Genomic DNA, 70,984 nt, shown 5'->3' with positions numbered 1-70,984 from the left:
TGCAATATCAAAATTTGCCACCAGAGGGCTTCACTTGCTCTATTTTATTAAACAAATTGTGTCGCACTTGTGTATAGACGTACTGCTGCAAATTGTTCATGTTCTCAAAGATGAGGGCATATTTTTGCATACATTTCAGTTTGTTTATTTTATACTGATATACTTGTGTGAACAAAAGGGCACATGAAGTCAAAAGGTTTTGGATAAAATTACATAGGGTCACACCTTACATGAACTCAGACTCCACCAGAAATATTCTGTTGTTTCAACATTATTCTCACAGGAGATGAGCCAATAGCCTTAAGCTAAAAAGAAAAAGAAACACTTGGTCCTAATGGCCACAGTCCAGGGTTATTCATTCAGAGTGATTCAATGGGATCCTTAAAACAATTACACACATAAATTGTTTATAACGACTATGTACACGGCTAAAATGTTTAGCAGAATATTTACAGAGTAACACACAAGGCAATATTTTACAAAACTCAAGACACATTTTGAAGTAATTCATAAATGCATCATGTAACAAACTGTGCTAGCCCATGAAAAAGAACACTGTCATGAAAAACAAAGACCCGTATTCAATCCATCCATAACGTCCTTTATCTCAGACTTTAAGTTAAGCATTTAAGAATGTGTAACGTGTTTTGGTTCCCTGCACAACACTGTGAATTTGATCGTCACTGAAATCAATGAGACATGTTGTTTAAGTCACCAAACAGTAACACTGTCTTAACTTTTTTACTCAAAGTTAGGGCCAAATACATTACTTGTAGATTGTACTGGGTCCAAAGATGATCAAAGAGAGAGTAAACACATTAAGCCTTTAAAAGTATTTAAACCTGATCTAACACACGGTAAGCGCTTAAAAGTACAAGAAATAATAATTCAGCTAAAAGCCTGTGCATAACATAAACCAATGATTCATTGTTCCATTACATCATCAGTGTTACTCAAAATGACTATAAAAAGCAATTACAGACTTTTTTGTATAAAAAAATAATTGTATCAAGATAGCTTCAAAAAGTGGGTAGTGGAACAACATCAATAAGAAAACAAGACAGGAGTTTTACAATTCCAAAACTACTTATGAATGTAGGTAAAAAAAAATTGGGACACTCAAGGCAGGAATTTAACACCATTTGACTGGCTGATGTTTACCTCAGGTAAAATGTTCTTATGCATGACAAGTGATAAGAGCAACATTAATATGAAACAAACTGAGTAGCCAGATCATTTGAAATATTCCAGCTAAAACATTTGAGAACAGAGAAAAACTAATTTTAATGAAAATGGCAAACTTTCGTCCTCCACCTGAAAAAAATGCTGTGCTCTGGAAATCTGCTGAAATGAAATCATTCATCATGTCAGCCTCGGTTCTCAGACAAACACACACAGGTAAACTTTGTTGCTGGTCACACAGTATTGAGAAGCCCACAGCAGCGCTGAGAGACGATGACCATATTTGGGAGGAGAGAGGCGGAGATTGAGTGGACATGGGGGGCGGGTGTGGGGTGGAGTAGGGGCGGGGCCAGTCAACACTGAAGCTTGCGGATGCTGCGTGATATCCTCTTGAACTCCCTCTGGCCGCGCTGCCACTTCTTCAGGGAGGTGATGACCAGGTGCCCGCCCATCTTCTGGCCCATCACCAGGTAGGCGGCGTTGATGTCGCTCATCTCGTCACAGGTGCACTGCAGGCCGTCCTTCAGCCACAGCACGGTCTTCCTCAGGTCCCGCTCCGTCACGCCGCTCAGCTTGTAGATGGTCTTGCTCTTGGTTTCAGGGATGATCTTGGTGTCTCCGTTGATGTAGGAGATCTCCTTCACTTTGATCTTCAGTGCTGCGATGCAGGGGTGAGGGTGGGGGGCAAAAAAAAGTCAGGGTGAGTCAGAGACACATGGACACGTTTTCAGGCGGGGGGGGGGGGGGGGGGGGTGGGCTGCTCGTCTGTTTAAAATCAAGAACAGGTCAAACGCAGAAGGTGGAGACACTGTAAACTTAAACCAGGCGATCGACAGAGAGCATAAGGCCGAGCTGCCAACAGACAGCAGGCACAGACCCTCCTACTGCAAGACACTGACAACCCACTCCCCATTAATGAACTGATCATCAAACAGCAGAATGAAACCCAGACCTCTGTTGTGCAAGTGTAGGGTCATGAGGGGTTAGCGTTTCCCCAGGCAGTGCAGAAATATGGTTTATGGAATCTGCACTTTTTCTCAAAGTATCAGATTCGTGGGCAATCTCCTCTGACTGCACATCGCACACATTGCCCAATACACAGGGTATATTTAAGGACAGTGGACAGCTTTGGGGATGTAAAAAAAATGCACGTATTATGGAGAACATTGAAAAGATCTGTTTTGTATTATTTGGATATGCGGTGAAATATATAACATTTTCCATGCCCACAAGTACAGAAGATTAATAAAGTCTGCCAAGAGGCAGGAAAAGACAGATGATAAGGGTTATTGAATGTTTTTGATTATGAGTATATAAGAACTTACCAAAGTCATTCTTACAGAGGTTATCAACAATCTCATTGTCATTCTCCTCTTTTTCCCTGCAGGCATCACACACTTTTGGTACTGAAAAGAGAAAGGAATTAATTTCAAACATGGGGAAATAATACATTTATGGCAATACATTTATCTTGAACAATACATTTACATAACAATCCCAAAAAGTTCCATCCTCCTGACCATTTATCAGTGACACAATGTTGTGGTAAGTGTCTTCTGCACACATGAAATAAATGTGTGTACTTACTTGCACTGTGGGCCTATCTTAGTCTGTGTGATTGACATGTTTTTTGATATTTTAGGCCTACGCTACATTGTACAAACTTCTTCATCTTCATTTTTCTCCAGTACTTTCAATCTCAAGGCTATTTAAAGAAGTTCCAATTAAGGATATGGGCAAGTTGTTCATCTGCGCAAAAAAATGTGGGGTAAACGCATGAGACTTTAATTCCAAGTTCTGTCGATAATTTCAAAACCATGGCATTCCCAATTTCCTATAGGCCGAATACAGGCACACATTTTCATTTTTCTAAATTTACTGCAGATAAATACATATTGGTACATTTGGATGTTTTTTTCCCCAAGAGTTGTACGTTACCTTCTCTGGTGACTGGCACAAAGTTATCCATGCTGGCTGGAGGGATGCAAAGATCATTATCCGGCGGGAATCGATTACAGTCCAGCATGTCCGGCCACGGGAAGCCAAAAGCTGACATGACCGGTGCACAGCCCTGCTTCACGCTCTCACAGAGAGATCTGCACGGCTGGATAGGCTCGTCCAGATCGTCCAGGCACACCGGGGCGAAGAGGGAGCACAGGAACTTCCTCGTGTCCGGGTGACACTGTTTCTGGACCAGGGGGATCCACGAGGACGCCTGCTGGAGGACTTCTTTCATGGTCTCATGCCCAAGAAGGTTAGGAAGGCGCATCTCGGTGTACTCGATGTCGTGACACAGGAGAAGAGTCGCGGGGATTGGTTTACAGTTGCTCTTCTTGTAAAATAATTCGGGCTGGCCGAAGGAGTATATCCCGTGAATCGCTTCCAAGCATAAAGGCAATGCCATTGCCCAAAGTACAACGAATGTGAGGTGCATCGTTGCAGGTATAGACTAAATAAAAAGAGCAATATATGTTTTTCAACTGTAGTAACTACCTCCCTTCACAGACAACTAACAACGCACTTAACTCGTTGGTTTAACTGCATCCATAAACGTGACGGATGGTACCTCTTACAGTTTCTTCCAAGCCGGGGTTTCCTTCGTGCTGCGAGAGGCAGTTTAATCGGGACCGTCTCGGCATGTTTCATGTAGATGAAATGGGGAGGAGCCAAACTGGAGAAGCCACATGCGATTGGTCAGAATTAATTGGGGTCCCTTCATAGCAAGATCAGGTAAGTTACTTTAGCACTTCGCTTCCGCCAGAGGACAATCTTTCGTCAGTTAAATACAACCTGTGTTCGCTGTCTGTACCGGTTAAAATAACCGATCGAATACGTATGACTAGCCGACAGACACCTGCCCAGAGACTTTAAATTCCGTTATCCAATGGCTCAGAACTATTTACAGAGATTGCGGATTTAATACCCTTTTCAGATTTACAGCATTTATGCATCTTAATAAATAACTTTTTGTTAGTTAGTCGTATATCATAGTTTCTGTTTTAGTCTATCAAGGCTGTTTGACACAGAAGTATAGCATTCCATTTCAATATGATACTCTCGCGCAAAAAAAGTGCAACCAAATTGCTTGCTTAATTCGATTAGCTACAGTATTCCTTTTAAACAATTAATCGTTACTAGTTGCCCTATAGTTGTACAAATTGGATAGTACTGTGTCCCCAAACAGACCTTGCTCTCAGCTGAGAACTACTGTCTCATTGTGGAACTGTACACATCCTGTCCCCGTACTGTCGCTATACTTACTGTATGCACTTTTGTACGTCACTTTGGATAAAAGCGTCTACTAAATAAATAAATGTAATGTCAGTTCTAAATGAAAACCGATAGTCATTGCGATATGAATGCTATTGCAATGCACTGGGTCACAGGGTAAAGTGTAATCTATTTAATTGATATTTAATTTAATTGGTTCAGAGAAATTAAAAACGCGTTCTTAGCGCAAATCCCTTTGTGTTGTGTGCAGTCTTCACAAAATTCGATTTTTATGAAGATCGAAATCTTTAATGCACATGGTCTTAGCAGTTTTAATAGTCCACGTATTTGAATACAACCCTGGTCCCATAATTCACAATAATGTGATTTTGTTCATACATATACCCTAGTGTTCACGCACTACTTTTTCCTAATTTCACAATCAAGACGAATTGCCCATCTTTACGTACTTTACATCTTTATGTACTCTCAAAGCATATTTATTTCAAATTAACACGGCTCGTTTCGCTAGCTATATTCCTGGATCCTCAGCCGAACATCAAACAGGGTGAAACCTCTGTCATTAACTCTGCGTGCGCCCATTCAAGTAAATTCTCGACGTTTCACGCTTAATTGGGAATGAAATTAATGAGATATTTATGGTCTTTCGCAGACTTTTCCCACGTAGGCGACGAGATGGGGGTTTTGCATTCAAATCTCTCTTTCACTCACCTCTCAGGGTTGACGTGTTTTCATTTGATAGTGTTTTATCTTTCGTGCAATTAATTTGTTTCACGGGCAAGCGTATTGGATTTGAACAAAGGAATCCGTCAGTTTCGTTACATAACGACATTCCTGTGTTTTAGAATGAATTAATGAATGAAATCATTTTGGAGTACATGTTCCACTCCATTTTATTGTTTTATGAAAATGACACAAACATTTTAAAGGGATGGACGTATTGCACCTCTTCACTGATCTTTTTTTCTGCCAGACATGTGTAAACCTCAGAGTAAATATTGCAGTTTATATGATTTATTTTGTTCCTTGATAGTATATATTGAGCCTATCAAAACACTTGAAACAAGTTTGTGGCCCATATTTTATTTATTTGTACAGCAACGTCAATGCAATGCATGCATAGTGTTGTGAATTGGGTGTGGGTTATGCCGAAAATGGAACGATACAAAACACTTTTCTAAAGCGTGCTGTCTAGCAAAAAACGTGCTTTCTAAATCAATGCCGGCACTAGCCGCAGATGCACGTTACCTTACCTTTCCCGCACACTATCATTTTGCGCCGTGGATCTGAACCCAGAGGTTATAATCTGGAAATCTCTTAAAATAATAGCAAATTTACTGTGACCATAACACTACCGCAGGCACTGAACGGCGCATTTGTTGAGGAAGTCCTCAGGGGAGGCCTTGCGAGAAGAAACCCGCAGACGACACGGAGCAAAGTAATCAGATCTGTTTCTCCAACTGTAAAGCGCCAACTAAAACACCTTGGGAAATTAAATACCACTAAAACATTCTCCTACGTATACAGTGTTTTCCTTACCCTGGTGTTAATTTATGATGGGGGGCAAAGATATGATGCCTGCACTGTTTAAGCAGTCTTACTGATGGCAAACACAGCTGAAAAAATAAACCTGACTTGTGAAAGTGCCAACTATCACTTCTTTCCATAAAAAACTGAGCTTCTGTTGTCTGCAGGTAATTTAGGTCATCGAGCATGAATCCCTCTGGGTATTTTATCAGCAATAATGTGTCCACCTCTGACCCCTGGTTAGAGCCATAAGAGCGTGACTTGCTCCAGTTGGAAGGCTCTAGGAGAGACTACTATTCAATGAATCAAAGTATGCTTGTATACTGTGTGTGTGTGTGTGTGTCAGAGAGAGAGAGAGAGAGAGTGTGTGAATGTCTTTAGGAGTGTGTGAATGTCCTGCTATAAACACATCTGCTTTGCTGTCAGGATTGGTCTGTTTATTTTATTAATGGGGCTAAATATATAATTTTAAAACTTCTATCTGAATTCTGTGGTGTTTAAATATCTTTAGGCTATGTTTTGTTTTTAAAGGTCCCATGATAGCATATGTGAATTCCTTCTTTCCTTCATCCATGCATCCCATAAATGACTTCCAACATGAAGGAATGATGTGTTTATTCACAGATAAGTGCAGTTCTGAAGGCTTTAAAAACATCGTGCACCAGTGGTACCATCAGTCAGTCCAGTTTGCGATTTGTCATTATAATTTGCAACAGAGGACATTTTCACTCAGGACTCTGACTGCGTGCATGACTAAACAATCCGCCGGTTCCCTGTGTGTCAAAAAACCCCAAAACATAAGAGAAAGAATATGTCTGCGAGTCTTACATCTTTTGACCGCAATCCACATGGACGGGCTGCATTCACATACGCGGTGGTTAAGGCCACGTTAATTATCTCGTTCACTCAACGCATTAATCATCATCAGGGTAACGTCTTTCAACGGTGGCCATTCTAGACGGAACCACCATGCAGTGAAATACGGTCCCGGTGACAAAAAGCAAGCGTTGCGCACTCAGGAATCATATGAAATAAACAGTATTTTTTCTTTCAGCTGTGGGCCTGGGTGTCACCGTTTCATCACGCTGGTTCCAGTCCAGGACCCACAAACGGCGGGAATGGTTCTCGTCAGACACACCAATTGGACTCTTTCTCCCATGACAGAAAAAAAGGTTAGTGGAAGCACTGAGTTTAATGTAGACGTTATTTCCCTCGCAGAAAATCGAAAAAGAGCCCCGCGCTTTATTGTGGGCTGTGGTTGCGAGTATGGCCGGGGTTATCCCCTGGATCGAAGTGAGTGGTGATGGGACGCTGACAGAGGATCTGCAGATCAGATCCAAGCCACAGCCCTGTTGGTCTGCAGTGATTGAGGGCAAAGGGATTGAAACCCGCAGAATGTCGCCTTCAAAACGGTAACTTTATGAATCTATAGTTTAGAACATTGCCAACATCGAATACATTTTTCGAAAAAAAAAAAAAAAAAAAACACCACCGAGCGTCACTGCTATCAGGAAGGCGTAAAAATGCACTTACCAGAATATAAAAACCTAGCAATGCAGATTAGCGGAGCTTGGATCGAACGGAAAAATCATTAGCCTACGTTTCTTTGTGAAATGACGCAAATATCACAAATCTTAACCTTGAAAATTATTAGAATGCCTTTTCCAACAGAATCCACTCACGATATATAATAAAGAAGGCATGCAACCGCCATTTCTTCCATTTAAAATGACCCCTGCCCATAAAAATGAATGCATATTTATTTATACAGTCTTGTATATCTACAAGTTGTCACTATTCCACAGTTATGTCTTAAAACGCCTCTGCAGTATCTAATGCACGTGACTGGGTATGATTGTTTCTGATTTTGGCCTCCTTTGTGGTATACCCAAACATTTTCAAGATCTAACAGACGGATGTTTACAAATGGGAATTTGAACACTGAAAACGATATGTCTTTTACAGCACGCGCATTAAACCTCTCGTTAACGGTAAACCACTCCAAATTTTTATTTATTTATTTATTTATTTATTTAATTGTTCATTGACGGGAGGGGGGCATTAGAATTGTTTCCGTGGTAAAACAAGACTGAACTTACTCGAACCACTCGGAGCGCTTGGCACGACCGTGGTGAAAAAAACCGAGTTATTGCCTTCAAACGAAGAGCTTAGCAGCAACCCGTTCCCTGCAATTAGATGATCGTTTCGTACCAATTATTAAACCTCTCCATGTTTCATGTAACAGGTCCTCTTTGATTTTGGGCCGAAAGAGCAAAGTATGACTCAGTTCTGTAATTTAGTCTTTTCCCCAGGTACTTAATGGATCGCTTTCACACTCATTTATGGTACTGGGGAATAATTATGACTTTATCTCTGTATGTACCTGTAAAGCTGACGGCAGCCTTCATGTAAGCCTTCTCTGAAGAAACTTTTTCCAGTTTCATTCCAGGTTGACTTGATGGATATATGACAGAGCACTGTATGTTTTACTGAATATCCAGCGAGCATTCAGGCAGCAGACAGCAGAAACCTAATGAGGACAGAGAAGTAATCTGTATCACTTGTAATAGCATCCGTGGACTGATGGCTCATGGGGGCATTACTTACAACATGAGTTCAGTGGTGTCTAATACTGTTCGTCCATCACAAGTGATGAAGACCACTACAGCTACTTGGAGTCACAGGTGAGAGCTGGGTGCCAGGTGGGGACCAAAGATGGGTGAGCTGCCCTAAAAAAGGCATGGGAGCCCCCCCCCCCCCCCCGCCAGAGGTACTACCCCTCCCTGTACACCCCTTACACCCCCTGGTGTCTAATACTGCCTTACACAATGGTTAGATCAGATTGACCATTCTCTGTGGAAGACCAATGGAATGTCATACTTCCTGAACCAAAACTTTAGGTTGAGATCACAGTGAAAAAAGCTGTCAGTACTATCAACACTACAGTCACTACACATATTCATAAAAGCAGTCCTACTTCTCTTTAGATGTCCTGTAAATCACTGCACTAAGGTCAAACGGATAAGACCCAAAGTTTCTGCAGTCATACAGTGTTTAAAAGTCATTGTGAGTTTAAAAGAGATTCTTCTCATACCTTAGGCTGCTGTGATAGGCCTGCAGAAGCTTCTCCATCTTTCCACACGGACACATGGACATCACAGAACCCACCCGATCAAACTGCATCCTCATAGAAACGGAGCAAATGAATCATTCTGGAAATTATGCTCGTTTTAGACAATAGAGAAGTTTCATTCCTCATGTTTCATTTCTGTTCTTGGTTTGTGTTCTCTTAATCCCCTGAACAAGATATTAAAATAGCATATGACACAGCTGGAATAATGAGAATGCATTGCATTTCAAATGCAGGGGAGTAGAGAGTGCCAAAACGTGCTTGAAGATCGTTGAAACCAAATTTACTGTGATGTCTGTACTTAGAAAAGGCTTTCTTGTGGTTTTCTCTATAATAGCTGACCATTACTGGAAAGTGATATATTAATTTTTTTATACAAAGATTAAATAGCCTAGCTAAGGATCTCAGTGTTTTTGCATTAGTTTTACAGATTGGAAATGGCAAAACAGGACATGATATGTTTTCAATTTCTATGACTTCACCCATGTCACAAAATGGGTGAAGTCACATGCCACTTCCAAATGCTTAAGTTGTAGCTAGCAAGATAGCAAATTTGATTTCTTCTCCATGTTTTCAGTGTGTTGGGCCTAGTTGTAGTTAGTCCACAGATTTTTGGCATTATTTGATGCACTAAACTTTCATTTGTTTTCATTTTCAGTCTTGTTTGGGTAATATCAGTCACTCTTACTGTGTTAACTATCACCAGACTGCCTATAGAAACAAAAGCCATAATAGGTAAACAGATCTGATCATCTATATACTAGTAGAATTAACAGATTCTACTACACTGGCTAACAATGCAAAGCTTTGCATATAGTAAACAGCAGTTAATCAGGTTAAAGGTCAGGACACGCACCGCAAATGAGAATACCGCCAGCCCCTGGGACCAATCGGATTTCAGCATTGATGGTATACTCACCATCGTGAGACAGAAAAACTTTTACTTTTGTCTTGCTATGGAATGACTGTACTAAGTCCACATCTAGTAAAGAGTGTGTTCTTGTGCCTGCATGCAAATGATGAAGTCTACACCTGCTTCATATTGGACCCTAACCTCTTTAGATAGAGTGATGTAGTGGTTTGCTTTGAGTCTAACGGGACTGCAGAGCTGACAGGCGCATTGTAATCTCAAGTGCCTTTAAGTCAAAGGTTTACTCCTCTTTTATGGCTGGTGCTGCTCCCTTCATCTCCTTCCCTTGTTGTGAGGGAATTCCCCTCAGGCCTCTGAGAAAGTCACGGAGGTGTGTGTGGATGGGGGGTGGCGCAGTCACTTAAGTGCTCATTAACCGCGAGACGCTCCTTGACCCAGCCTCTCTGGCTCAGGGCTCCCATCTACGCCGGGAGACGGCAAGGTCACCGTCTTGCCAGTGCACCCCTGGTAAGGCTGCTGGTGCTCCGCCTCCTCTGTTGCAATCAGCATGTGGTTGCCAGGAGGAGCAACCCCAGGGGACTTGACAACAGGGTTAAGACCGGCTCCCTTTCCCAAGGGGGCGTGGAAAAAGTGACGTCACTCGCAGAGCTTGAATCCAATCTGCCGATAACAAAAACCTTTCAGATGTCCCCAAAGTGGTTCCCCTTTTGAGGACTGCATGCAGGCCATTGATCTCCTTATGTCCGTAAAGTCTCGGAAACACGTCTGATTTTGTCACGGAACAGATGCCTGCAAAAAAAAACAAAAAAGGACGCTTTAACAGACCACGGAAGGATGAATGAACAGGGGTGGAACAACTGTAACGCTCGGCGATTACTCATCAGCCAGAGCGCCCTGCGTCCTTCCGACGGCCCCCTTCATGTGGCAGGTAGCGTCGCGGTCAAACGCTGCGACGTGACAGAGAGAAATGGCCTGCGGAATGAGGGATCGCGGTCGTCTGGACCGCAAAGCTGCGTAACTGACAAAAGCTGAAAAATAATCCTACTGTCAGACACGCAGAGCGCGGTCCATAAATCGTCCTCCACGGCCATCTCGCATACAGCAGGTTCCCATCAGGGCCGCCCGTGCTAATGAGACGCAGATTGTTCGATCGGCCTCACAACTCGAAATTCAGAATCCGGGGCCGGAACTGTTGTCAGAGTCAACCGGGGGACGTGTGTTCTGTGATTCAGTATAAACACAATTCCGCTGGGAAGGCTTTGAGGAGTAATGTCATCTCATGTCAGTCGAATACCTCTCCAAGTGAGGGATGTCTTTAGTGCCACAAAGCAGCTCTGCTGCTAAGCAGCATTTCTCATATACTTCTTTGTGTTGAAGCGGTGCACCTCAGTTGGCAATGCGTTTCCCAAATGGGACTGTAATCATTAACACAAATAGCATGAACCATTTATTACACTTGAATCGGCGTGCTGAAATGGTTCAAATGCAGGTCTATCCTTGCAAGCCCTTAGGTTATGCTTGGTACCATCGTAGCCTGTGCTGGTACAGGATGCACCTGACTGAGGGTAATGTTCACAGTTAGTCAGGATGTGGCACTGTGTCAAAAACAGAGCTCAACCTTTGTTGTGAAAAATATCAGTAGTTATTTATGAGTCCACACCGCAGATAAAATAACACATTGTTTTGTTTTATGAGTTTCACTTACAGCATTGAATGTTAGCACCTTTGCCGTTACTCGGCTTGTGAGCTCAGAGGGGGGTAGAACAGGGGTTATCAGCGTGCAGCCCAGGGTCCAGTGGTGGCACCCCAGGGTATTGCATGGGGCCTGTCAGGGGAATAACTTCCACAGTATAGAAAAAGTGCAATCATTGTATCAATATGCTTTAATTTGCCCCAGTGCTTTGCTGTGTGTCTTGGACATTGACTTTGGGCATGTGTTTATGCTCATTTAAATACTACACCCCTTTCAAGGTTCAGTGGTAATTCATATCTGTGTGTAGGTCCAGATTCATTTGGCCTGATTTTGATGGTGTATCACACTGTTGTTAACTATGTTGTTATGTAACACAGAGGGGGTTGGGCCTGCACAGTTGTGGTATTTAGTTATTCATGTTGCTTATTACTGCCAGAATAGTTAGCCTGGTGTTGTCTGAAGTGTAGGCCTAATTTGCTCTGGTATACTAGCAAGTTAGGAATTCTTACCTGAATTGGATGTTCATCAGGTGCTCAAGCAGAACATACACTTGCAGTAAATTAAATTTCTAAGCCATGGAGTTCACAAGCTGCTGGAGTTTTGGTGTTAGCAATAATGATGCGTAATGTAAATACAGTATGGTTACAGTGGTACTGGAAAAGAATGCCCACTATTCTATGCAATCTCTAGCAGCTGACCCTCCTTCCCCAAAACTACAATAAATCCTAATTCAGAAGAAGGCCAAACACTAATGCTTTAGGATGGCTTCAGTCTTGCCTCATTATACTGCAGTGCTGTTGTAGCATCCACTTCTTTCTCCATTTTTGAAATTAGTATTTACACATCAGTGAACAGTGTGTGCATTTCTCATTTTCTCTTTAAACTGTGTGAGTTTTGCAGATGGATGTGTATCCGCTGAGTTGTTAAGGATAAATTATGTCACAAAGCAGGTGCCCTTATTGGGGCTGAACTGTGCTGTATGACATTAATTACCATCAGACATTCAGCATCAAATAGAATATAATAATAATATAAACCTAGAGAAGAAAGTCCCTGAGATACAGAGGACCTGTTAAAGGGCGGTCTGTCCGTTTAGGCCCAGACCCCCAGCGGAGCGGAGGTATATGGCTGAGAAAATGCAGTGAACTGCACAGGGAAACACAGACCCTAATGAGCTCGTTAGCGTCAGTCGTTCCCCTCGCTCTGACATTTCAGTGGAAACTCATGCCATCTCCAACTTATTCATCTAATTAAGGTTCAAAAAAGTCAAATAGATTACCCGCGCTCTGTGAAATTTATGAAATACCCCCCATTCTTATGGCGTAATTGTCTCGGTGTAAGGAGTTGAGACAATTCAGGCTGCCACACACACACACACACACACACACACACACACAGACACACACACGTAACACATACACACATACATACACAGAGAGAGAGAGAGAGAGAGAGAGAGAGACATACAAACACACTCACACTCAAACACATACACAACTCACTGTGACATCCCTGAATGTCTGGGATCACCACCTGTCAGTCACGGCGTTCAGCTAAGGGGGCTCTGAACAGAGAGCAGCTCCTGCTGTCTCCTCCAAGCGACAGCCACCTTTCCTGCAACCTGTCCAGCGGCTTCTTGAGAGCACAAAATGTGCATGCACTAGAATGTGCATTTTGGTTTGAGGGAAACCGACAGCAGCCCTTGGAGATGAATGTTGGAAAGCCATGCAGCAACAAACATTCACTCTATAAAATACTGGTGTCAGTATGTTACTCTGGGCAATAACCACTTAGAGTCCGTTGCTGTGTCAGGGTCTTTCACTTTTTCCTGTGTGCTTCACCTTGACCGGTGTTGAGTTCTCACAGTGCGCAGTGTTTAGTAAGCGACAACGCAGACCAGACGGGGAACAGCGCAAGGGCTAGAGATGTGTGTGTGACCTGAGCAGGCTTTGTTCCCATATGGAAAGAGCCTAGCGCATGACTCAACTCCACCTCATCCCACCTCCAGCTGAGAAGCACTCCAACCGAGCGGACCTGGGCATTTAATATGTGCCTTATGGCAAACCCTTTCTACTTAAAATACTTCATTTTACAGGGATGGAAAATGTAGAGAGAGAAAAAAAAGTTAAGTTAGCAGTAATAAATTAGGTGAGATTTAGAGTTCCTGTCTATATGTACCAATGCAGTGCAGGGAGGTAAACTGTGAATTATTGTATAGCATGAATGTGCTCCTCTGTCTGGTTTTGCGGTCGCTGTGTTTGCCTGTCAGTTCCCACCGAACCATGGCACATGATCACCATTACACATTCTTCAGCATTGTCCAGTTGGATCGTTCGTGAGGCTTGAACAAAGCTGAGAGAAGGCCCGGGTTCAACCCAACCACGTTTCACCTTGTCCTGAACTCGAAAAGCCAAGCTAAAGCAGGCGTCACTTTTATGCTGTAATTACACATCATCATGGCTTTGGTGGTTTTGCAAATTGTCGGAGGTTAACTGTGATGTTCAATAAGTTGCAAACAGACACTTGCTTAAGTTTCCTATTCAGAGTTTGCGCTGTGCGGTTATCATCAGTTCCACCCCAGATATGATCTGTTTTGGATTTCCATTATTTCTTTATTGCCGGTGGCTTTTTTCCATCAGCTGAATGCTGCCAAACTAAAGTGTTTCCTTTCTCTTCAAGAGGCAGAAAAATAGACCCGTGTCTTTGTTGCCTTCGGACAGGACAACCGCAATGCTCATCTGATTGGCAGATGAAACTGTATCGACCTTGTACTGTACGCTCTCTGAATAGCGAACAATTCTATTGCACTGAGTTGCAGAAAGAGACAGAAAAACAGAAAGAGATTAAAAAAAATGTCTTGTCTGCTTTGGCATCTCTTTACGTGGTCTCTTCAAAATTTCGAAGTGATGGTGAATTTCTGCTCCTACTCTATGTGAGATTTTGCTGCCCCGTGTTTGAAGGAGTTTCATGCCCCATCCCACCCTCCAGTCAAAGACAGCTGGCCTTCTCTCTGTGAGCTGTGAACTCTGACCCTGTTCTCCATTTGATGTCAAGCTTTTTCCTTCGACCATGTGTGTCCCCAAATGCAGCTCAGGGCCAGTGTGTGTTGGGAAGGGGGTGGTACAGTGGTACTTGAAGTCTTTGGGCTCTGTGGGTGTTGGTTCAGTGCATGTCGTCACACGACAGTGTTCCAGATCTCAAACTCCACGTGAGACGGCTCTCCCTGAAACAAAGCACAGTATACTTCAAGTCACTTAATAAACTTTTCTCATTTTGCAGTTATCACTAACTTATGCAGCTAGTAACTGTGTGTGTTAAGGAAGAATCATATTGCCAAATTTTCATTCATAAAGGGCTGTTGGGTACATTGTTGTGTCACCTGCTCTTAAGCAGTTTAAGAAAACATAGAGTGCTTCCCACCACTGGCTGGAGTGTGGTGTATGAGTATAGAGTCATGAGACTGTGTGTATAAACCTGAATTTTGTACTCTCTGCTAAGGGCATCTACAGATCGGATTAAACTGCACAGTGTGTATTACCTGCTGACCTGCCTAAGCTTCCATAACTATCTGTTGCGGAGGGGTGTCCTGCAGTCGAAACGAGCGGGGTAAATTGTAGGGTCTGGGATTTGTCGCTTGTCTTTAATATTGAAAAAGAAAAGTTTCCCTAAACGCTGAAATTTATGGGTATGCACTGCTGTTTATTTCTCTGCTATTTCCTTTGACATGTAGAGTAGATGGTGGAGAATACACAGTCTTCTGCGTCTGCTGTCTCCTTTTGTTGTTCAGTATTCATGTGGTCGCTTCATAAAAATATTTACCTGCTGCAGCTTTGCCAATCTAAAAACAGTATAAAAAAATAACTGTTCAGAGGGCCCCTGAATTAAACTTTGAGTGTATTGTACAAACTGCTGTAATGGGTCTACATGAAGCCATGGATTTTTTGGGATGTTACAAACCTCCACATGTTTCCATAGGGTACGAAAATGACGTCACAAGCAGATGAGGGGAAAACAGCTCTGTCTGGTGTGTTCTAATGTTAAATGACATCGATAACCAACTCATTACATTACATTACATTGCATTGCATTATTGTCATTTTCCAGGGTGACCTACATTTGGTGAATTTAGTGCATTTTATAAAGTGGCAATTCAGTTTAGCAGTACTGTTTTTGAAGAATATAGTTCCGTTGTATACTTCTCAAAACATAGTTATCATAAGCCATAAAGAGGAACAGTCCAGCATTTATGTGCAGTAGAACCAACCCCTTGGCTTCCCTCTCCCTTCAGTTGACTGAAGCCCCATGCTGAAGCCTCAAACCATCTGATTTCAGAGTTCTGCTCTGAAATACGATCCCAGCAGTCCCATGTGCTGGAAGGCAGGGGTTGAAAGAAAGCTCTTAATTTGGGCCAAGGTGACTGGGGGGTTGTGAAGTGACCCCGGACGACCCTGCGTGTCCCAGACTCGGACCCAGCAAAAGTGTAAATAGGACTTGGCATCGGTTGCGCTCTCCGTAATGTGCGGAAAAGGCTGGAATTCGTTTTCAGGCTTCAGGTGAATTGTTCAAAGCGACTTGAAGAAAGACAGACACAAATAAAAAGCAACGACGACAAAAAAAAACTTTCAACTTTCAGCCGCTACAAAAGAGGAATGAACAGCAACCATGACAAATAACTTAAAAAGTCATGTCGGCACAAAAAAGGATGAAGAAGGAAAAAAGAAATAAAGCAGCCTCGAATACAGTAACACTGAAATGAAGTCATTTTGCTGGTTTGCAGGGCTTCGACATAAACATTTTCTTCTATTTTGTAACAAAGATACAAATAGAATTGGAAAGCTGCCATTGGGCTTCTAAGCTGTAAGTTGAGGATAAGTTGAAAAGTTGACAAAACCCAGGGATGGCTCACGGGCAAGTGATCTTGGCACAGCTTGTGGAGGCAGTCAGAGAAACAAATCTGATTATGGTTATTATAAAGGTCATGGGTGAATGGAATCTTTTCTTCATTGTGACTTGAATGAAATTCAAATGAATTGAATAAGTGTGCGCTCACAGCCTACATAATGCTTACCTGCATTAGACCTTATAATGCCTCATTACACTTGACGTAAATATTTGTAAATGCTGTGAACACTTTTATATAATAACTAAAATAATTCCTTGGCATCACCATGCGGTAAAGTTATGTTAGGCTATTATGTGTATACGTCAATGTTTTTGAAGTGCTGTAGATGTGTTATATAAACCGTGTAAACATTACATAATGCTGCTCAGAAACTCCCTTCAATGAAAGTGCTTATCGATTGTACCTGTGCATAATGATCGTCTCATTCATGAGGTCCACAAAGGTTAAGTGGAGCGGGTAAGTGAGTACTGCTGCCTTGCTTTTAATTATAGTTATTATGTTATAAAATAAGAAATTATATAAACGCCGAATTTCTATTCCCTGCGGGACCGTTTCCTTTCATAGCAATACTTTTATGTTACAATTGCTTTGATTAATACCACCATGCTCCAGCATGCAAGAGTTGCAAGGCATGGTTTATCATTATTTCAACAGGGATGCTGATAATGATAGAAGTGATATCTCTTGTAGAAAGGACTCCTGGAGTGTTTGGAGGTGTGCTGTGGCAGCTCCGGCAATTTCCTTTGTTGTTGCCCTTTCTTGAGAATTTGGTCTCGCACAGGACAAAAAATTTGGCCCCTCCAAAATTAAACAGTATCTCTAGTAGCTTTACAAAATTAAAAGCCTGAGAGAACGCAAACAGGAGCATGACACTACCTTGTTCCAAATAGGAGCACCACAGAAGCTGGAACATACTCCCAGGTGGTAGAGTGTGTGCGAGATAGAGAGGCATCTAGAAGAGTGTATTGTATGACTGCATGGACGGGTCAGAGGAGAGTGGTTGCTGTTTTGAGATGAGCTTGACTGAGTCCTGGTTAGAGTATTTCTCGCATGTCTTTGCAGCAGTAATTTGTGTGATGTTATATAGTAAATATATGTACCGTATGTAGATATAAACACTTGTCCTGTTCACCTCACCTACACCGAGAATACAACAATGTTAATATGAATTATGGGTTTCATATTTTTATAAAAATAACCACTCCAAGAAAGATTTTATTCCATTCTAGATGTATTTTTTGCAGGTCAACACCCTATTAAAAGAGCTCAGTTTTTTAAGAGGACTCTTTACCAGTAGCCAAGTCTCATAGTTGTTCAACAGGAATGCATGAGTCAAGATTTAAAAGGCTCCTCGAATCTGCCAGAGCCACTTTTAATACTCTCTGTGAAAATGAATTATTAGTTCAAGTCATTGGACTAAGTTGAAGCACGCGTTGTGGCACGGAGGGACATAGTAATTTACATTCCGTAAAAACGGAAAAAAAAAAAAAGTTCTTTCCCCCGTGTACACCTTCGGGTGATTGTAGTGCATGTAACAAAATACTGCAGTCTGGTGTGAATAAACCTGTAAATTTCTGTGTTTTATTTGGTTGGGTTTGATGTAGTAAAACTTTGCCATTAAACAGCTGGAAATTATTGTTATTATTATTGTTATAATCATGTATTTATTTGGCAGATCCCCAATCCAGAGCAACCCACAGTACAAGGCCATCATGGTAAAATAGATTAAATAAATGTAAGAGGAGTAAAGGCCACTGCACAAAAATAGGTACAAAATAGCTGCTGATACCATGATTAAGTTTTAGCCTGAAAACTGCTAAAATGTTGGTAAACGAAGTGCCTCACTATTATACTTAAGAGCAGCATACGTAGATCATACCAGCATGCATGCTGAGCCTAATAAAGATCTAATAATAGCACCATTACCATAACTCATAGACTTTAATGGTACCCAGCAAAAATGATACTGTGATCCATAAGATCACACTGTAGCTTACATAATGCTACCATATTCATAGCCCCTAATGGCAGTGTGTAAGAGCAACACCGATTACAACGTTACAGTCATGTTTCAGTTAGGGTTTGAAGTGAGCAGGAACTGGGTGCTAGGAATAGGACGTATCCAATCGGGCTGGGACGATATGCTTTTGTCACGATACGATATTATCGTGATACTTTGGTGCCGATTCGATTCCTATTGCGATTCCGATATATTGCGATTCTACAAGTATTGTGATTCGATAGTATTGATTATTGCGATCTTTCTGGCACTATTTTTATTCGTGTCACAGTATTCAGCAGCCCAAGCATTTAGAAGCGCCCTCTACAGGCCTGGTGGAATTCTCGGCCACTCTGGGCTCACATTTGTCAGTGAAAGCAATACAGCAGTGCAGCGCCATTATTATGCATATGACGTCACAGAAAGTATCGATTCTGGGAAGAAGTATCGATATTTAGTATTGTGCTATAAAAAAAACGCGATATATCATGAATCGATTTTTTTCCCACCTGTAGTATCCAAGTGTCCGGAATACAAGGCTTCTTAGTGGAGGTACTGCCAGAGGAGCAGAGGCTGCAGAGCGCTCAGCTTGCATGGGGCTGTAAGGTCTGATGATGGGCTGGAAGTAGGAAGGATCCATGATGTTGAAAGCCTGGGGAGATTATTACCATGGTCCTGAACAAGACACAAGTTTGACACGGCCGAGATTAGCGGAGTGGATAGTGGAGGTAGATGAGAAAAGGAGAGACACAAGCGTACTCAAAGAGGCAGAAAACTCACCTGTATTTTTCTCAGTGTGTTGGACTAGTGTGGCGGTACAGGCAGGGAGGTTAACCAACAGGGAGCTGGAGTTACCTAAGGGTGAGAGCAACAAGGGCCTGGATCAGGAGCAAGGATGAGTGGTAGAGTCTTCTGAGAGAGAAAGGTGAGATTCAGCATCTGCGCAGAAGACTTTATGAGATGTATGTTAATACATATGGAGTTGGACCAGGGAAAGCTGAGAGAGTTGAATGTTACTTGCATAACCGTAGAACACAGATGATCATGTAGATAGAAGTCCATGGGATAGAAATGTCTGCATGGTTCTTACCATATTTGGACCAGGCAACCAATAATGTAAATACATTATTATCAGTACAGTTTTAATATATTTTGCTGCTCTGACTTGTTTATTCTTAATATTAAGCAAAGGTTTGTTGTAACGTTGTAAAGCACAAATACACGGTAGTAGCATGGGAAATAAGAAGCAAGGGGTGTCTTTTAATGCAAGTCATTAGCACAAGACAAAAAATATTTTCACTTGGCACATTAAACGGATTTCTCCTTTAATCTTTGGCAAAGACAAAGAACAGTAAAGCAGTTTTACCGAGCACAGCTCACGTTATGAACATTAAAAGATTGAAAATGTGAATTATGGCCATGTATCATGTATCACGTTTCAGTTATAATTAAATATCTGCGGTAGGAGAAGTAGCAGGGTATCCAGTGGAGGTTGGCTCTGTGTGAAGTCTGCAGCAGCCTGGAGGGAGATGGGCAGAGAGTGCCAGTGCAGGCCTTGTAACGGCTGATACCCCTCTGAGACGGAGCGCCGGAGTGGCCAGAAGAAATGAGGGCTGAAAAGGGGGCAAGGTGTCTCTGAGCGAGGGGCAGACAGAGACCCTGAGCTGCGGATGGAGGGGGGATTAGGGAGACCAGGCTGGGCTGCCCACTCGGCCGGGAGCCAAAGGGCCCGAGGCTGTCAGAGAGGCCTGTGGGGGGGTGCGGTGTGGCTCCGCTATGACCGGCTTCTATGTCTTGACAGGGGTGTCAGAGCACTGGTCTATGTGGCCATCTCTGGAGTTCTGGGCCAGCTCCAGCTCACTGGTATCCTGCACACAGAGGAGTTGTGGTATTTCAGTTTGTATTTTTGTTGCTGAAAAAAAACAAGAAAATCAGTTGGTGTATTTGAAAAGCTCAGCGAAAACACTTATTTTTCCACGCAAAGCATCTTATATTGCTTTTTGAGCAACCTGTAGTCTATTAATGCTGACTCTGCATTCTGATATGACTCTATCAGTACAATCAGTTCATCCATTGCCAGACCAAACCCACCCCAAATTCCATCTTTACTTTTCAGCTTCATTTTGCATTTATGTAACACGGAGTTCTTTTCTAATGCCGTGCGAAGAGCGGAGCCTGAAAAACAACGTCCAAAATGTCAGGGGCTGCCCTTGTTTAAAAGACCTTGGCCGCGAGGAGTCGTAGACTTGCTGACACCCACGCTAACATTACACCTCAATAATAAACCGTTCTCAGGTCACGCGCTCTTATCCGATGGACAATCAGGGCCTCAAAGCACAGGATATATCGTATTCGCATTCGTAATTGATGCAGTCCATATGCATCTGCGGCCTGTGGATATATTAGGGGGAGAAAGGGAGGACCACATGGATGCTGGACCCATTAGTATTTAAAGCGGGGCAGGAAAGCCCCAGCGCTTGCTCCACATCTGCGGCCGGGCCCTAATTGTTTGATACCTCACTCTGAAAGCTCCCTGTGAAGCAGGGGTAGGGGGTGGCTGGGGGGTAACGGGACCATCAAAGGCTCCTGGCTCCTGAATCTCATTAGCCCCAGCTAACCAAAAACATTTCACTGGTCAGAGGCTCTGGATTAGGGCCGCACCTGGAGTTTTTTCGCCTGGCTCGGGTCGACGGGCCGGTCGGTTTTGGCCCAGGCGGGCGGCCTAACCCAGCTGCCTCGGAGGGAGAGGCAGCCCCGCTCGGTGGGGCACGGGGGTTATTATGGGCTGTTTCTCGGAAAGACCCGCGCGCACGCCCCAGTCTGTTGCAGCATGTCTCCCTCAGGCTGGTGGGGGGAGTCACCAGGAGCTCCCAAACGTGGTGTGCTGTTGACATGCAGTCCGTCAGCAGCCAAAGCCCGGGTTCCTCCACACCTCATCAAACTCAGGCACTAACCGTTCAGCTGATAAGGCTGTGGGAATGAATGGCGATCCCCTTTTGACTGCATTGCATGTTTTGCGGTCTAGGACCTCCAGTAGCTAGTTTGGTACCTTGTGACAGACTACACTTATGAATGATGAGGCTCGAGAACCCAAACACCCGAGCTCACTGGCAAGATCTGAAGATCCATTTCATGCTCAGTGCTGAAGAAGAGGGTGTCTTTGAGACGGTGTGGCACAACTTGACCCCGGGGGCGTTTGATGTCTGCGGCCCCCCAGGAGCGCCCAGACAGAAGGGCAGGCCTGCGGTTTGCTTTTATATTCGGGGCGGTCCCTTTCCCCCGGCTCCCCTCCATCGCCCTCTTCCCTTGGTGCATGACGGGTTGAACGGGAAGCCCTGCGTAAATCACAGCGCTCTGTGCCCTCCAGCAACATTTTCGCCGCCGACAGAACCCCCCCCCCTGCTGGGAGCCGTGGCTCGCACCGGGGGCTTGGAATCCTGGCCAGACCCATCCGTCACGGGAAACAACCTGCCCCCCCCCCCGGCTCCGGGCCCGACTCCTGCGGGGATAACCGGACACCGAGCCAGGGGCCCCCCACCGCTCACCCCTGGACCCCCCTCTCGTCAGCGGCCTTTGAAAAGCAATCGGGCCTCACTCCAGGGGTCACTCGGGAAGCTCTCCGCACGTCCAGTGTCACGTCGTTTTCAGCGGTTCACACGCACGCCGCGCCCGGCCTCGCTGCAGAGCATGTTGTGGCAATGTTAGTGCGTGGGGCAGGCCACACATGCTGCGATCCCTCACCTCATAATCACAAAGTGTTATTTGCTTACAGTGGGAAAGATTTCATTCCTAGATAGTCAAGATTTCACCTGCAAGAAAAACGAAACGAAACAAAGGCCGGCAAAAAGAAACAAACACGACTGTGCAAAAGGTTTAAATATTTTTAACAATCCAGGCTTGTGTCACTATTCATGTAAGATGTTTGATCCTACACAAGCAATCTTTCACCTCAGATTCTGGTTGCTTTTATTTCAAAGGCCTGTTTAAACTGCTTGAAAGTAAACGATGAATACATGATCATATTCCTGTCTATATATCATCTTTTTTAAAACAGTTGGTGAACAGATGATGAACAGGTAGTTCAGAAGGAATAAATTGCTAACTTAGTGCCTTCGAATTACTACGAAACCATTGATTCAAAAGTGGTCCTCAGATTTTCTGTTTTCATTCTCTTATTGTTGCAGAAAACAAGCCATCCTACAGGCCATGTATTCATTAATCATTAAACAATTTCAAGCAGCTTAAAGCTTGGAAATGAAGTGTGCTCTGAATTCCACTCAAGTGGAGTTGGCGTTTACAGCTCTTTAGCTGTTTGTGAAAAAGAAAATGGAAAAGCCAAACACTTATGGGGCTACATGGACCCTGACATGATTCTGTGAACCCTGTCATCTATGAGCAGCCCCACACGCACCCACACCCTCCCCTCCGCCTCCATTGGACTGGTCCTCCTGACGAGGCTCTGCCGACGTCTCCCAAGCCGTGCCGTGTGTAATTAGGATGCTGCCACAGGCCGCCTGGCTCTTGGCAGGGCCGCTGTGGTCCGACCGCAGCTGTGGTGGTGAGATCAGGCAGCCCCAGCGTGTGGGAAAACACAACCCCCGCACCCCATTTCCCATTCCCCCCCTCCACCCCCTGCGGCAAGCCTGTGACCGCACCGTGAAACGCCATGAACCCAGCCCCGGCCGGGATCTTTAAAAAAAAAAACCTGCGCCTCTCCTTCAGGAACTGTTCCTAGGACTGTTCTTACGGAGCCAGTTACTCCAGGGCAGCGCAGTTACATCTGCGCGTAAAAGGCCTGATCTTTTCCATTTCCCTCAAGGAATGGATTTGATGGAGCCCTCTGAGCGAGGCCCCGACATTCTGTTACACTGGATGTTGATGGACGGCTCCCGCTAAAAGCAGACAAACAGTGAGGTCTGCTCTATCTGTCCTTTGTTAGGCCGTAGGGCCGCCGTGTTCCAGCACACTGACAGCCACACGTGTTTTCATACAAGATGCGCATCTGAGAGGCATAAAAGAGAACGCTGCACATGGTTTCGATAACTTCTGATTTACTCATAAGTAATGGCTGGGGGAGTCCAGCCTCCGCTTTTATGTGAGGGGTAGCTCCGAAAAACATTACGAGGATCTGCTGACAGCGGCCATGTCCTTTCTCCTTAACCCGACGCAAAGAGCATTGTTACTCACATTAATGCTTAAACTGGGTGAGAGTGACTTTGTATTCAGGTGGTTCTGAATGGTTATCTGTATTTGTCACGGTGAAGGTTGAAGTTTGCTGTTTGAAGGTGTATCGTATTAGTTGCTCTATATGCTGTAGTTGTACAAATCTGATAATACTGTGCCCTCAAACAGACCTTGCTCTCAGCTGAGAACTGTATCATTGTGGAACTGTACACATCCTGTCCCCGTACTGTCGCCATACTTACTGTATGCACTTTTGTACGTCGCTTTGGATAAAAGCGTCTGCTAAATAAATAAATGTAAATGCAAATGTAAATGTAAATGATATAAGATGATTGGTCTTAGCTGGCAGTAATGGATGGTGTGCAAACTGTGCCAACGGTTTTGTGAATGTATACTTATGGGATCTGTGCAATAAATTGTAAATGAAGCATTCTAGGTCTGTATGATTGAAGATGCCATTGAAACAGGTTTGAGTGTGCAAGCCAGTGCCTTTTAAAGAGTTACATTACTTTACATTACATTACATTGATTTCCATCCAATGAAAACTTTGGATTTCCATAAAAAGGAAATCAAATAGCCTTCTTTTAGGGATTATTTACCATAGATGGAGTTGCACTCTCTTCTTTCCTGAAATAACTGGATTGGATTTAGACTATACAAACTACAAACTGCACTCAAACCCAACCCCCAGTGTCACCCATCCTGATTTCATCTGAAATGTTCTTGGGAAAGCGTCCGTTGCCGTTTGACTGCAACGCGTGCTACAAACTTTCGTATTTGGGGAGACCGAATGTCCATGTGCTCTGCGTCTGTGGTGTAGGGTTAAGCAGTGATTTATGACGAAGGAAGACATGGTTTATTTTCAGCACCGTGGCAGCGATGAAAGACTGTAAACAGATCACCCCTTCTGTTATAAATTCCGAGTCTGCAAGCGGTGCTTATTTAATCTGTTCAAAAATGTTTTTGGACCCCCCTCCACCCTCCAAAAAGAGGATCAAACACATATGTGTATGTTTTGAAACTATTTTTATTGAAAATTCCCCAAATAAAATGCAAAAAAAAAGAACAAAACAAAAACAAAACCATATGAAGTCAGTGGGATTTAGTGGTTGAGGATATGGGATTTCCATTCAATTAATACTTTGGATTTCCATAAAAAGGAAATCAAATAACACTCTTTTAGGGATTATTTACCATACATAAGGGCTTACTCACTCCCTGAAATACCAAAACAAGGCCCCGTTCTCTTCTGAACACCATCCAGCTAACAGCAGCGGTTCAGTCAAACCTTACTTTTACCAGTGTTTCAAAACAACGACAATGGTAAGGACTCTTGTTTGCTTTATATTGAATGACATTATTGAGTGAGAGAAAGACATTATTCAGACATAAGAAATATAATTTCATTTAACTCAAAGTCTGCCTTTGATTTCTGCACAAATACAAGCTAGCTGCTATTAAGATGTCCATAAATAAAGAGCTCCATCTTTTTTTTTTTTTTCAAATGAAACCCAGTAACCTTTTATTTGGATAGTTATTTCAGAACGTTTTGCAGGAGTGCACAACTCAAGTGAATTGGCCGATAAATGCTTCCGTCTGCGTAAATAATGTTTCCCTTTTAGCAACTTACCAATCACAAAAAAAAACAATTATGGTGACAGTGCACTTCCAGATATGTTCGAAAGTAAATAAACAGAGGGTTCTAGATTTTGGATGAAATAAATAAAGGAGAAGAAATAAGATAAACATGTGAATTAGCTTTCATTTAAATTAAGTCAATTTGCATGGAATTGTACAATGATCTCATTTTAAATCACTCTGGAAGTCACAGTAAATAGGGTACAGGTTTAAAAGAATGAAATAGGAGAAAAAGGCAAAAAATGACTTCAAACTCTCCTAATTTTCCTTTGGCAGTGAGAAAAATGACAAATGTTTAAAGGCATGTGTTGACTATGGTAAATATTGCCCACACACACACACGCACACATACACACGTGCGTACACGCACACACACACACACACACACAAATAAACAAACAAACAGGTCAACCCAAATTCACAAACATGACATAAATTCCCAGATACCCTAATTAGATAATTCTCTTTAAACATTGAGAAGGTACATTCCATGTCTGTTACTGGTACTTTTGCTTAAATGTCAGTAACATTTGAAAGTAATCCGTGCACCAATAGAGGATACTTTCTTCATGGTGCACACAGGACCGCACATTGAAAGTCAGAGTGTATGTAGCCTGCTTGGCCCTCTCCTATATGTTTCAGCAAAAGCATGCTCTGCTGCTCTGGTACGTCATTTAGCTTCTGATTCGTTTAGAATATCAGCCAGAAATAATGATCTTGAACATGGAAGTGTTCCTAAGTCCATCAGTTGTCATTCTGCACTGAATTAACCTTGAGTGTCTTACTGGGTTTTGGAAAAATGCAGTAAATGTCTTACACAGTCTTTGAATCCTGCTCACTTTCCTCCTGATCCCTCAGATTAGAATAACCCATTACTAGTAGTACTCATGGTCAAAAGTCCCCCAGAGGCATAGCCACACACACTGTGTATAGGCATAGTAATGCCCCTGTTAGAATGATTCACAATGACCAAAAACTCCCAACAATGCATTGGAGTAGTGGTGTATAGTAAGCTACATTTTTTTAGTGTTTGTAGATTCTGGCTGTAGTCTGTTCACATTTCATTTCTTTGAAACTCACTGTTTCCCAGACTGTGTCTAATGCATTGCTTTTCTGGTCTTAAAGGGAAAAATGACCAACTCTGCAGAAAATAATTTATGTAGTCAAAAATGTATGCAGAAGTCATCAGGAGACTTTTGCCATTTCCATTAATCTGAGTTTAGCAGTGCTGGACACAGAAATGGTCCTGTACCTGGAAATTTCCTGTGCAATGACAGACTTCCCCAGGTACTTCAAAGGGGCTTGCCATGCTTTGTGACTGAATTGCTTGTAACTTCCTTTAAGTCAGCTCTATAGCGCCCCCTGTGGGTGATTATGCTGATGGAAAAAATGGAGGTGCTCCTGAATTGCAAAAAGGCTTCTGAATTGTTGACATGATTAAATTTGGGCACTTGTGCGTCAAAACACAAACTCAGCCGTTTCAGTAAATGACTGACACCAAATCCAACTACTGCCGTGATTTCCAGTCCTCTTTCCCGGCAACTTTATATCTAAACACACTTCCAATCTGCATTGCAAAGCGGTCAAATGGAATAAAGATGGTGAGGTAAGGACAAACCAATACTGAAGTTCCTAACAGCAGTGTAAAATCCCCACTTCCATCGACAAACTTATTTTTTAGAGGATTTGTACTCATTAGGTTGATGTATGGACCACAATTATAGAAGTGGTTTTGCTGATTTCCACACACCCACTGAATAGTTTGCCTGATTTAAACCCGATTTTGTTTCTGTGGGTCAAAGCCGCTGCTCGTGAAGAGCGACTGTAACCAAATGCCTTGCAGAGGTAATGAGGGTAAACAGGAGCCATGTGATATGGCAGACCGTGCAAAAGGCAGTGCTGATTGCTCACAGGCATCGGTTTAGAGCAGGGGCTGCTGGGGTCCACCGATCCTCATATTATGTGGATCATTGATATCCACCATCAGCTCATCCAGATGACATGATGATCAGTGTGCAGACCCTGTACTCAGTTCATGCCTATGAATGAGCAGATGGCAATGAAAGCCCTCTCACACGGCACAGGACAGTTTCCAGGCCTTTGTAACCACATTACATTCATGTACAAACAAAACAAGTAGCTTTACAGAGAACAGAGTCTTTTCCTCTACAGAAAACATTTTCATGGTAGAAAACAGGATTGGGTGAATTAAAGCAACATGCTTCACAAAAACATATGTTTATGGTTCTTGAAATAATTTGACTTAAAAATTTTTTTAAAAAATGTTCCCATTTTCGTTGTTTATATTGCCATTATGTTTTTGGCAATTTTTGTTTGTTTTTTGAACTTTTACATTTTCATATTTTTTTTTTCCAGTTCCAGTTTCTTGATTTATTTGACCTTTTGTTTATTTTACTTCTGAATTCCAGTTTGATTTTTACAATTTGGAAAACTCTTTTATGTCATACATTTAGTTTTTTTATTCCAACCTTTCATATACATCTTACTTTTCTATGCAAATATTTACATGTTAAGCAGATAAGCAGACTCCCACCCTCAATCATTTTGAATGAACATTTTGAATGAATCCAATGTTTCAGCAGTTACCCTGAAGTCGCCAGGCCCTACAAGTTCAGCTACAATCACTGAAATGAATTTATTCATGGTCCAGTTGTGCTGTGATTTATTTGCTTGGCCTCTGCAGATAATAACTTGTCAGTCTTTGACTTCCCTTGATAGTTTCACCAGGTTCTGAGTCTCATATTCATAATCAGCATTATCTTCACTGTTTTTCACACATTGAAAAGATACAGTCCTTTCATTTTCTGCCAGCGTATGCAAGTAGTTAAAGCTTCAGAATAAAATTCTGCAGCTCATTTATTTATTTATTTTTTCTCTCTAATTAGCATAGCTGCAGTTCCACCACCACTGGAACACATTATAGTTATTGGAACAAAAAAGGGCATTTAGTTGGCTTTTATCCCTAATTGACAACCATGTCACCCACAAAAAGATGAAATATAGTTCTAATGTGTGATTTAGTACTCTGTCTAGGTTAATTTGAAAGCTTGTAGCTATAGGCCAGTCACTAAATATTTGCCATCAAGGAAAAGTGATATCAGTAACTGTTATTCAATATGGAATAACAGCTAAACAAATATTTAATGATATCAGTGATCTATAATGCATGGTATCTCCATCTGATTGATGAAATGTTAAATTGTTCATTGTTGTGTGTAAAGGCATGGTTAAAATGTGATGTGCCCAGTGCCATTATGATGCATTAAATATAACTGTCAGCCAGGGTGGAGGTAGAGGATGGCATGACGTATTCCAATGACATCATGAAACATCTCTGCAAACATCAGTTCCTTTGTGGTCACATGACAGCTGAGAAAGCTCCAAAGCTCCAAAGATCTCTGCTTCTCAAAGCAAGTTTTTAATGTCTTAATTGCTATGTACTGCCATGGTTCTAGAATACGGGTTCTAGAGTTTTCCATCTCTTTGCAATTGTATTACCTGAAGGCAGTCAAACATTTTCTAAAAAAAAAAAAATGACCTTCATGTTTTTCAAGATTAGCAGCATCACGCATGTACATATTAAAATCACACAGAAGAAAGCCCGTGTTCAGTAATTGCAAATCATAACCAGTGATGTGACACTGAATTGAGTAAACAAAGAAAAAAAGCAGATTTCTTTCAGCCAAAAGCAACAGCCCCATAGCCATCTGAACTATCTGAATCCCAGGTAGAGTACTGTCATTGTACCCTTGAATAGGGTACATTTCTTTAATTACTAAAGCTCATTTTTAGCTGTGTGAATTGTAATGTCAGATTTCCAGTACTAGATTCCCTTAAGATGGATGGTTTTTTTTTTTACTTTAAATAAATATTTGGATACTTCAAATCAATCATCAATACCCGGTCTACTATACTGTGCCCCCTGGGAAGATGGCAGAGTTGTATCTGGCGACCCACGGTGTGATTGGTATAACCAGAGCTACGGCCAACAGCTCAGCAGCATTAACACAGTGTGGTGCACGGAATTTGGATATCCCTCTCCGTCTTCATGTATTCCTAACAGCAGAGCCATGAGACCTGGCTTCGCATGGTGTGTAAAAACAAAGTTATGAAACAGCATGTGGCTGGAATGACACCTCTGGCCTCTCTGGCCTCTGTTATTCCTGCTCGGCATGGAAAGGAGCTCAAATTTGCCCTGAGAAAAGAAACAGGTTACAAAGAGGGCAGTATAATATAAGCTGAGTGAGTTAACCTGGAGAAGGAATTGCCAAACACATCGTTGTAACGGATTGAATGTTTATCATGATGATGCACGTATCTGTGGTATCTTTCACTTGCTGTCATCATTACCGCATTTCATTTCTCTGTTTTGATTTACTGGGGCACGCATACACATGCATACACGCACACATGCATCTGCTCACACGTGTGCACGCGCATATACACACACATACATACACGTACACATGCGCACAGGTGGTACAGATTTACAGAGGACGTGCTGACACACAGATGCCTGTTTTACAATATCTTTGACACGAGGGATCTCTTGAAAATATTTCGCAGGCCAAGTAGCTGTTGAAATCACAAATGCTAGGGGAGAAGTAGAATGCATACTGTGTTTCAGACATCGCAACCAGGCCAGCATTGAAAGGAGAAGCCAAACCTGACATCTGGAGCCAAAATCACCAAGAAACAATCACTCTTTGCCAATGGTCTGAAACTCTGCTATCCTCTGAATACATTCCATTAATGCTTTTTAAAAAATAGTATCATGTAAGAACTTCCACTAATAAAGACTTTCACATTAATGCCAGAGCAACTGGAGCCAAATCCAATTGCCTAAGCTGTATTGCTTTTGGGTCTAAAATGCTGGGATGTTTGGATTACCACTGAGGACAGAGAAGAAGAGGCAATGAGAACCAGATGATACCAATCAGAAATTAATTGTGGAGGTTTTGGAGGAAAAAAAAAAAAACAAACGTCAGTGTCAGGACACATTAGTGCGATTCCCTGACCAGTCCAGCTGTGGTCTGCAACTATCTGAAAGTTCCATCCGCATCTGAAATACTTCAGCCTTATGTGCAATTTACTGTATAGTAAAGACGAGCAGTGAGAATGTGCCAGATCTGCCATCAACATCATGTTGCTGTTTTTTATATCACAAAGAGAGCCAAGGCTTCTTTCAATTAAAGAGTATGAAATTTGACTTGGAATGACGCTTGGCACTTGTGTATGTATTAGTTGTCACCAATGTCTCGGGCAGGAAAGAAGAAGGCCAGCGACTGTCACTTTTGTAAGTACTTATTTGCACAAAATAGTTTTTTGTGTTCCTCAGAGAGGATACTGAAGACATGGGAGAGCTGCCCTTTGAGCCTATTTCTCAAAAGTTTTGAGCTCTGAAACAGTTCAATGCCAGTCAGTGAAACAGCCATCTTTATCACACAAGTTGAAGTCGTTATACGGATAATCACATTTGGTCTTTCCATAAGAATCTCTGTCTTGGCTGCCTGCATGTAGGAAAGGTGCCACTTAAATGCAAGTCAAACATTTCACACATTTCATATGTTATCTTTTGAAAATCTGTTGTGGCAAGTCTTCCCTTTGGAGTCAGTCGAATCAGTCAGGACAAAATCTTTTTAAAATTCACATAACTGCAGATTTCATACACCTAAGAGTTAACAGAACAATCCAATAGCCTCAGGTGGTGTTGACTATCAGACAACACATAACAGACAGGAAGACACCCAAAACAGACTCCATACCATTAATAAGGACCAGAGCCTTAAATATAAGGCTCCTACTTACCATATATGTGTGTATGTGTTATACATCTATATATATGAGAAAGAGAGGGAGAGAGAGATAGTCATCTGGGGAAGTTTCAGGTCCCCAGAAGAATTTCAAATCCACACCTTATATCAAATTTGCCCCTAAGTTATCTTAGCACCCTGTTGGCCTCCATTCTGCATAAAGCACCCAGTGGTGCTGAACGTTATTAGATTTTAGGGAAGGCAGTTCACAAAGAGCTGAAGAGGGTCCTTCAGCCAAGCCACCCAGTATGTGGTCTGAGAGCGAAGGGGCTCTCTTCCAGCAGTTATCACAGATACATAGCAGCACGTCCCCTGCTCTGGAAGATAGATAGAGCGAGAGACGCAGCGCCTCCTCAGACGGTCCCCGGGCCCCCACGGTGTCTGCGGGACGCCTGAAACGAGGCGCTGCGGCAGAGCCGTCCGGGTCGGAACCCCCGCCGCTCGCAGGCCCGACGCTGGCTCGCGCCCTCGGCCTGCTTGTCAACACCGGCGCCCCTTCTGGCAGCGAGCATGTGAGTGAGATCCAGCGTGTCAGAAACTGGATGCGAAACGGGGATCTGATGATGGTCCAGGACTTGGCTCCATCTCCTATTTTGAACTTGAGGGTGGTTGTGTGTGTGGGGGGAGAGACCAGAGCAGGGTTATGAACTGCATGAGTGAAAAACAGGTGAGAGAGAGAGAGAGAGAGAGAGAGAGAGAACATCAGAGACAGAGTGAGACATAAATAGGGAATACATGAAAGAGCGACGGAGTGTGACGGAGCGAAAGAAAGAGAAACACAGGAATACTTATTTAATCACATTATTTTAACACTTACAACAAATGTAATCAATATACTGTTAAAATACTTAATGCAAGTACAGTAGACATTCTCTATGAATGTTTCATTACATTATGCCAAACATATGAAGACGTGGTTACAGTGAAAAATTAATTTTTACATATTTGAAATAAATGTTCTGCTTGTCAAGGTTTTTTTCTTGGACCTGAGCCTCAGTCATGAGACTATCATTGCCCTCGGTTCGCTGAAGCCCCCTCTGTAGCCTTGCAATGTCCTTTTGTCTGGGCCTGAAAGAACAAATCTGCTTTCACACATTAGTGCACCAAATAAAAATAATGCAGGCCGTTCAAACTGCTGCTTAGCTAAATCAATGGCTAGTCACATTTCTGGCTTTATCAGATTGGGTCCCTATGGACAAGGTGCCAGAAACTGCCGAGGTGAAAGATTTATATGACTGATTTTCATATAGCCTGCACTAACCCTAGTTTGGGTCACCAGTTACAAATATGAACTTCCAGTGTGCAAAACTTGAATTGTGCAAATGTGGCTTAAGAACTGTTGGCCAGAATATGCCACTTCATAAGATGGTTAGAAAGCCACAATAACATGTAGGCCAAATAGTATATTGTTCTCATTTGTAGGATGGTGCTGCTGGGGAACTCTGGTTATGCAGATTTGAGTTATGGGTAACTGAGGAACACGATGTGCACACTTCACATATGAATCCATTTTCCCCGTGTGGCAAAAGCATCACTGAAAATGACCCCACTAAGTCTGGCCACCGATGCCTTAGGCAAACAACTTTACAACAGGTTAAGGTCAATTTTGTTGCAGTTGTGGCAAAAGTAAACCCTTGTTCACTTCAGTAAAGCCATCAAACATGTAAATAGGATTAGGTTTAACATTCATAAACACTTGAATCATTGAGCCATCTTTTTTCCATCTCAGACATTTTCTTTTCAAAACTGGTGTAAAATTTGCATAAATTACAGTCACATCAGTTCACATTATTGTAACACCTATAACAGTTGAAATGGAAATGCTGTTAAAATACTGTATGTAAGTTCTATTGAGTTCTGCAGGTCAAGATTATGTTTTCATAAATACAAACAGACACCAGGCAGGGAGTCTTGGCTTGCCCAGGCTCATATGGCTCTATTGTCCAATATTTGGCAGTGCAGTGCTCACTCATTGCTCAGCCTGGATCATATTAAACCGATTCAGCCCATTGTTCTACATTATTCATCTTTCCACAATTCAGCCGAGAGGAAACCAGCATTCAAGGAGGTCATGTGGAAAATCGGTCTGAAACAGAAACGCTCGATAAAAACCGCGATTTCGGGGGCTGACGTGGTCGTCGTGACACACTTCTCAGACGAAACCCTTTTCATCTACCTCGTCTGTGTCCCAGTCCCCAAACACCACCCCCCCCCCCAAATCCCCCTCCTGCCTTCACCCCAAAACACAGCGCAAACACTTTCAGCTGCTGGTTACAAACTGCTTTCTTATTGCGAAGCTTTCTGTCCATTTGGTACTCATTTCCAGCATTTTAAATCAGGTAATTTTCCAATATGTAAGTTAAAGAACATCACCCCCTCACCATTAAAAGGAACTGACATGGAAGACATCTTTCAGAGCAATACTTTCTTTGCTTCAAACAAAGTTTTAAAGGCCTCTGCCAGGAAAGTTAATCTAAGCTTAAGTCTTAAAAAGTGGTCTGTCAAAATGGAAATATTTGAAAATATCTTGCTTATTGAAACTTAAAAAAAATAATAAATGTATGCATTCATTTTGTGGTCTTCAAGTAAAAACAGATGTCATCCAATTGGTCTTATCCCCACGTAAAATTGTGAGTTTATATGCAGTTAAAAAACCATTGTTCTATTTTTTAAATATACTGATTAGCAAAGTGTTAAGGTATTAAATGAATATTTCCTCATCAATGAAGCTTTCATATGCCTTATACATTAAAGTTCTGTTTTGATAAAAAGGTATATACACAACCAATTAAATATAAATACTGTTTTTTTTCTCAAACCAGATGTAAGGTAGTCACGAACCTTTTAAAAGCAGACACCAAATAAGCAATGGACCAGCGTTTGGAGAAAAGTGGAGTAATTAAAATAAAGTCTGTCTGCCTTGCATAATCTTGCCTGGCAATCTTCCAGAATGTTCTAGAGTTATGAAGGGCTTCAGATGTTTACACTGACCACGCAGAGCTCACGCCAGTAACTGCTTCCCGTGCCAGCCGCTACAGTGTCACCGTCACCAGCCGCGAGACGTGCGCACCCGCATGGCTGCATCACTGTGATTTAAGCGCTGAGCTCTCGGCAATAAACTCTCTTCCGGAAGAGTGAAGTGGAATCGCCTTGTGCTCAGAGCGAAACTGCAAGTTTTATGAGTGTGCAAACCAAGATGTCATCAAAATGTGCTGATGTTTTGTTAAGCTGTATTGCATGCAATCAATGTTTGTCACCAGCTGTGAGTTCATCAAAGTCAATCATTAAGTGTCTACATCTTCAACTGGAGAGAAGAAACATGCTTTGGAATGTATTTATGTTATCATTAAGAGTCTTTTTTTTCTAAACTGGCTGGCCACAGTGCTAGTCTTGTATGGGTTCAGGTCCCTTAGTACTGAATTAATTACATTCTGTATGATTTGTGTAGGACTTTTATAATATATGAGCCCAAAGCAAAAAGACTGATTTAAACAAAAAAAAGCCTTCCTCATTTAGCGGTGTGGCTGAAACCAGAAACAAGTATGTCATTTAAAAAGCTTTATTTCATCTTTTTTTCTGAGAACATCCAGCCGTTGAGATAATAGACTCCCATAGTTTAAAACACAGTTTTAAGTTCACAATATATAATATTTTCATCTGAAGACAAATTGCTCATGGTACTATCATGGGAGATCATTTATTATAAACAACATTCGAGAGCAATTATAATATACTTAGTATTATTTATGAAGCATTAATGCACTAAAGCAATGTTGAATGCTTCCATTTTGTTTGAGTTGGAGGACCTTGTACCTCTTCAGCTGATGAAGTCAGCATAAATCTACCACTGATCTCCTGTTAAATTCATTTGCACCTGGGTGCTTGTATAAACTTTCATTTATAGTCCATAATTTGAGTGTCCTTTGAAATGGCCTGGCCATATTAGGCACCGAAATCCAGTATGCAAAATATTTTTTCTGATTGTTCTCATTGCACAAAGAGGGATTTCAAGGTCCTGTAAAGGCATGCCTTCTTGACAGCTTACAGTAATATTCTGTGCATCTTGGAGGTTCTGCATACTATACTTTCTTATCATTGGTGTTCCTGATCTTGTCTCTTGCACACGGAAGCTAAAAGACAATGAAATTTGTTTTAATGATAGCCTTTTCGTGTTGTAATTTTTGTTGATTTAGCTATACCTGAGCTGTTATGATGACAGACTAAGGTTTGAATATAGTGAAGCACAGAGGGGTTAAAAGTTCCCCATCAGTATTTCTGTCACTGTGAAAATAAAAATACTGAGAATGAAGTGGGATCACAAGGATGATAATTTCATTTTGCACAGTGTAATTCAGTGCATTTTTACTACTTGAGTTTTGGCAGCCATTACCTGTATTTCCCCATGTGTGATGATAGAGGGGCGGAAAGGAGCTGCCCAGCTCTGCAGAGGGGAAACTGCAGGGTCACTATGGTAACAGAGGGAGAATCTTGGGTTTCCCATGATTCCCAGTAATTGAGTGATGGAGAAACAAGGCATCATGGTTGGGGTGGTGGGGTCCTGGGGAGGCCTTGTAGCAACCTGTCGGCAAATTGGTGGAAGGAAATCTCTTTCCACCACGACACAGCTGGGATGCCAGGCTGATATCCACAGATATCATTTTGGAGTGTGGTGGCGGTGTGTCACCTCATGGAGATGCTCACCTGTACCAGTGAAGACAGAGGTTGGTGGCTGATATCTATGGATTGGGCCTTTCTTTTTCTTTGGATTTTATTATTGATTTTTTCCAAATCCTGATTTTTTTCCAAATAAATGAAGAAATTTAGTACTAATAGCTACACACCACACTATTCAGTATCAGTACGCTTAAATCATATCCACAATCAACCAAATGTAAAATAGTTTCCCTCTTTACAAGCCACAAAGTAGATTAATGCCCTTTTAAGATTTATTTGGACTTTTAAAGGAAAGAACAGAAAAAGTTGAGACAATATACCAGCAGCTGCTAGACTTGGCAGGAACGAGTTGCAATAGTATTTTCACATTTTATTTCAGATGATGTGCTAAATGTGGACATCATTACTGCGTCCCTGTGCACCGTATAGCTTTTCACATGTTCTGAGCCCCTGCCAGCGTGTTCATTTAAGCATTACACTGAGAAATTGCCTCCATCTTCGACAATTTTTCATTCCCTTAAGGAATGCAAGATTTCAATAGACTCCGGTCTGTAGGATTGCACAACGCCATACAGACCGAATGGCATCACTTTATATAGCGTTGGAACTGTTGTTTTCCATTCAGTTTTCATTCCATGATAATAGGGCAGTATTAAATGTTGGATTTATGATCATTTCCCGATTTCTTTCATTAATATCTTGTTTGTATTTATAAAAAAATATATTTTTTCTCTTTGTACTTTCTTTTTGACTGGTGACATGCTATTTACAAATCCAATAATCGAATCGCTTTAAATATTTCCATATTGCATTAGCAAATATTTTGCGCACACAAACATCCTGCAGTAAAGACCACAGAGAGCAGCGCAGGCCCATATTTCATAGTATGAGTTACATTAAGACAATATTTTGAAAACTCAATTATGCATCTGATACAAATCCAAGCTTTGCTTCCCATTAGTCATTTTGCCACAAAACATGCAAAAACCATTTGTGCTATTAGCGCTGGCCTCCAAACAAAAACATTGTTAATCACACATGTGCCTGAATGAGAATATGCATGACAGCTTTCCATGACGGAGCCAGCCATACTAGTCAGCTAGTTGTGTGGTGTGAACGGTCTCGGATTCTCAACATGGCACTTGTGCTGTGGCTTTCTTACTATTCATGTAAGACAGTGTTGATTAACAGAAAGTCGTATCATTTTACACTACAAATGGTGACTGTTCATTACATTATTGGCATTTAGCAGATGCTCTTATCCAGAGTGACTTACATTGCTTACAGGTTTTTACAATATTTGTACAACTGGATATTTACTGAGGCAATTGCCCGAGGTTACAGCAGCAGTGTCCTTTTGGGGAATTGAACGTCCTTTCAGTTAGGATTCCTGCTCCTTAACCACTATGCCACACTGCTGCCCACATTTGAGCTTGGAAAAAAATGTGAGCAACAAAAAAATCTGAAAATGATTTTTCTATGAATCTGGCTGTGAAGAAATGGTACACTTCCAGGATGTGAATTTTAAAGAACAAAAATTAATAGGTGTTGTCATTGCACAACACCTGTGAACTGTGAGAAAAACATCACAGTTATTGATGCTGATCCCATTCCATTGCTTATAGCTATTAGCTATTCTTCACACTTCTATCACCCTCCTCTATATAAGCTTAGAACTTCAAAACTACAGCAGAGCACATGAATGGTTCTGGTATCAAATAAAAGAGTATAAAATAAGACTAAAAATATTGGAAAACCTTGTTATATTTTAAATCATATCTGTTTTAATTTGTTTCAAAGGACTTTTGTCATAGATTTAAACCTGTCAGTAACTCCACCCATGCTGGATTTTGTTTCCCCCCTGTGATACACCAGCACAGGATGTTGCAGTCAGTACATAGTAACCATTATTCCATTCAAATTCCCCCCTGGCATGGCATCAAAGAAGTTTGACTAGCTTGCAATATGGAAACTATGCTACCAATATCAGGAGGAGTGGCCCAATAAACTGATTAGGTGTTATGTACCTGCCAGGGTTTTGGCAGCGGCTGCTTCCCGGGATGACCAATAGGTGGCCTCATAACATCCTGTCAGGGTTCCTGGCTGCTGCTTCCTGGGATAACCACCAGAAGGCCTCACTTCCTGTTTGCTCCCTGTCCCATTTAGTTAGTGTTTCACACCTGTGTTGATTAGTCATTGTTGTCGCCTGTGCTTTTTATTATTCAAGCCCTGCTCTTTGCCTTTCTCAGTCTTTAAGTTGCCATGCTTTGTGTGTGTACACTCCTGTACCAAGCCAGCTTTTGCTTCTCAGGTCTTCAGTAAAGAAGCCTTTGTTTTCTTGGGACCAGCTTTTGTGCCCTGACTCATCTCTGCGTTTGGATTCACCCTGCTCCTTGTAACAGTGCCCTCTGTGAACCACGGCACTGAGTATGGCATTTGAAAGAAGACCAGGAATTGGTAGTGAAAAAAAGAGCAGTGATATTTCACAATGGTGACAGACAGCAGAGCAGGTACTCACAGGAGTAGCTTACAGGAGTGAGAGCGGGTACAAATGAGAGTTGGGATCTCCACACAGGGGCACTGCTGTGTGAGCCAGACTGACTGTGATCGTGTGATAGGCAGGACTAATACTCATCAGTCTTCAGATCCACATTTTCACAATGGAGAAACAAGAGTCCAATGCATTCTGCGATACCCAAACACACTTGGGTGAAGATCACACATAGTACTATTTGAAAAAAAAACATGTACCTTGTGCACACTCAGCTACTGAAACATTCAGTTAGAAGGTAAGGTGGTCATATTCTAGGGGAAATGATGAGAACAAGACCAACCAGAGCTAATTTGCTTTGTTTTATAGCTAAATGGAATGCAGGCCAACAAAATGATGGTGATTTCAATTATGGATAATGTAGGCATTGCACAAAAAAAAACACGTCCTCATAGTTATTACAAAATGCCTGCAGCTTTTGAAAGCTTGCAGGAGCAGATCACAGAAGATGGTTAAAATGTGCTTGCTAGTCCTGCACTGATAGACTTGGGTTAGTGTCAAGCCTACCTGCAGAGTCCTCTCACAGACCGTGCCGCAGATCCTATCGGAGGCTGTTTGCCTTCCAAGGAGCTGAAAGCTGCTTTGGCAGAGAGCGGCCTTCTCCAACCACCACAAACAAACTGTTTCAATCAGCTTGAAAACAAAGCCATCCAGCAGGCGGAGTGGGGGGTGAGGGGAGAGGCCCACGCTGCATGAATTGCAAGTGAAAGAATAAATGCTCTCTGGAAAAATGATCTTAGGAGCACAATAATTATGTTAATTTTCATTACTCCTGATAGCCGCTCGGAACGCCGGGGCGGACACGTTGAGCCCGAGCTCTTGGCTCTGGAGCGGGGCCTTAAACGGGAAGGCATGTTCCTGGTTCCTGGGGAAGGGTACAGAGGATTAATGGCGGAGTGCGGGCGGGGCCGGTGCCAGCTTGCATGCTTCCAGTGGGCCCCCGTCTCGTCCCGTTTGTTGGGGTTTTTTGCTGCGGGCAGCTCAAGGTCTTCTGTCGCGAAAGCGGGCGAAGTAACACCCCCGGTGACGGGCTTTACGGCCTGCGAATTTACGGCGGGTTTGCGTTTTTCGTCAAAAACACCCCAATGACCGCCCCTAGCACCTCGGTCTCGAGCCACCGCATTCGCAAACCAGGAATGTGAACAGGGAAGGGAAAACATGTTTCCAGTATGAGACAGGAAAGAGCCTAGCCCTTTTCACAGAAAATGATTTAGATGAATTGGGGTTTGGTTTGTGTCTGAGCAAGACATGTCAAAGGCATGTGAAGCTGGGACGTAGATGACCAAAAATTGTATACTTGCATGGAGATGTGTTCAAACAGGGGTAAAGTATTGCTTTTGGAGGCAGGGTGTTAGGTGGATTGCTTACTAGTTGTTACTAGTAGTTAATAGGTCTTACTAGTGATGTTCTCCGGAATAGCTGTCCATTTGAAACACTCAGGGAGCCACTGTTAAGATCCTAGTCTGAGGGGATAATGCATTCAGAGCGAAATGTATGCCCTCATATTGTTTGATGCATCAAAAAGTGTGTAAAAAACTAAAGGCATATTTATGACACAGATCTTACGCTGGTCTGTATATTAGATAGAGAAACCTGTACTGAAGGGAACCTGACCTTATGGCTTGGGCCCCTGTCTGTGAAGGTTAACAGTCGGTCCTCTGACCCTGCTGGAAGAACCTTGCCGAAACAGAGCAAGCTTCTTGCTGATCGTCATTGATAGGATAATAAAGGATAGGAAGGATAAATGTTTGAATCAAACATATTTTGCCATGGAATGCCATATGTCTTTTGATTGGTTCAGACAAGTCAGTGATTGACGTCGCAGTGGTAGCCCCACTGGTAGCTCCATCATGGAGCTCACCTTTCCAAGTTTATTTCTTTCGCAAAGTGTAAAAAATGTTGGGGTATTTTATTACTCTTGAGAGGGGAATGGAGAAGTGAAGCCAATGAATGACCCCAATGAGGGGTCTTCTATTGTACTGGAAGTTTCCTTGGATTAGAGTGTCTGCTAAATGAAAGCAGTGTAATTTAATGCTACAGAAACAGCACAATGCTAGTGGACTGGGGACACAGTTTTATTAACCAGGTTGGTAATGGCTTGACCAAAGTCTGCTTTACATGTATGCACACGCACACACACACACACACACACACACACACACACACACACACACACACACACACAAGCACGCACGCAAGTACATTCAGTGCGATTGCCCATCCTTCACACTGCAACCCTCCCCACCGGGGTCACACGTACCTTGCACCAGACAGTCACAGAAATAACCCCGCTCCCCCGGGTCTCCCCATGTGTTTTGCATCACTCTCCGCCCTGTCCAAAACAGAGGGCTCTCGTTTTTCACTGTCAGGTGCAGCACAGGCTGCATCTCCTGCGTGGCCATCTGCGGGCGTCTGTTAGCCTCAAGCTGTCCCGTGACTGCAGCCATGTTTGGGAAGTGATGCTCCAAAATACCGGGGTGAGAGACAAGAGATGCAGTGAGGCATTTCTATAGGGCTATAGTATAGCATATAGTGACAGCATGCTATAGGGACAGCATGGTGGTGTTGATGGGGGGGTGGGGGGGGGCGGGTGGGGGTTGGGGCTCCTCATTGAAGTCATTCTACAGCTATTACATGGTCTGCTTGTGTGTTGCAAAGGCACCAAACACCTTTTTCTCCCAAAGAAGTTACTCAATATTGTAATCAGTTTCTGTGTGACATGTGCATGTGCTGAACCTCTCAGTCAAAAAGAGATTTCCCTTTACTCTGCCCCAACGGAGACAGTTCAGGTCCAATCAGTTATAGAATTGACATTTATTTTTTAGAAACATCTGTTGAATATAAATGAAGGGCATGAGTCTCAAGTATTCCACATAGACAGACACCGCCCCTGTGAGAAATTTCGGAACCGTTCCTCTGACAGGAGTATGCCAGGATTTACTGAGGCTGAAGTACAGTATATTCCATTCCATGTCTGTCCAGCTATGACATTAATCACAGCAGGTAATGTTGATTGTATGGTCAATGGTAATGTATTCCTGTACAACTCTGCTGTTGTTTTCTACATTTTTATTCAAGTTAACATACTGTAGGTGGAGAGCGATAATCAACTCCCCCCAGTACTGCAGGGTACTATAGGGTACTACAGGGTACGATAACTTGATAACCGCTCTTACCATAGTAATGCACTTGTTTGCTCTGGGTAAGTTGTCTGGGTAAGACCATCTGCTAAATGACTTAATGTAATGTAATGTAATAGTGGTAAGGAGCAGTGCAAGATACTCAACCCACAATTAGCTCAGTAAATATCAAGCTGTATAAATGGGTAACATGTAAAAATTGTAACTTATGTAAGCTGGTCTGGATAAGAGCGTCTGCTAAATGACAATACTGTAGTGCAACAGTGTGGCATAGTGGTAAGGAGCAGGGCTTGTAACCAAAAGTTTGCTGGTTTGATTCCCTGCTGGAGCACTGCTGCTGTACCCATGGGCAATGTACTACCCAGAATTGCCTCAATAAATATCCAATAAATGCATAACATGTAAATATTGTAACCTATGTAAGTTTCTCTGGATAAGAGCATCTGTTAAATGACAGTAATGTCATGTAATGTAATTCGTCAGTCATAGCTGTAGTTTTAGTAACATCCAGACGTGGGTTGACTTCAGAATGGCCTGTCTGACGATGCACAGAGCCCTAAGGAGCCCTGGGAATGGGGAACACTCCGCGGGCACTGAGAGCGGATTTAGAATGACAGATGAGTATAGAAAGACTCCCGGGCCCAGATGGTCTGAGTCTGGGATCATCCGGAGGTTTCTCGATCTCTGTTGCTGCTCTTTGGACAACTTGTAGCTGGGGAGTGCAGGAGGCGCTGACACGGATACCGCAGGTGAAGTACACTGGAAAGGGGAGTCTCAGGAAACTGTCAATATTTTGAGGAAAAATGATATTCAGAGCCCAGAGGAAAACACGTTAAAATAAACACACCCGCGCACAGATTCATGGATGTGATGAAATACAATAAAAAATAATAATTTAGCTCAAAATCCCGCGGAAATAAAACGTGCAGGAAAAATAAATACTACAGGAGAGTTCAGAAAGTCACAGGAATTTACACGAGGTCATAATCAGAGATTTTATGGAAATTAAATTAAAACTATCATTTACCCACTACTGGGGGAAAAAGCAAACCAAGTAAAGGTGCTCAAATAAAGGTGCAACTGAAGCCCTCTAATATGGAGAAACCAACCTAATCCTATGTAAGAAAAGAGAAAATAATACGCACTTCACATTTCATTTTATATTGTTCTATGTCAAACTCTTTCTTTCAACGGGCAATGGAAGATCTTTGGCCTCTAATACCAAACATCTGAAATGGCTTACAAGAGCGCTGGATATCGCAGAGATTTAATAAGCACGTGCCTTGTAGCTTAGCACTGCCACCTTGAGGTTACATACTGCTAATACACAATTAGTAGTTGGGTTAATACGTTTGATGATATTTACATTTACATTTATTCATTTGGCAGATACTTTTATCCAAAGCAACTTACAAGTGAGGCAGATATGGTTACCTAATACACTTTGGATTATAACTCAGGACCTTCAGGTTCAGTGTCTACAAGCTTGGCGATCACGCCACATGCAGTCCTCTGATTGGCAGAAGCAAACAGCACTAGTTTATTGCAGTGTGGCATAGCAGTTAAGGAGCTGAGCTTAGAATCAATTCAGGTAAGCTGCTGCTCTTATAACCCTGAGCGTTAAATGTTAAATGTCCTTGCTAATTGCTAATGTCCACCTGCGCAGATATGCAAAATGCCAGATATATTAGTCACCCTGGTATGGGGATCTGCCAAGCAAATAAAAAGAATTATTATTGCCTGACTGAATGATGCATGCGACCCGGGCATCACTATCCAAGTCATCTTTAGAGATAAAGATTCACCTAGTATCTGTCCACACCCAGAGTCTATTCTCCTCTCTAAGTAGCACAAGTCTATACCACACAAGACTTTTCTTACTTCAGCTCTGACATCTGTGCTGGTCTGTGTAATAGAGATATTTTTAATCATTAACCAATCAATGAAAGCAAAAAATCCCCTGAGGTCTAAACAAAACAGTTTTTTTTTCCTGTGGAAATCACTCCCACAGCCTGTTTTTTTAATGTGTTTTCTGGTGCTTCAGTCAGGTTCATCCAAGTCTTAAAATGCTTTCTAGGAATTGCATCTTCTGAATAATCAACACCAGCCTTTTCAAAATCTAATAAAACAGAGAGCATGAACTATTAAATCAATAAAAATATTTTGGGTTGGATGAAAAACAAAGCAGTATGTGGCTCCAAGATCGTGGCCCGCCAACTTAACCGTTTCAAATGGACAACATCAGATCATTAGTAATCAAGTAACACTGTTGCTTCTTATTTTGAAGCGCTGCTTTGGACACAAGACCCAGTGTTTATGTGGATATGAACTAACTCAATAATATCACCCATGACCACATCTCAGGGGAACTTGCTGTGACTAATAAGGTCTTCTGAGAGGTTTTAGGAGCATGTGCTTATAATTGGGACAATAACAATCCAAGCGTACAGTGGGTGGGCATTTGCTGCTAAACGGATGTTTTCTTCCTCCAGTAACGTTGCTCTACAGTGGGGAACACAGGATGGCAGGTTGTTGCGATGCGTTTTGGGCTAACCTCATTCTGGGTCAAAGTCTGGCAAGTGACATTAATGCCTCATGTTATTATCAATTGAGGCTCAAACACAACCCAACCCACCTCTGTCTTCACATAATGTAAGAAACTTGGTTTTAGCTTGGCGATATAAGTATGGATGAAATCACTGACAATAACACGGAGCAGATGGAAATAGACTTGGTCCACAACGTGCAAAAGGAAGGTGATAACAGAAAGGTAGAAGTGGAAAAAGTGCCATAAGAAGTCTGATGGAAAAAAAATCTTTGTAATTTCTTAGTCTTTGAAGGCTTTGGGCTGTTGATATTTCAAAGCACTTTTCTGAAGCAACAGATGGGAACAGTCTAAAAATAGACTATTTAGACTATAGAATATTTTAATGCAAGCATTCATCTTTAAACAAATTACAAACACATCAGTGAATCAAATTCCAAAACAATGACCCAAGCTCCATTTAAATTATAAGCTGCTCTCAGGGAAGTCATTGTCTCTAAACTTATTTCTAATTTAGTTTAAGTCATTTAAGGTCATAACTGTAATTTCAGAAAGGCCTCATTCTCAGTTTAGACCTTTAAATATAGAAAAGATTAACAGCATTTCTCTGAAGGCACCCAATCTCATTTCCACAGGAGAGCTGACGGGCCTGTAGCTGCATGAGGGTCTCTCCATGAGGCAAGGAGTTAGAGGGAAAGCTTACCGGCCCAGCCTTGCCAAGGGGCTACTGAGCGTGGGTGATGTTAACCTGGGCCCAAAGAGGGCGGGGGAGGTGAAACGTAAATCCTGTATGCTATTCCATGGGAACATGGGAAACTGGCTGGACAGCCTACCATTCGGTAGGCATGTCTATTTGTGAAGTCAGTATTCAGGGACTACACTGGATTGAAAGCTTTTCTTTGCAAACAGGCTGGAAAAAATAAAAGCCATAATAAATAAATAAAAGTCAAATATTTGATGGAAAAAAAGTACAGAAATATTTTTATTCAGGGGAATATACAGCAGAAACAGCAAGGACTATCGCCATTTTCAACTCAACAAAAACGGGGAGCATTTGCTGAAATGACAACAAAAGCGGCATGCTAATGTTAAGCTTTAAAATCTCTTCCTCTTCAAAATCTCTGGTTTCCAGTTGATCGGGTGGGATTCTTCAGTCTGAAAGGAAAAACACACGCACTTAACACAACCTTTCTGCAATGTCTGTTCATTTAAAAACTTGTTCTTCCCGTGTTGCTGTTTGTGTTGGTGTTGTGTTGAGTTGTTGCGCTCTTTGTGTTGAGTTACACCGATAATTTGTTGTGGTGGTGATGAAGCCGTTACAAAAAATTTACATCGCAAATGATGGAAGAGTGTTCTGAGATCTAGCTAATGACCAAAGCCTGTGTATGAGGACTAATCCAAATGAAACCATCAACAATTTCAAAAAACGCAGTATTGATAAATAAACTAGAGGAGGCCATTACCGCGGTATCGTCCTCTCTGTACACTTTGATGGTCTTGTCGGCCTCGGCGGTGATCAGCCGGCTCTCCGAGTGGTCGAACATGCAGGCGAAGATGCCCGACTCGCTGTCCAGGGAGCCGGGCTGCACGGCGGCGTGGATGCGCTGGAAGTTGTAGCCCGTCCTCCAGTCCCACATGTGGATGGTCCCGTTATCAGCTGTGGGACAAATGAGCAGGTCTCAGATCAGTGTCCGTGTTCTACATGCTAGGGACCCAGCACTCTCCCAGGCCATCCCACAGACAAGACTGATACTTTTCAACCAATTAGGATTAGGATTAATATTAGCTAAATATACCTCTTTCCTCCATTTACGCAGCCCTTGTCTCCCCATTTTGACATAACAGCGGTATCACCGCTTAATGTACAAATGCATGTTGTTGGCCATTCACCCAAAGACAGTCTATTAATATGGTTTCAACAGGGCATGATGTAGAAGAGGCCACACAGCCAACACAGATGCTGTATGATAGCTGACAGTGATAATGACATTTTATGGGTGCTGTCGGGGCCCAATTCAGGTGTGAAGTCTGAGAGGTCTGCTGACCGTTCCTCAATATGCGACACAGTCATGAAGGCCATTCTTTCGGTAACACTGTGAGAATGTCCCCTTACAACACGGTTTACCTACCTCCGGACACCAGCACTCCGTCAGAGTTGACCGCCAGCGTGTTGATGATAGCGTTGTGTCCGGACAGGTTCTGGATGAAGCTCCCGTCGGGGAACTTCCACTGCTTAATGTTGTCCGGAGAGCCAGAGGCAAACGTGTACCTGGATCAGACAGAAGATCTTATTCATCCAGCACTTCCTGTCTTAATGATGTTTTATTTCAATCCAGTTCCTCTGCTGCTGGTCCTCACGAACCATCCAGTGGGTGTGCCATCACCTCCCAAAATGTCACTGGGCATAAAGCGTTACCCCTGGCATGCCACCAGCACACTGCCACAGCTTAATAACAATCGAGATCCAACATTACTGTAGAGACAGGTCACAAGCATCTCAGACTAATCCCACCATTCCATCCCCTAAGAATAGATATGATGTGCCTTGTTAATTCACGGCTCTATTTTTGCGTTGCTGCTAGACTGCAGAGCCGTGGACTGTGCGTGCTGATTATGACTTTACTGAACAATATGCCAACTAACAGAAGAAGATATGGTTACTCACTGTCTGGGGTGCAGGACGAGGGCTCTGACAGACTTCTTGTGATTGGTCAGTGTAGCTCTGGTCTTCCCGGCTATGAGATCCCACAGCCTGATGGTGGTGTCGTGACTTCCTGCGTGTGAGAGAGAGAGAGACGGGGCCAATGAGCATGGCCAAGGACTTAGCGGCAGTGTTAAAAATGGCTCCCGTCTGAAGCTGTACACTAGGTTATCAAAACACCCATCAGGCGAGAGGCTTTTTAAAAGCAGCAGAATGTTCTACGTGGGTGAGCAGGGAGTTAATGTTTCGGACATGGTAGCGAGAGAGCCACGCAGAGCGAGAAGGAGTCAGCGTCAGTCACTGAGTGAGAGCTCTTACCTGTGATGATCTGGGGCTCTGCAGCCTGGCACCTAACTGTGGCCACTGTGTTGGTGTGTCCAGACAGGGTGTGGACATTGGCCTTGGTCCTGATATCCCACACCTGGAACAGTCACATGTGAACGGTAAGAAACATCCCATCACGTGGTGAGTAACCTACGAATTCTCAGGCTACTCTTACCAGTGCTTTAAAGCAAAGAAACATGGATACTGTTGGTATTAAACAATGCTTATGTGAAGATTTTATGGTAACGAATATCCCTGCGTGGCGTAAAAGTGCTTGTGGAAGAAGAAGACCCTGCGGTCCTGACGGCATTGAGAGCTCACCCTTGCAGTAGAGTCTCTACTACAAGTCACCAGCACGTCAATAGTGGGATGCAGGTCCAAGTCGTACACAGCACTCAGATGTCCGTGGTAATGTCTGATGACCTGGAGCATACAAAAAGCAAAGACCTTATGAGTTTTGATCCAATCACACCATGAATACTCAGGGGACGGCGGTGTGGCATAGCAGATAAGGAGCTGCAGATTCAATTCTTTGGAGGGGCACTGCTGTTACACCCTAGAGCAAGGCTGTCAGCCAGAATGGCTTCAGTAAATATCCAGTTGTATGAAACTGTCCTAGACAGAGGTGTCTGCTAAGCAAATATGTAATATGTAAAAATGCAATGTGGTACCTTGTTGTACTCCAGATCCCAGCACTTGACCTGCTTGTCCTCTCCGCAGGAGAAGAGGTAGGGGCTACGGGAGCTGACGGCCACTCCGCGGACAGTGCTGATGTGTCCCGTGAGAGAGAGCTTCAGTTTTCCGCTCGCCAGGTCCCAGATCTGCCCATAAACACACGCACAGTCAGAGAGGTTAACATTTGCTGATCTCAGACCTGCCACATAAGCTACACTTAGCAGTAGAGCTTCAGTTTCCCACTGGCCAGGTCTCAGATCTACAGTTTCTCTGTCACAGTCACACAAACTCATTCTCTCTCTCTCCAACTTACCAGTCTCTCTCTTTCTCTCTCCCTCACACACACACACACACGGCAATGGAAGATGACGATGCTTGCCTTAATGGTCCTGTCAGCTGAGCCGGTGACAAACCACTGGTTCCCTGGCTCCACTGCGATCGATCTCACCCATCCCAAATGGCCGCTGATAACCTGGAAGAGCATAAAAACAATCTTTAACGACAGACACACTCCTAATAACCTGAGAAGTAAGCACACTTTGAAGAGGAAAAACAAAAAACTACCTGCACTGTTAAAATTGTTAAAATTACGACACACTAAAGAGATTTTGGTCAAGTGACAATCAGGTCTGTGCTGAAAGCAACATTTTTAAGCACATTAACAGCCTCAACAGGTATGCTGCTCTTTCTCCTGGTCGCGTTTAAGCTTGTCCACCTGGCTCCTGTGACCATAGACGGAATGACATGCATTTTGTGGTGGGACTCAGTTCACCAGCAGATTCTGCCTGGCAGAAAGCTGTGCATCAGACCCTCTTACCCTGTAGAGCTTCCACGGAGGGTGCCACTGTGGTTTGGGCATGGTCGGGGCTTTCCTCATCAGGGCCGAATTCTTAGTTCCTCCTGCCTCCATGATAGCCTGGGAGAGAGAAGGAGAGCGCACTGGTGACACACGTACAACCCCAATAATGGCAAATCACAAAAACCAGTCAACCACCAAAACCACCAAACCACCAAAGAATCCGAGAACCGCCCCACCCCCAACCCCATCCACCAGCGGTCTCAGCCCGGGGTGTGACCGGGTGTGGCAGAGGCGGGCGCGCTCACCATGCTGTGCATCGGGGGCTGCGACCGCTCGCCGCCCCCAGCGTGTCTGTGGATGTCGGCCACGCTGGCCGCGGTGCGCCCGGCGTCCTGCCTACAGGGGGGAAAATGGAGCAGAGAGCACAAGCATGTTACCAAAATGCTTTCCCCCCCAATTCCTCTCTACCCTACTCTCAGGTTGGCGGACTTAACGTTACACAAGGAAACCGAGCGTTACCCTTGTGGGACATTATGCCATTATTCATTTCGCCTTTCGCCAACTTTTATTAAAAAGTTAACATCATTGGCATTAACTAATATAGCAAAATAAAATTCCTTGCTCTCGACCCAACTTTTTGGGGGGTTTCTCGTGTTGCTATTTAACAGAAAAAAATGCTCTCACCCCCTTCATAAATATTACTGTGCTCCATACGCCCACATCCGTCCAGCAACCAATACAACCGTTCCTGTTAACCCCACCTAATTCTCTGATCCTGAGTTTCCTACTTTTAAGAAGACTTCTGTTGAGACCGAGAGCTTTGTCTGTACTCCTGAGGTTGTCTTCATTCTCCCTACCTTTCAGCATTGGGCTGTTACACATGCTGTTGCGGAAATACGGTACCTTGCTTGTGATGGAGGCAGTGCAAGTGCAAGTGACTGAACTCCGCCTTCAGTGGGCATCTTCTGCATCTGTGTGTCAGCTGTCAGAGCCACTCCTGAAGTCAGACACAGAGAGGGAAAATGAATGCACCGGCTACAGAAGCTTCAGGCACTGAACAACAACCTCCATTGATTCCGATGATGTCATCAGCAACAGTGGCTAAACTAGCATAATTCCTACCTGGTCCCGAGGGGTAAGGATGAGTCCCGGTGATGAGATACTCTGGATCCATATCTGAAAAAAGAGGGGGAATAAGGAAAATTGCAATGAAATAAAAATAAAGAAGCAGAAAAAACTTGCAAGGCCTCATTTCAGGCCTATAGCACGCTCAGCACGGAATCCTCAAAACGATTTAACCTTACTATCAGAGGGATTCGGGAAGCTCTCAAACCAAAAACAACCCGACATATCAAGATGCGACACTCTCCCCCATAACACTACTCACCTGGCCGTGCTTCGTAACCCTGCTGTCCGTAAGGGTCGGTCATGTGATGCGCGGCCTTCTCCTTCCCCTCCTTCAGAAACGGCAGGTGGAGGACCGCCCCGTACTCTGCACGCAGCTTGGCAGCCATCTTCAGCTTATGGCTGACCAACGGAAAACAAGAGTGACATTTCAACGCGTTCTGCTCAAACAAATGAATCTCTTTCAGAGATCTTGCAAAAGCTACCGTCTGTAGTACTTAGTTACTATAACCTATCATGATACACTTTCTGGTGAAATATCCAGTTTAGCATAGTGGTTAGAAACAAGGTTCATAACCAAAAGGTTGCCAGTTTGACACCCCACTGGGGCATTGCTGTTGTACCCTTGGGCAAGGTTCTTTACCCACAACCGCCCGAGTAAATATTCAGCTGCATATATAGATAACATGTAAAAACTGTAACCAACATAAGTCACTCTGGATAAGAACAACTGCTAAATGACAATAATGTAATGTAATATAATGATGCTCACACGGCTGTTCTTTGTTGCTTGCATGCGCCCAAAGCGTGGATAAATAGTACTCTGGAAACACGAGATGGGTCGGGTGTTCAATATGTATCTGAAAAAACTACTCACCTCTCTTCATCCATAGATATGGGCTTGGCGTGGTCTGCCACAAACATGTCGTGCGTTCTCTTGAGGGATCTGAACACCAGTGTGTGTACAGAGTGCTTCTGAACATCCTGGAAATGTACACATACAAGACTGAGTTCATCCATCTGTGTACCATTTATGTAAAACAGAATACAAGCACAGCAGTGCTCAGAGAACTTGATCAGTATAATAAACATCGAACTCTGTGGTTACACGCCGTCTGCTGAATAAATGGCTACAACATAGCTATATCGCTTAGTATGCCAAGAGTTGAAATATGTAATATAAATATAGAATAAAATTTTTTAAAAGTATCCAATATAAATGTGATTAATGGTACGCTTAAAATGTTATTGTTGGGTCCCGCGAAATATGTAAACTGCTATTACAGCGTACACGACAAGAGGGCGCTCTTGGATAAGGCGTGTTTAGATGGTCCCTGCATCTCAAGCGCGAATACAGCGAAACTGCAACATATGCCTGGCAAAACAGCTATTCCATTACTTCCACCTTTTATCAAGCACAGAACCAAGTTCTGTTCATACACACGGACACAGTGGTTGATAAAATACATCACAGTTCTCAGGACAATAAATACGCAAGGTGTTAGACTACAATCGTGAAAACATTTCTACAATACCACAAGTCACAATTACAGTTTAGACGGCTAGACTACTCAGGGTCATACAAACCATCCGAGTTATTAAACTAACAGTTAATCACATCCTTGCTCCCTAGCCCTGAACAAACGATCGAGCAAGTGAGTTATCGGTAATACAACAAACAAAAACGCTTCGTGTGGCCAGTTAACACAAACAACGTGCCCCGTCGTACCAACTTTTAGCTAGCTCGCTGGCTAAGAGGTAACTAAATTAGCATGTAATCTACAGTTATTTTTCAAAAGCAGCAATAAGCTGTGTTGCTGTGGTAAAACCACAACAGCACCATCAGCCTGCTAACTAGTTAGCTGTTCACGCCTGGCTATCGTAGACTAGCTAGCGAGCTCTTCAGCTTAAAAGCGATCTGGCTTGCGTTCCTTCATATAAATGAGGCGGTATGTGGAAAATATAACATAACATACCTCTGCCATTCTGAATCGTCTCTATTCAAATGCAAGAGTAAATACCGAAACACAAAATTATGTAAAAACCCTAAACGTTCTACTCTCGGTGCATCACAAAACACGTCTCCCAGATCTCGCCAATACGGAACTACTAACTTTTTTAACTTCCGGGAAACTTGGACAAACCGCATGAAAAATAGAATATCGCCACCTATCGACGTGTATGACTAAAACAATTTCGTGAAATCGTGAAAAAAACATTGACTAGAACACAATGAAGATGTTTTATCTTAAATTATGGGATCATTGGCCCACTAGAGGGCTTGGAGCTAAGAAAACGAACTAAACGCACCTACAATTCACATTACTAATTAAAAACAGCAACTCGTACATTAATGGATACTGAAACTTAGTTGAATGTCTTGCGCTTTACATCCAAATGCTACTCCACAGATATACTGTATTCTTTTTCAAACAACTGTGAATAACTTGTATTTTCAAATGAGCAGTGTTAATAGGCAGTGTTTACAGTCACATCATTTGTACCCAAACATATACTTGTGCAAAATGATCAACAGTCAAAAGATATTCAATATATGAAGAGTAATTCCGCAGCTCAATCAAATAATGATATAAAAGTTGAAACAATTCAAAGCGATTTGAATTGAATTGAAGGGAGGACATTTGCCTACATATCATTAAAACCTAAGTACTTTACCTGAACTTGTTAATATTCAAATTCTCAAATGTTCACCTGCTTTTTATTCATTCATTCATTTATTTGCAGATACCCTTACACAGGATGGCTTACAGTATAGAGCATTAGAGGTACAATGTAGGGTAGTAGTTGCAAATAAACATGTGAAAAATAACCCACAACTAATTAGGCTACTGTAAACGTGCTTCAGTCATGTCATCCAAATTATTCAATATTTTTTATTGTGACAAAAAGACACAGTACTACAAACGACTGGAAACTCGCAAATTTTCCTCAATATTTGTTCATCTGAAATAACTTAAGGATCTAGAGACAGATTCACTTACCTCTGGCCTTTAGTGACAAACTGAGAGAAAAGGAAGAATGACACAAGAAATTGTACAAATTTTACACATGCACCACAAAGCACAGTGCTTTAATTTTTAACACTGTGGCAGAAATACACTGAGCTGTTTGTGGCATTCAATGAATAACATTAATATGAATTGTCTTGGATAGTGCTTTTAAATATGTAAACAACAGACACAGTAAATCTAGTCTAGTAAATAAGAAAAATAATGAAAAATAAATAATAAATAAAAACAAACTTTGTTTATCAGATCAATTATGATATTGTTATTTACTGATGGGAGAACCACATTGGTCTGAAGAGTATGGTGTTCCATAAACGTATGACAGGCATAGAAAATATGTGAGCAAAAGACACATTCTGAGTGATTGATTGTGTACTCTAAGTGTGTAGTAGGACTGTGCAATGTCTGTCTGGTCAGCTGTGCTGTGATTCCGGTAATAACCTTAAGCAATACTAATGACATATCATGTCATGCAAGAAGACTTCTAACTTCTCACCAATACTAAATCCATTAGCATGCTACAGGCATGTTTTGTTTTCATTTTGTTGATTTGGCTGTATTTCCATGAGTATTTGTTTGAATTCATAACCTGGAGAGTCAGTTCCAGTTTTGTGAGCCATCTTTGGTTTAGCCAAACAGTACAAAGTGTCTGTTTAACTTTCATCCCGATACACAGTTCTACAGTCATAGCGCTGTAGGGGACGAATCTGTGGGATGGAGGGCAGTCAAACATGTTTGTCAATCAAAGTACACAGATCCTGTTCTGTAGTTCAAACAATGTCTCAAGTCAAAAGAACAGTTATGTTTTTTTTTGTTCCAAAGGAAATAGACTTACAATCCACATCGTTTTTTTTCTCTTGATTCCCTTTCATTCAGAAATGTGGCCCTATGATTCAATTGAAAAGAACACTTCCCTGAACCCTTAGCTGTAAGGGAAATAAGAATTAAAGCAATCTGAATAAAATTATTCATGAGGTGAAAATATACTGGAATGACACTATCCAGTGCTCTAAGGCCCATGCCACACAAATATTGAGGCGGACATGCAGTATTTATTTAGAGTTGATTCTTCAGAATATGTGTATGGTTATATACAGTACATGTGTTTTAATGGGGCCGACTGCATGCTGGGTGCTGGGTTTTTAGGCACCTCAAAATCATAGAATGAAGAGGTTTGAAAACTGAGGAGCATTTGAAAACACTCATCCTGACTTAGGACATGCAGACACAGACTCTACATTATGTTACATTACATTATTGGCATTTAGTAGATGTTCTTATCCAGAGCGACTTACATAGGTTACAATTTTTACATGTTATCCATTTATACAGCTGGATATTTCACTGAGGCAATTGTGGGTTAAGTACCTTGCCTACAAGGTACAGCAGCAGTGCCCCAGTTGGGAATCGATCCAGCAACCTGCTGTTGTGAGTCCTGCTCCTTACCACTATACTACACTGCCGCCTACATTTTTCATTCATTTTCTCAACGTTTGTATTGATGCTGTTGCTGTAGAACGTTGAGTACAGTTACTTCTCATCACACAAAAAAATAAATAAATAAATTCACCACAGCGCAGTTGACAGAAAATGCTGGTACAACATTTCTCAACAGCGTTACTCATCCCTGGCCTGATACAAAGAACCCACTTGGGTTAAACATTAGTCACTGTGTCATACAAACCCACCAATCACAAAACGGACAATTAAAGGGGAGGAGTCGGCGTGCATGTATATATTGCGCTTGACACTGCTGAAGGTACATTAGACAGATCAACTCACTGCAGGAACCGTAACACATCGTCTTTCAGCATGAGGCGGCTGCTGCTTCTCTCTCTCTTCGTTTACGGCGTGCTGTGCAATTTAGATTACGATGATTACAGCGCGGTAAATATGCAAATTTTTTTTAAAAAGTCAATTTGTGCTTCATAATACATTTGCATGACCTGACCGTTCACCTCTTCTGATGTATGTTATACTGTAATATTTTCATAACTGAACATTTCCTGCTGAGTGTAATACTATCTGTAGTGACTGATGGTTCTATCATTTTTCTCTTGCAGAATGATACGGAACCAATGGTAAGTTTTTTCATACAAAATGATCACAGTAAAGGCCAAAAATGACATAGATTATTAGCATTACATTGTATTCTTTTACAACAGAAATCTATCAGAGAGGCGTTGAATATCTAAGCCATGTCAGTTTCTCTTGCGGATGTCATTAGCCGAATGTATATTACTAGCGACCTACAGCAGCAGGCCTGACAGTGACAGTCCTGACTGAAGTGGGCGCACGGGGTATCCTGTGCTGACCGGAGGGTACTCATCTCTCTCAGTCTAGGAGTGTGATCGACCCCAGGGGACACAGGCCTTCATCCAGAGGCGGTGACCGCTACAGTTCCTATCAGCCTGCCCCCCCACCCATCAGCGGAGGCGGCCGGTACGGGGCCCGGCCCGGCGCTGCCCAGACCCTCCCAGTGCAGGGGCAGAAGAAGAAGGAGTATCCCGATCTTGGCGGATGCACCCATCTCTCGGAGCAGCTGGTGAGTCTCCACTCTCCTCCCTGTCCCTCTTTTTACCGTTAAACCGTCTCTTTGCACAGTGAGCTCCTCTCTCACTATCTTGGAGGGGGTGGGGGGGGGGGGGGGGTAATTCAGTCAGAGCACAGAATTCTTATTTCCTTAAAACGACACACTTCAAACTGAAGCAAAGATGTGTGCCGTAGGTATCAAAATAATGTAATGACACTGATTATTGAGGGTTAAGTGCAAGTTACACTGTCTGTGAGTGAGTCATCCTAAGCCTCCTGAAATATATCAGTTATATGGTTTAGGGAAGTTGAAACAGCCGGTGGGCTTTGTCCGGTTGCCATGTAAATTATCGATTCCTTTTGTTCTCTTTTTTCATCTCTTCATTTCTATTTTTTAATCAGGGTGTGCTGTGTCCAACTGGATGTGAACTGAAAATGACCATTTTGAAGCAAGAGAGAACAGTGAAACCAGCCGTTGCTGCACTGAAAAGGGATGTGGATGACCTGTCCAGATCCTCTAACAGCATCTACCGTTACGTGAATGGCCTCTCCTCCGCTCTGAGGGAGAGACAGCGCGTGAGCTACGGTAGGCCCCCCTCTGTCAAAGCCATCGCATGCCGAACACCGGCGTCACACTGGTGATAGCTTAGCAGGATAACACGATCGCTCGGCTACACCCTTTCGGCGACAGTCCAGTACACTGTAACTGCACGGAAATTCTGCGTATTGACCAAACAATCTAGTCATTGTTTCCCATTGAAAGCTGTATCTCTCCTATTGTTGAAGCTTTCAGCTTTCTGGTGTGCTGGCTCATTATGAATATTCTAAAGAGGGAGTAGTTTAAAACTAAACATTGATTGCAGGTGTAGCAATGCAGGCAATACCAAAAACTCCACTTACCGAACAGAACCTCCTAGACAGTGAAGTGCAGCATAGAAGCAACAGTGAAGCTGAACGTTTGACCACAATATAGATCATCTGCAATGTTTACTTAGCTGCAAGGATTGGCAAAAAACATTCTTATTGAACTGCCTCATGGTTCTCTCCCTATGTCATTATTTTATTGACATTTATCCAGATCGACTTACATAGGTTACAATTTTACATGTTAACCATTTATCCAGCCAGATATTTGCTAAGGCAACTCTCGGTTAAGTACCTTGACAAGGGTACAGAGCAGTGCTCCAGCAGGGAATCAAACCAGCAAACTGTCAGTTAGGGGTCCTGCTCCTTAACCACTATGCTACACTGCCAACCTCCCTCTGGGGAAATTCGATGACGCACACCCTCATGCTCGTTCTCTCTGGTGCTTCAGACAATGGCAACGTGGTCGGGGAGTACACCGACAACCTGGAGGAGCAGCACGCCTTCGTGAAGACGACCATCGACACCACCTTCCCCTCCAGTATCCGTAGCCTCCAGCGTATCCTGGAGAGCCTGAGGGACAAGATCCAGAAGGTGGAGAAGGCCATCATGGCCCAGAAGGAACAGTGCGACAAACCCTGCACCGTCACCTGCCCCATCCCCGTGGTCTCCGGCAAGGAGTGCGAGGACATCATCCGCAAGGGCGGCGACGTCTCGCAGATGTACCTGATCCAGCCCGACTCCTTCTTCGCGCCTTACAAGGTGTACTGCGACATGACCACCCAGAGAGGAGGTGAGCGTTCACCTCGCGTCTTCCTCCATCCGCTCCAATATGCGTGTGATGTGTGTGTGTGTGTGTGTGTGTGACAGCGAGAGAGAGATAAAGAGAGTGTGAGAGTGTGTATCTGTTTGAGCATATGGGACACAGTGTTCAACGGGCTGTGTGTGAGTATATGTATATGTGTGTGTGTGTGGGAGCGGCCTCTCGCTACGGGAGAGCTCGCACGGTCGCTGAGGCTCGGTGCTCGTTTCAGGCTGGACGCTGATCCAGAGCAGGATGGACGGCAGCGTGGACTTCGGCAGGAGGTGGGACGACTACAGGGCCGGGTTCGGCAACATCGCATCTGACGCCGGGAAGGGCTTCTGCGGCACTCCAGGTGAGAAGGAAGGACGCCCTGCTCACTTTGTCTCTGTGCCTTCAGCCGGCACAGTATTCACGCAAATGGATAAAGCTGTCTGCGTACAGACGACACAAAGCATATCTGCTTTTCTCTGAGGCCCAGCTGTGAGGCTACGCAGCAGCAGTAGGCGGAAGTCCTCAATTTTCCCGCACTGTGTTTCAGGCGAGTACTGGCTGGGCAATGACAGGATCAGCCAGCTGACCAAGATGGGCCCGACCGAGATTCTGATCGAGATGACTGACTGGACCGGGGCCCAGGTGATGGCGCGGTACCAGCAATTCACCGTGCAGGGCGAGACGACCAACTACATTCTGGCGGTGGCTAAGTACTCGGGAACAGCAGGCGACTCCTTCCTGGAGGGGGCAACCGAGCTGACGGGCGAGAACCGCACCATGACCATCCACAACGGCATGATGTTCAGCACGTACGACAGAGACAACGACAAATGGTGAGTATGGCCGGGCGAGAAACTGCGTCACTTTTTGGATTGAGCCCTGTAACCCCCACGCCACCTGCCTCTAACACCACTGTCTCCTGTGCTCATCCAGGACTGCAGGGGACCCCACCAAGCAGTGCTCACGAGAGGACGGGGGCGGCTGGTGGTACAACCGCTGCCATTCCTCCAACCCCAACGGCAGGTACTACTATGGCGGAGCCTACACCAAGTACATGGCCAAGCACGGCACAGACGACGGTGTCGTGTGGATGAACTGGAAGGGCTCCTGGTACTCCCTGAAGGCCATCAGCATGAAGATCCGGCCATACTTCGCCTCGCGGTAGACGCGATCCATCCGCGACAGTCAGGAGCCCTGCTGAGACCCCACGAGACTGACTCTCCCCTTGTCTTTGCCAGAGCATCGTTCTAAGGGTCAACAAAGCTGGCTGATCTTCAGAGATGTTAAACTGTGATATCACTGACCAGGAAGTCATTCTAATTTTATTCACCAAGATGTGCTTGTGAGTTGAATTCGAAAAAAGAGAGCAGCTATAGGTCTATGGATGATAAAAAAAGATATACAACATGTAAACAATCACAGCAGTGAAGTTCTCTGTTTGAAAAAGGAAAAGGCTAGAGCATGTTAAAAAAAAATCAGCCAGATAAAAAACCAACTGAATATTACGGCACAAAGGTTTAAAGAATAACATTAGAGAGTAAAATTCAAAAAAAGTCATTACTTTTACAGGCAAGTTTGACAAAAAGTAAAATGCGGCGAGCAAGACAACGGACCCCTGGTCATTAGTACTGTTTTACTATAGAAGGACATGTGAGGAGGAAGATGTGCAACACCTGAGTCGATGTGGCTTCTGTCTGTCATTCAATAAAAATGCAGTGAACAATATTCATGAGAGCTGAGTGTTTTATGTACTCTAAGCTGGCATTTGCAGCCATTTCAAAACTCTCAGTGCTGGGAAAATTCCTGCACTCGCAAACCACTCACTTAATTCCCCTCAGCAGAGTGATCGCATTTCCATGCCATATCTCTACATGTAACGCAACTCTACATAAAACAGGCTTCTGGGTTCCATGTCAGTTAATTCAGTGGAAGGCAAGGATGATGACAGTCAAGAATTTGTTAAATCCTCTGTTTTTATCAGGCAATAATCACTAGGTTTTCAAGGATTTTTAGCAAACACAGAGTATACCTTTGCAACTTTTTTTTTAACCTTGATTAGCTTTGGAAGTGCATTTTAACCTCTAGTCTAATTAGTTAGTAGTTTAGGCCTCCTCTTTCATAAAACCATACAGAATAAAACCATGAGCAAGGGCAATTAGTTCAGGGTGCATGGATATTTTGGATAGTGTGAACTTCATCAGACTAAGCAAAGTATCACTTCTTTCACTTCTTTTCGTTATTATTCCTAACCTCTTGTTATTGTATGGAACAGTTGTATATGTAGAGTTTATGCTTAGCATTTCAGGGATTCAAGTAGTATCGTATATCACCCTTTCATTTGTCTACTTATCTGTTCCTTTCCCAAATAGAGCATTTACTGAGTGTGTGTTGGTTCTCTGCCTTGCTGTATGAAGACCCAGTTGTATAAAGACAAGGGAGTCTATCTACTGGAGTCCATCGAGGGAAGTCAGCTGTCGCAACACTATCCCATAGTGCTATCATGAATTAACTTAAGGAAATATGTGCCTCTAATCCTGCCTTTATATGTAGTAGTTTTTCCTTCAGGGTATGTGTTGGTACTGTGCTGGAATGGCGCATTCCTGTTGTGTGTGTTGTGTTGCACTTGCGTGTTGGGCCGGCAGTGTATTTGTGGTCTCAGCCTTTGTGTTTGGCTAAGGCTCTTTTTCATGTGTGGTGGGGTTCTTGTTTGCGTAACTTCTTCGGTCGCTTTGTTGAACGCACTTTGTGCTTGGCTTTGGGAGCTGCTCTGGATAAGAGCGTCTGCTAGCCAAAAAAGTAAATGCAGTGTTAAGTGTACTCATCTTGCATGTCGCTCTGGACAAGAGTGTGTGTTAAGCAACAAAATATAACTGTAACTTTAACTATCTCTGCTCTTACAAAGACCAAATTCTCACTTTTTTGGGCTGAATTTGCTGAAGATGTTCCCTCTAGAGAGAAAAAAAAAAAAAAAAAAAAAAAAATATATATATATATATATATATATATATATATATATATATATATATATACACTGTATGGACAAAAGTATTTGGCCACACCTGTTAAAGCTGTTATAGCTGCAAAAGGGAGACCAACTCCATATTAAAGCATATGTGTTTGAATACAATGTCATTACAGTTCCTGTTGATGTAATGGTCAGGCGTCCGAATACTTTTGTTCATAATATATATATATATATATATATATATATATATATATATGTGTGTGTGTGTGTGTGTGTAAGGACCTCTTTCTATCACCATTACAGCCTATTCCAATGCAAAGACCAATACATATGACATGAAATACACACAGAAGCAGGTTAGTGACACAAAATAATTTTATTTACCATCATGACCTTCCACTTCTGTCCACCATAAAATAACACAAACATTCCAGGTTGTCAAATAAATAGCCTCCTTATCCCTTTGCTGTTAAATAATGTTACTTTTTTATGCAACAGATATGTGAATTCTCAGGAGTGTAATGACCATATTAGACATGCTAATGCACACAAGGAAATTTAGAATAAGCAATATCCATCTGAAATATATATATTATATATTATATATCTATTTAGATGTTTTGCATGTTTTGATTTCATTTTTTTGCCACGTTTTCGATTTCAATTTGATATTGTTCTATGTCTTCAAAATGCGTTAGAGGTTCTTGTTCGACAAACGGAAGCCTCTTGTATGAACGGAATATTGGGGGGTCCTCAGTCAAGGGTTTCGTTCTGATGGTTCCGATGTCTTCGGCAAGTTGTTCAGTCTGCTGAGAGATCCGATCAAATTCACCCAGTTCTTTCTCCAGTGACTCATAGCTCTCCCGGTCGCTCCAGTAGGCCACAGCTTTTTTGCATGACCCTTGACAAGATCGGATTTTGATCTCAATGTCCACCTACGAAAAATAAACAACTTTTATCAAAGGAACGGTTAAAATTTAACTTTGAACAAATACCAATATCCTTGACTGAGGCAAGTTTTGAGAATATTAATATATGGTAAAAAAACAAGTATGTCCAAAATTCTAACATAAGCAATTTTATCCTATCTCTTGTCAGACTATTATGTAAGCGTGTTCTTGTTATCTACATGCCTATGTACAATCAAAATTGAAAAATGGAAAAGATGAAACACTTTATTCTGTAAGCTAATAAATGACAATGTATGACGCTCAATAAGTGACAATGTGTGCCACTAACATATATGTAGTTTCGTACATATGGTGTGTAATTGCATAGAATATTTTGACACATTTTTAAAACATTTAACATGCGTTCCTTACATTTTTAGTTTTTATGTTTTAAAATATTTGAATTTTAAGGAGACTGAAACTCAGAATCTTGTTTTTCCCTGTTTTCTTGTTTTCTTTTTTTTCACGCTGCTTGTTTTTCCCCTTACCTCAGTTTTGTAAATGTCTGCCATCTGCTGCTTTATTTTGCTGTGTTGGGACTTCAGCTTCTCTGAGAGGGTGACTGTGCGCATCTTCAGGGATGTCAGTTTATTCTGCAGTTCCTCCATGAGCTCCAGGTATTTAGTCTCATCAACTGTGTTGGGTCAAACGCAGCACACAGACACACGGAGGTTAGAGGACATGTAGCTTCTCCTAGCGATGTCTGCTTACTGCACACACCACAGATAAATGCATAAACAGATAAAACAAAACGTTTTTCATGGCTCCAAAATCAGCACAGCAATCAAAGTCTGATAAAAGCCCCAGAATGCATTTTGTCACCATATTCTATCGCTAAATGTAAGCATCTTGGTGTGCATTCTGGGAGCTAGAGGCACGCATATACCGGAGCTTTGTTAAAGATCATGCTAGTTGCAAACGGGGGTAAAAAACAATGATCTTGCTGCTAAAAAGGTGTAACTGAAGACAATTTGAGGTGTGAAATGCAACATGTGAGACATCTTGACAAATGTCCTGGCAGTTATATTTCACAGTTGATAAGGAGAATTTTTGTTTTCGCAGAAGTTGTAAACAGGTTGGATTGGTTTACATACATCACACCTTTTATGAGGAGTAAAAAACCCTCCATTGCCACTTCCAATGTCATCTTACATTGTTTTTTGGTTTGACAAAGGGCATTTCTGTAAAGTACACTTCTGTAAATGTTTTAGAACATTTGTTTTACCTCTGTTCTTTAAAAATCACAGCCAGGAAGTGGAATTCAACCTAATCACTGTCTCAGCAGCCACTAAAATGATGCGTATACACTTCAGGGACTACCAGAGCCATCATGCTATATAATGATGAAAGGTACCCACTGCTTCAGATTCACTATATAAAGGTAATTGCAAGCCATTTTGCAGACTGAACTAGGCCTAACTGACAACAGAGACTGACAACTGGGAAATATCACACACTTTGTGAAACTGCAAGTTACCCACCATAATTCCTAACTATGGTCTTCCTGTTGGCTTTATAAATCTGCGCGGTCATCAGCACGGTTGACTTCAGTTCATTCCGCCTCTCTCTCATGCGGTCGCAGATTCTCCCGAAACGGTCGAGGAGCTCCCCCTCTACATCACCGATGAGGCCCTGCAGCCTGCATCCCGACGGGCACGTGGTGTGCTGTGAACACATCACACCTGGCTCAGCAGAGTCACAGTCTGTTTCCATGCATCATTTCGTTTTTAGAGTTACAATTCCAATTACAAAATGTAACACTGTTGCTATTATCAACACCTGATTGTAACAATGAGGTCACTGATACAGTTATTTGACTGCATAATATAATACATGATGACAATAATCATAATAATAATAATAAGAAGAAGAAGAAGAGGAAGAAAAAGGGGAAGAATATCATTATCACATATAAGCAATAAAAAGCTACATATCTACTTGATTTCTGTGGCTCTCTGTCACCCACCCAGTCATCATCTGTGCACAGAGGGTATTGAGGCTGTGCAGAGCAACGGCCACTGCCTCTCCTGTTGTACCTGTGGCTCGGGGGGGTCCGTAGCTCTGTCTGCCGTGTCCAGGCTTTACACGCTGCAGGAGAAAAAAAAAAGAGAAAAACAGCTGCAAGGTTTCAAAATGCAAAGCATATCCAGTGTATTCAGTCATGTTTGGCATTTTTCCATGGTGTGTGTGGTCATAAATGCACCCCCATTGCATTTATGACCACACACACACCTGCACTGCACACACACGCACACCGTGTGACATTCAGTCAAGTGTAAAATATCTTGTCGGACGGGAAACGTGAATGTGATATTTCTTGCATAATGCAGTTTTACTGTGTTACATTTTCCATGAACATTCAGAAATATTCACCCTTCACACACACACACACACACGCACGCACACACACACACACATCCACATGCACACACAAATAATACCATCCTCTGAGGTTAATTTTTTTCAGGATTTACTTTATTTCACATTATTGTCACATATTGGGGAAGAACAAACACACCAAGGTCAAAAAGCAAATGTGCAGATTGGCTGAACTGAATCAGACCATTCGACAAAGAGTTCTGTGTGCTCACAACCTGTACCACTGACCGCTCAGTGAACCCTGTTCACAGGTCAATAACATATGACAATGTTCACTGTGACACTGTGTTAAGCATTGTGCTAACATAACTAGGCTGTAATAATCGCAATAATAATCAGTGTAATGACTGTGACCTATTTATGGTACATATTTAGATTATGTCATGGGCATTAAAGTGTTACTATTTTGATTATCCAAAATGCCTTTAGCTACCCAAGACTGCAGAATGACTTTTGTTCAACTTTTCTGGAACAATTATTATATTGTCATAGGCAAATATACTGTATGTGTCTGGTTGAACACAAAATAGTGTAGGTTGCTGGTTTATAAAAGTATATAACACATTGTGAACAATTAACAATACACATTAAGACTGATGTAATGATAAAGAAAATGTTTAAAAATCTAAAAAAAAAAACCCTCATGGTGTAGGCTGTAAAACGATGCTGTAATGCAGTTTGTGGTCTGTGTTTCGAACACTGTGTGTTGCTAACTTATAAACAAGGTGGTTTATGTTACTGTGTTTAAGTTACTGTGTTACTGTGCCTGGAGGCACTGTGCAGGGTGACTCAGAACAGAACAGGTCTTATATTCCCTGGGGAGAGGACCCATGTCTGCAGATGTGCAGCATCTAATTTAACTTGAATTTGTACTTTCAGTCTGAATGACAGGGGGGAACATCAATCATGCTGCTACTCTCATAAATTATCGTGGCCCAAAATGAGAAAGGAGGTCGTTCTCTATGTGAATCTGATTTCATGACAAACTAGGAAAGGAAAATGGAATATCATGAGAGATTCTGGGTTTCTTTTAGAGACTGCTCTACAAAGCTTGGATAAGGTCTCAGAAGAGCCAGAGGACATGCAGTCTGGACTCACTGCGTCTCTCCGAGTCTCCTGGCCTCGGAATTTCTCTCCTTTCTCTCAATGGGGAAACCCTGCTGGTGTATGTTCTAAAAAATAGAAATAAAAACCCTTTCAGTGGCTGGCACCCCTTGGAACAGGTAAACACACAGATGACTGAATGCCAAAAAAATGAGCACAACAGCACTGATGAAGTGAACACATAAATTTTTATTGAAAAAGCTGCATGGAGTTACATAGTTTTTTTTTTTTACATTCAAATTCAGAGCATTTATTGCATGTTCCAAATGGATAAGGTGTCAGAGGTGAGCTTACATTGTCTCGACTGGCCTCACTTTCATTCGGACGATTTTCAGAGAGTAGTCGGCCGGCTTCAGCGGCAGCCAGACCACGCCATTCTCAATCTCGTAGGGAACATTGCTACCTGGATCGTACTGGCCCCCCTTATAATAAATGCCGTTCAGGTTGGCCGACTGGCAGTTGTTGTACCACCACCCGCCCCCATACATCTCGGCGCAATTTTCCTCCCATTTATCGTTGTCCCGGTCGTACGTGCTGAATTTCATGTTTGCGTGGGACAGGAAAGCACCTAAGCCAGTCTGCCCTCTCACGAGGGCGTCCCCGGCATCCCCCTGGTACTCCGAGACGCCCAGGGGGTAGCCCTCGGCCTCAGGCCCTACCCTAATGGAGTACTCAGCGTAGGACTCCTTTCCTTCCCAGTCCACCAGCTCTATTCTCAAAATGCTCTCTGCCTGTGTGAGGAGGTGCAGGTACTTATTTCCCAGCCAAAGCTCGCCGCGGCCCTGCTGGTCTACACTGCCAAATCCATTCCTGTAGTCCTTCCAAGTCCGGTTGAAGTTAACGGACCCATCCATTCTCTGTTGCACCAGGACCCAGCCACCGAGCATTGTGTCCTGATCGCAGTAAACTACTACTTCCTCTGATCCCCCTGGCTTAATTTTGAAAAGGCCGCTTTTAGCTCCTGACGCATGCTTCTGGATGATATCAACGCAATCTGCAACAAGATTACACCCTCGGATTAGTGCTTAACTGCGTGGCCTTCAGGGATCCAAATAGCAACATTTCCTCACTAGACTGATTATCTGGAGCAAGTGCGTGCTGGATGGGAAGGGGCACAAGTTCACACTCTTATTTTTCACATGCTGTCTCTGCTAAACATTGAGGGTTGTGATTTCTAACAATTCAATAGGGTATGGTGGGATTGTGTTAACTGCTTGAACAGTGAAGGCCCATCAATGACAACTGTTCATATAAGCATTGTATTTATGGGGAACAGCTCACTGGTACTTAATCTGTGACGGACACTTTGCATTTGATGGCTGTTTGATTATTTCTATTCATGGTTCACTTCAGGCAATCTGGCTAGGATCTGCCGCGATCACGCCGGTGTACCTTTTCCTGCATAATCTCTCTGCCGATCCCCTGAGGGGCCCCTCAGGCTGCGGGCGTGGATGTCCGGGAGGTCCTCTTCCACTTCACCCTGCATGAACTCCCCCAGATCCTCCCCCATGAAGGACGTCGAGAACCCCTTCAAGGACCCGTCGGTGATGGACGAGGAGGATGAGTGGGAGGTTTGCTTTGAGGTCTGCCTATAAGTATGGCTCTCTGTGTGCCCCAAGCCCCCATCCCCGCGGGAGCCGAAACCCATCTCCGCCTTCCTGTCGAAGAAGGAGGACATCTCCGGGAAGAGGCTGGTCATCCCGCCGGTGCCGCTGCTGGTGCTGCCCCCGCCCCCGCCCCCGGATACTTTGACGGTGTAGCCATCGCCACTGATGTCCTTCCCCTCTTTGGCGGCGGTCAGCAGAGCGTGCTCACTCAGCCCAAGCTCGCCCATGCCCTCGCAGCCCGGCCCCTCTCCGACAATCTCCGTTTTCTCCACGGGCCCGTCTTTCGTGTATGTCACAGACTTTCTAATGGTTTTGGTGCATTTGACAGTGTGGACGGTGGTGTGTGTTCCTGTGCTCGATCCGGCGGGGGAGGTCACATGACGCGTGGTACCTGTGGCCTTGTCGCTGGTCACAGACGACGATGACTTGGAGGACGATGACGTGGAGGACGATGACGTGGAGGACGATGACGTGGAGGACGATGACGTGGATGGCGATGACGAGGATGACGACGGTCCACCCTCGCCCTCCAGGGTCAGCCGGACCTGGCCGACGTCGGCGAAGTAGTCCTGCTTCTGCTCCTCCCGCACTCCGTCCAGGCCGGACTTGTAGATGCTGGGGACGTCCTCGTCCTTAAGCCGCCTGCTCTTCATGGTGCGCAGGGAGGTGACGGTCTCCACGCTCTGGACACTCATGCTGTCCAGCTGGGCGAACTGCTTCTCCAGGGTCTCGTAGCTCTCCCGGTCCATGATGTACTCGGTGTAGCTGGAGCAGGAACCCTTGCAGCTTCGCAGCTTGATGTCGATGTCCGTCTGGGGGGGGGCAAAAAAGGGAAGATCGTCAAATTTCCCCCAGAAACGATCTGCTCATACGCAATGCCTTCTGAAAGCACCGCACGAATGTGCTGATACAGTGAAATCAGTCCAAAGCCACCTGGCTGACAGTGATTCCACATGCACACATCACATAATAGGCCATCACTGAAACCAGGAACAAACTAATCGCTTTCGTGAGCCATGAGACCTAAATACACAGGCAGCAGGTGTAACCCACTAGCTGGTGAATACTGCTGTAGGTCACGCCATCTGCCAAGATATACTACAAAAATGGGCATTTTTTTCACTTGTAAATTGCTTTGGATAAAAGTATCTGCCACATGAATAAATGTAAATATAAATGTTTTCCCACACTGCATACAACACATGCGGTTCTCCATTCCATGTACGATGTAGAAACTCACTGACTACTTCAGAAACTCATCATTCATTTTAGAATGTTCACATTAGCATTAGTGCCTAGCCAGGTCACACTAGTTAATTTGTGGTAGCGCTTGAATGGTGTCATGCTCACACTCAAAAGGTCTGGGAGTATTGTTAGCCTAGTCTGACACTGGTGCTCATTTAACCTGAATGGTTACACTTCTCTTCTATTGTGCTGGAAGTCGCCCTGAATGAGAGTGTCTGCTAAATAAATGTAATGTAATTTAATATTAGAAACTCATCAAACAGAAAGTTATGCCATGGCACATTGTATTTGTGGTTTACACTGTGTATACCTACTGCTGGAGAGATAACGACTGCTTACAGCTCTCTATTCACGCAGCAGCGCAGTTCCAAGAACAGCAAGGGACTCTCAAACAATGGGGCCTTACCTCAAGCCTCTGCATCTCTCTGACTTGCGAACGGACCCGCTCCTTCATTGCCTGGAGGAGTCTGAGCTGGGTGTCGATCTTGATCTTAATGCTGACGATTCTTTGACGCAGCTGTTCGGCCAGAGTCAGGTACCTGTCGTCGTTACCTGCATGGACAAGGAGAAGCAACATGAGGCTCCCGCTCTTACTGGGAGAACGTGCTGAGCTCAAACTGAAATGTCACATCCCCTCAGCAAAATCTCACTTGCAGGAAGGTGTGTGCGTGTGATCGCGTACAGAGTAGGGTGATACGTTGATTCATTTAAATTATAAACGATCAGGAAGACGTTACTGTAAATCGTACCACGACGTGATCGTTCTCAAACAAAACTGCAGGGTGCATCGCAGCTGCTGTTCTTTTCAGAAGTGCAGCACATGAGCACCGAACATGGTCAAAGCTAAGATTTCCCTCTGTCCTACGATAACCATGAAGGTATCGTGATTGTTACGAATCTACATTGTAGGCTGAAGGGACCCACTGACATTCAATAGGTGCTTGAATTGGCCTGCAATGTTGATGCGCTTATACTGATTGCAGAGACAAGAAAACTCTAATGGCAAGCGCACTTGCACGTTCCTTACCTGTGTCAGTGACCAGTTTCTCTCGCAGGAAATCATACGCTTGTTTGGTGGCCTGGTCAGTGGATCGATAATGCCTCCTGCTCTCCTCTAAAAACTTGCGGATCTTGTCGATCTTTGCGGCGAGCTCTTTGTCAGCCTCGTCTATAAGTCCCGCGATTCTACAGCCAGAGGGACATTTGGGACCCTTTTTGTCCAATGGCATAAGAAAACAAAAAGTACTTAGAAATATTAACAATATTTCTGAATTTAAATTAAAAAATCTACGATTCTAACGTTACTAACAATGTCACAAGAGAACGCCACCCAGGACGGACGCCGTTTCCCGTCAATAGTTTAGGCACCTGTTGCGTTGGCACAATATAGGACGATATAAGAAACATGCATTTAAGCACAACTTTATGTAAAGCGTTTTCTTTACAAATGTAAAGTGTTAGTGTGAAACTTGAACTTGAACTAGTGGAGCTTGGTGGTAGTAAATTTGGAATTGGGGACAAAAAATAAGGTCGATGATTTGTTAAGGTCCCAAAGCTACAGTAGGCCTACATCATGTTTCTTTTATTTTATTTATTTTTTTTTTTTTTGTTAAAATCACATTCATCTTACCCAGTCCTCATCTGTGCAGACTGGCCATGCTTTTTCAGTGGCGCATCCTTCAGATTTGTATCCCTGCTCAACAGGTCGATTACCTCTTGGACCCAAGATGCCATCCGCATCCTGTTAAAACACATTAAATCAGTCCTCATGGATGTGATCAGGTTTCGCCCTCGGGGTGTACTCGAAACACCCTACAGACTACAACATGTTAGACACGAGTCACTGTGTGAGCAGATAGAGACAGTTAGAAGCGTAACGATTAACATTCATTGCTATAACTTACTGACAAATGCTAATAAATGTTTTTCCCAATACCAACACAATGCATTTTAATGAATTTTGATGATCGCTGGGTAAAATGGGGAAACGGTAATACTTTAAGTGACATGGAAAACCTTGATGGAATTGAGTGGTTTATTTCCGAAATGGTTCGGAGAAAACGGTTAGGTTACCAAAAAAAAAAGCTCACCTGACTGTATGCTGAGGAAAGGAGCACCACGAAACAGCAGAACAGATGCACGAATCTCATCTTTCTTCTCTCTGTGCGAAGATGAGGGAAATGTAGCTATCACTCTCTCTTGCGCCCTATTTGAACCCTGCCGGGACAAAGTCGGGGTTAGTCATTATTTACCTTACGCTATCCTTCAGGGGTGCAAACCCCCACGGCTTGTGAATATTTGACGAATGGGGAAAACATTTCGTTCGGATGTTCTGGCTGTCTCATTGGTCCGCAGATAAGGAAGCTGGGGTGATATCGATTTAGTGAGTGACACTCTGCCTTTGCGCAAGCTTGTTTTTTTTACGCAAAGGCAAACGAGCTATACTCAGGTAACCTTCAGAAGTACACCAGCGCACACCCACGCCTGTACACCTACACTGGACAGGGATATCATTCCTGTAACTGACAGTTTGCTTCGTCAGCGGGGCACCTTACGGAACGCTGCAAGCACTTCCTACTGGGTGGGTGTTGGATGTTGGGACGTTTGCTGTGTTGCGCGTAGTTTAATGTTTGTGTTGATTTGGTAAACACGCCACAACAATGTTCTGCAACCCAACCGTTCTGCGACCCAAACAAGAGAGTAAAATGAATCACTTCCTTGGTGACGGGATTCCATATTGTCAAACAGTGAGGAGAAATTAAATGACAGGTTTTGATATGCACCAAAAAAAAAAAAAAACCGAAAATACGGATTCAAAAGAGTTCAAGCAAGATAGAATTGGCTACCCCATTTAAGTTGAACATGTTTCAGTTATTTGAATTGATGGATGGATCTCTCCTTTAAGTTAAAGAAAACATCTAAGCAATTTGAGTCGATAGTTTCTTATATCTACCAATCTGCAACATTCTAGCATTCCCTGGAGGAAAAAAAAAAAACTAAATCAAGTATGAAAACAAGCTTTGATAGTAGCCTGCACTGTCAAGCTCTTTTTATTTTATTTTATTTTATTAAATGTTATGTGGATTTGTCTGTAATATTTTACTTATCCAGTCTCTACAATATTTACAATCACATGTATTCATCCTTCACACCAGCTGCTTAATCCACAAATTTCCAAGATTCCCAGAAGTCTGTACACATTCTTCCTCTATTTTCTTCTCTCCCATTTCATATGTAGAAATATTCTTTTTTGCAACCTTTCTCTAGTGTTCTCCACAAACAGTTCTTCAAATTGTATATCAAGACCTTCATTTGCTGATGATTTGAGCATTAGTCACACAGCTCACCTTGTATTTCCTAATCCCCAAAATGGGGTGAATTTTCTCTGAACCTTCGTGAAGGTGGTAATCTCTCAGCTCAAATTCTTAATCATATTTGCCTTTAAAGCAGTTAAACGGTAATATAATCTTTTACCTTGTCAACAGTTTGTATAATCATACAATAAAACACTTATGAAGGGAAATAACTGAATCTTTCAAGTGCATTATGGGAAAATAATAGGAGTAAGCCCTAACCCTGACCCAGACCAGTCCACAGAGCTCAATCCTACATTAGTACATTAAACAAAACAGTAAATAATTTCACATTATACTTTACATTAAACAATGCATTATACTTGTACTCTTGCATGATTCTGTCTGTTTGTATACTTGAGGTATGTGAACGTAAAGGAAATAATAAAGGAGAATGGAAAACGGGATAAATAACCGTGGGTTTTATAGATAC

General features: G+C 42.9%; 5 protein-coding genes across 6 annotated transcripts; 1 reads left to right on the top strand and 4 right to left on the bottom strand.

Annotated features, from left to right (window-relative positions):
* Nucleotides 1-1,422: 1,422 nt before the first annotated feature.
* LOC118793492 (secreted frizzled-related protein 2-like) lies at nt 1,423-3,773 on the bottom strand. The gene is made up of 3 exons (XM_036551705.1): nt 3,121-3,773; nt 2,508-2,588; nt 1,423-1,840 (listed from the first exon to the last, which is right to left on the bottom strand). The coding sequence occupies exons 1-3, from the start codon at nt 3,614-3,616 to the stop codon at nt 1,536-1,538; spliced, it is 882 nt and encodes a 293-aa protein (XP_036407598.1). The 5' UTR covers nt 3,617-3,773; the 3' UTR covers nt 1,423-1,535.
* Nucleotides 3,774-45,096: 41,323 nt separating this feature from the next.
* Nucleotides 45,097-51,818, bottom strand: plrg1 (pleiotropic regulator 1). Its single transcript, XM_036551418.1, has 15 exons — nt 51,704-51,818; nt 50,605-50,711; nt 49,990-50,129; nt 49,725-49,778; nt 49,506-49,599; nt 48,908-48,998; nt 48,621-48,719; nt 48,183-48,275; nt 47,800-47,949; nt 47,450-47,551; nt 47,123-47,225; nt 46,769-46,877; nt 46,233-46,372; nt 45,567-45,760; nt 45,097-45,258 (listed from the first exon to the last, which is right to left on the bottom strand). The coding sequence occupies exons 1-15, from the start codon at nt 51,710-51,712 to the stop codon at nt 45,199-45,201; spliced, it is 1,545 nt and encodes a 514-aa protein (XP_036407311.1). The 5' UTR covers nt 51,713-51,818; the 3' UTR covers nt 45,097-45,198.
* A 2,710-nt stretch (nt 51,819-54,528) lies between these two features.
* Nucleotides 54,529-58,673, top strand: fgb (fibrinogen beta chain). Its single transcript, XM_036551419.1, has 8 exons — nt 54,529-54,643; nt 54,820-54,837; nt 55,095-55,301; nt 55,691-55,874; nt 56,604-56,945; nt 57,187-57,309; nt 57,496-57,781; nt 57,882-58,673. The coding sequence occupies exons 1-8, from the start codon at nt 54,569-54,571 to the stop codon at nt 58,111-58,113; spliced, it is 1,467 nt and encodes a 488-aa protein (XP_036407312.1). The 5' UTR covers nt 54,529-54,568; the 3' UTR covers nt 58,114-58,673.
* A 1,610-nt stretch (nt 58,674-60,283) lies between these two features.
* Nucleotides 60,284-63,242, bottom strand: LOC118793197 (fibrinogen alpha chain). Of its 2 annotated transcripts, XM_036551255.1 has the most exons (4): nt 62,830-63,242; nt 62,345-62,528; nt 61,352-61,497; nt 60,284-60,848 (listed from the first exon to the last, which is right to left on the bottom strand). In XM_036551255.1, exons 2-4 carry the CDS (start codon nt 62,433-62,435, stop codon nt 60,549-60,551), a joined length of 537 nt encoding a protein of 178 aa, XP_036407148.1. In that variant the 5' UTR covers nt 62,436-62,528; nt 62,830-63,242; the 3' UTR covers nt 60,284-60,548. The 2 variants fall into 2 exon arrangements, with proteins under 2 accessions (XP_036407148.1, XP_036407147.1); XM_036551254.1 differs by lacking the exon at nt 62,830-63,242 and having other exon boundaries at nt 62,345-62,716.
* A 1,283-nt stretch (nt 63,243-64,525) lies between these two features.
* On the bottom strand, nt 64,526-69,389 carry fga (fibrinogen alpha chain). Its single transcript, XM_036551252.1, has 6 exons — nt 69,289-69,389; nt 68,829-68,939; nt 68,226-68,409; nt 67,605-67,750; nt 65,739-66,765; nt 64,526-65,340 (listed from the first exon to the last, which is right to left on the bottom strand). The coding sequence occupies exons 1-6, from the start codon at nt 69,346-69,348 to the stop codon at nt 64,637-64,639; spliced, it is 2,232 nt and encodes a 743-aa protein (XP_036407145.1). The 5' UTR covers nt 69,349-69,389; the 3' UTR covers nt 64,526-64,636.
* Nucleotides 69,390-70,984: the final 1,595 nt, after the last annotated feature.

This window comes from Megalops cyprinoides, chromosome 18 (assembly GCF_013368585.1).
Source record: "Megalops cyprinoides isolate fMegCyp1 chromosome 18, fMegCyp1.pri, whole genome shotgun sequence".
NCBI classification, from domain to species: Eukaryota; Metazoa; Chordata; class Actinopteri; order Elopiformes; family Megalopidae; genus Megalops; species Megalops cyprinoides.
Note: the sequence above shows the minus strand (reverse complement) of the source record. Positions and strands in the feature narration are given on the sequence as shown.

Bases quoted from the DNA above. Each gene is read 5' to 3' on its own strand.
- plrg1 (XM_036551418.1), bottom strand. The intron at 49,600-49,724 runs GTAGGAATTATG...GTCTGACTTCAG, and splicing joins TCCTTACCCCTCGGGACCAG to GAGTGGCTCTGACAGCTGAC. The intron at 45,761-46,232 runs GTAGGTAAACCG...TTTGTCCCACAG, and splicing joins CGGAGTGCTGGTGTCCGGAG to CTGATAACGGGACCATCCAC.
- LOC118793492 (XM_036551705.1), bottom strand. From the start codon at position 3,616: ATGCACCTCACATTCGTTGTACTTTGGGCAATGGCATTGCCTTTATGC. The intron at 2,589-3,120 runs GTAACGTACAAC...TTCTCTTTTCAG, and splicing joins TGTGCCAGTCACCAGAGAAG to TACCAAAAGTGTGTGATGCC. The intron at 1,841-2,507 runs GTAAGTTCTTAT...CCTGCATCGCAG, and splicing joins CCTCTGTAAGAATGACTTTG to CACTGAAGATCAAAGTGAAG.
- fga (XM_036551252.1), bottom strand. From the start codon at position 69,348: ATGAGATTCGTGCATCTGTTCTGCTGTTTCGTGGTGCTCCTTTCCTCA. The intron at 68,940-69,288 runs GTGAGCTTTTTT...GTGTTTTAACAG, and splicing joins TTTCCTCAGCATACAGTCAG to GATGCGGATGGCATCTTGGG. The intron at 68,410-68,828 runs GTAAGATGAATG...TTGGACAAAAAG, and splicing joins TCTGCACAGATGAGGACTGG to GGTCCCAAATGTCCCTCTGG.
- fgb (XM_036551419.1), top strand. From the start codon at position 54,569: ATGAGGCGGCTGCTGCTTCTCTCTCTCTTCGTTTACGGCGTGCTGTGC. The intron at 55,875-56,603 runs GTAGGCCCCCCT...CTGGTGCTTCAG, and splicing joins GAGACAGCGCGTGAGCTACG to ACAATGGCAACGTGGTCGGG. The intron at 57,782-57,881 runs GTGAGTATGGCC...GTGCTCATCCAG, and splicing joins GACAGAGACAACGACAAATG to GACTGCAGGGGACCCCACCA.
- LOC118793197 (XM_036551254.1), bottom strand. From the start codon at position 62,576: ATGGAAACAGACTGTGACTCTGCTGAGCCAGGTGTGATGTGTTCACAG. The intron at 61,498-62,344 runs GTGGGTAACTTG...GACCCAACACAG, and splicing joins GACCATAGTTAGGAATTATG to TTGATGAGACTAAATACCTG. The intron at 60,849-61,351 runs GTAAGGGGAAAA...TATTTTTCGTAG, and splicing joins CAGACATTTACAAAACTGAG to GTGGACATTGAGATCAAAAT.